At 41.7% G+C, this 72,089-nt stretch overlaps 1 protein-coding gene across 2 annotated transcripts; it reads left to right on the top strand.

Annotated features, from left to right (window-relative positions):
* The first annotated feature begins 31,899 nt into the window (after positions 1–31,899).
* LOC109679172 (aromatase) lies at positions 31,900–56,932 on the top strand. Of its 2 annotated transcripts, none has more exons than XM_020154477.2 (9): positions 31,900–32,159; positions 36,276–36,426; positions 42,730–42,884; positions 46,720–46,896; positions 49,419–49,533; positions 50,793–50,907; positions 51,693–51,855; positions 54,304–54,545; positions 55,888–56,932. In XM_020154477.2, the coding sequence occupies exons 1-9, from the start codon at positions 32,015–32,017 to the stop codon at positions 56,134–56,136; spliced, it is 1,512 nt and encodes a 503-aa protein (XP_020010066.1). In that variant the 5' UTR covers positions 31,900–32,014; the 3' UTR covers positions 56,137–56,932. The 2 variants fall into 2 exon arrangements, with proteins under 2 accessions (XP_020010066.1, XP_073922046.1); XM_074065945.1 differs by lacking the exon at positions 31,900–32,159 and adding an exon at positions 35,887–36,028.
* The last annotated feature ends 15,157 nt before the right edge of the window (positions 56,933–72,089 follow it).

The following is a 72,089-nucleotide window of genomic DNA, read 5'->3' as shown; positions in this document are numbered from 1 at the left end:
CTATTAACAAAAAAAATTCCCAAACTAAAAATAGGAGAAATTTCTGCTCTCTGTACCTTCTTAAGTTTTTTTGGGTACCCACAAGTTGAAGATTTAAATGTTGTTCTAAGAAACTGGAGTTGGAGATGTAAAACAATTGTTATTTCATCTGTACCCTTTGAATTTGTATTGTGTAATTATAAACCCACTTGGGGTACTCAAAAGTGCATAAAAGAGATAAGGATTTTATGAGGGCAAAGTAAAAATAAAATCTTCCTAATTGAGCTTGAAAACAATGTTACAATAGAGATATATTCTAAAATAACCGGCTTTAGAGAATTGCAGCTTCAATAAAGAGTTGGCAGGGTTTTCTTTTTCTTTTTCTTTTTTTTTAATAAGAACTGCTGTGCCACTTTTCTTTTCATTGAATGATATGCTGATATCTCCTTGAGACCAAATAATGGAAGATACTTTGTCTGAATGCAAAGCTTAGCAATGGGTCAGAGCATTCAAAATCAGGACAATCCCAGAATATTTGGGACTTATGGTCGCTCTGCTAAGAAAGCCACCTTAATAGTACAATACAATTGCTCTTGATTTAAAAGTCTGTCTATGACTTGGATTTCTGTTATGGCTACCAACTTTGAACAGAAAGAATTCCTCTTGTGGTGGCTTTGGGTGGACTTAGTAACGTGGGTATTGTAAGTTATACTGCAGAAACTTTTTGTTTTAAAACAATGAACTACAGAAGTATATAGCTTTGTCTGGTAGACCTAAAGATTCTTTGTGCTTACATTGCAGTGTGGTGTATTGTAGAAAGGTGTTGTGGCTTTGAAGTTACTAAAGTTGGGTAAATAACCACAATATATAATTTGTCTTGAGTGTGCCTGTGTGTGTTTCTAGTTTTAAGTGCAAGGTGCACTCCTAAATATGAATGTGAATTAAAAGGGAAGCAAAGATAGGGTAACACATTGCAGAGGCAGTTACACCTCTGCAGTGGTCCTTTAGTGTTTTTCAAATCCAGTCACTTGGGTCCTTTAAGGTTCATGGCTTCTGGGTTCTGCCACCGGCACTGTAGAAGTCATTTTGGCTGACTTGATGAACTATCTGACCAAGATAGACAAACATTTGCAAGATTTAAGACATACTATCCTTTCAATAGACTGGCCACACAGTCTGAAGCAATTCATTCTGTGCTGTTGGAATTAGTTGTGTCTGAGATCCACACACATATGAATGAACGAACAGCCTCAATTTAAATCAGGAAATGAAAAGCAGCCTCTCCAGCAGAGAGCTTCCCAGGAAAAGGGAGTTGTTTTCATTTCATGAATGATAGTTTCCATCACAATCTTTACATAGTGTTTAAAAATCCTGGACAAACTTGATGGCTATTTTCCTGCAAACCAGATGGAGTCAGGTTTGAGGCAAGGTGAGGGCAGGCAGCAACTGACAGGTCTACAGTCACAACAGTCTTGCTCTGAAGGAGACCCATGCTGCAAATGGATTCATTTATTCTGGATATCTTAGTGCCTGGATTAAAATGATCAGTTACTATGTGATTGGTGTATTTTTTTTTTATTATTGTACTGGGAGGTACATTGTGACATTTATAAAGGTTTTTACAATATATCACAGTTGAATTCACCCCCTCCATCATTCTTCTTTATCCCCCTTTCTCCCCAGTGGTTGACAATCCTAAATGAGCCATACTTAGGATAATATAGTTAGTCTCTCTGTGGTGAAAAGGAATAAGAGAAGAAACTGGAGTGACCATTCTGGGCAGGACGCTTTATAAGTGTGGGACAGTTTACAATGTGCAGTTTTGTTTAATCCTCACAACAATCATGCAACTGTATGGTGTCTCCATTTTATACATGGAAGCCTGACTCCCAATGGCATAAGCATCTTTTTCTTGGGTCATGATGGCATAAGCATCTTCTTAAACTGAAATTGAAACAGTCCCTCTGGTCTTAGTAAAGTGTAATGTCTAATGAGCAGGACTGGTGGTAGTGGCTCAGGCATCTTTTCACAGAAGAGACTCCTGTTGGAGAGACTCAGATCCTATGGCTTCAAAGACTGCTTCAGGCTAGGAACTGGAGATGGCATTCAGTTAGGATATGGCAGCAGTGGCCACTGGGTGTGTCGCCATTCCTTACCATGATGCACATCTCAACTGAGGTTGGGCAGGGCAGGACTTTTGAGGTATTGTACCTTCCTGTGAGAGAAGTCTGAGCCAGGCCTCCCACTGGGGCATCCCTGAACCATAACAATCAGGAGCTGCCCAGGCAGAGAGGAAGCCACACAAAATCCAGAACAGGCAAAGTGACATGCCACTACGGGAAGGGGGAGGAGCAGAGAGAAGAGTTGGGGCTGGGTGGGCATGGCAATGGAAGTGTGTGAGATGATGACTGAGAAAGCAGAGCCTTCTCCCAAGGTTGCTGCCTCCAACTTGTAAGTCTGTGGTACCCTGCACCCTCTGGCTTATAGTTGCTCCTCTTCAAATAGTCCTGATGAAAGGGATTGACCTTGGAGAGGTTATTTGGGTAGGAGAGACCTTGTGGAGGAGCCAGGGCTGTCTAGCCCTGGAACGAACCCCTCTATACATCCCCTTTTCTTTTGATCTTTATGTCAATCAGCTCAGATACCTGAAGGGCCTTGCCAAAAGCTGGACAGTTCATATAGATGTAGGACTTGAACTCAAGTCTTTGGCTGGAAACCCTGTGGCCCTTTCCTGCATCTGGGAAGTAGGATGGCATTTGTAGACAGTTAAGAGATTCTGAGGTGATGTGGGTCCAGAAAGGTTTTGGCTGATGCTCTAGGACCCAGATCACCCCACCAGCCCCAGAAAGGTTTTGGGTTGGAGGTAGCCTACCTTGAACTTGTCAAGATGGTCTAGTGAATATGGAGGCAGATCTTCACCTGCTATACTTGTTTCCCAGGTGAGGGACTAATAATACTCCCAAAAGGTGTAAGAGACACCCTCCCCTTTTTTGATTTCCACTCTGCAGAGGCATACCTATGGATAATTCATCCAGTAGTGCATCTGAAGACGAGTGTCCAAACAAATTATGTGCTTATGGAATCTCTGACAAAGATAAATCAGTATATATCTGCATGCTAAACTGTTATAGTCAAATCCTACACTGAAAATAACAAAGGGCATTACAAGCAGTAGTGCTGTGATTGTCCTGTTGGAGCAAGCAAGTTGTTTTTTTTTTTTTTTTTTTCTTACAGATAAGTACAAACTCTCATACTACCCCAGAGAAGGGTCTTGTTAAAAATACCCTGTTGTGGAGGAAGTAATTATGGAAACCCTACATTTCTGATGGCAATTGTAAAAGCTTTAACAAGAAGCTGAGAACTCCTAGGTAGTGAGTTTTTCTGGGCCAAATCCTGTGCTAGAAACTTTACATAGTTTTTCTTATTTAAATTCATAACCTGCGATGTCAGTATTCTGGGCACCATTTTCCAGGGAGAAAGCTCAAATTCTGCACATAAAGAACTTGCTGAAGAGAGCAACAGAATAACGTGGTGTTCCTGTATTTGAAATGCCTTTATTGCGCTCAGATGAGATACCTGACACGGGACTGGAAACTGATGGTATAAAGTTAAATAAGACATGGTCCTTGTCTTGAAGAAGCTCAAAGCCTCATGCTACTCATTCCCAGTTAATTTGGGAACTTCTGCTCTTTAGGGCTTCAGTTTAGTAACAAAGCATTTACTAAATAAAGAGATTTATCCTAGGCCACATATCTTAAGGGTTGGGAAAAGTTAGAGAAGAAATACTAGGATAGGAAAATACAGCTAGGGTTTAGAATGAGAAGGATTATGAATGATTGCCAGACAGTTGGCATTTTGAGTGTGTGGAAAAAGATGGGCAAAAGTACAGAGGAGCATGTGTTGAGATCACATACAAGGATCAGTAAACCTTGGGTTTCTTCTCTTGGCTGAAGGAATTCTACGTGGAGGAATGGTATAAACAATGAACTTTGCAATATATGACACTAATAGAAAATCTTAAACACCAAAGTGGTTTGAATTTAGTGAATGCAAAATGGGGAAGGCAGTACAACATTGTGATTACATCACCAGACTGTAGATACCCATGACAAAAAAGTATAGAGGAAAATTATTTTTGTCTTTGTAACATTGGCCCTGATTGGGGCAAAGGTAGGGGGATTTAAATTACATAATCAGAATCTTAATATCAAGAGTGATAATAGCTCCAGGAGACAGATCCCAACCTGAGACCTGTATAGAGAAAACAATGGTCTGTGCTTAGTGATTAGACAAAGGAGGAAAGAAAACATAAGGGATGATGGTGTCCCTGCATATTTGAGGATGAGCTACCTATTAGGGTAGAACCTTGTCCCCAGGGTTTAGATTTTGTAAATGTGCCCATCCAAGTGAGACTGTCCCTTGGAAATGTTAAGTATGTCCCCCAGAACTACAAATCAAGACATGTCTAAGTCTGAGAAAAGATTGTGTTCTTCTGAGTGTAGAGGAGGTGGACAGCAATCTTAGAAACACCACTCAGCTGCCCAACTTAGAATTTCCAAGATACTGTCATGGTTTCATGGGGGCAACAGGGTACCTTGGAAAACCCAGGAAACCTGATGACTAGACCATTAGGTAATTGGCAGACATAGCACAAGGGATCCTGACAGTTCCTATAGGTGCTTGAAAGAGCATCTCTAAAAGAGTAAAGAGGGGCAAAAGCAGAAGACGTTGGACTTCAGACAGGGCCACCCTGCATGATTAATGAGAGGAAGGTGCATGCAAAAGAATTGGGACAGAGATGGGAAAAGTGGCTGGACTCTTTAGAAGTGAACCAGAAGTAAATAGGGTTAAACGGTTCCAAGGAGATTTTTTCTGATAAAGCAGCAGAGAAGTGGAAAATGCTTGAAAGAGAGGTCACTGCTACTCTCAGAATGCAATCTGGGAGGAACAGGAAGTTGGGAAGCCAGACTGGGCAGCAGGCATCACAGGGGTAGAGTGACCACAAGTCCACGTGTTGAATGAATGCAAGACTGTCAGTCTAAAGACTTGGGCCTCAGCAGAGAACTATTTGGGATTCTGTCTGCCTGTGTCTTGGAGATAGTCAGCTTGAGGTGGGAGGAAAAGGCATAAACTCTGGAGTCAGACAGATGGAATTTAGTCTTTCCTCAGAAAGAAACCAACTATCAGATCATATGTAATTTGACAACTGTTTATTCATATTTAAAATGGATCTACCAACCTCAAAAGGTTTTTTCTTGTACTTTTGACTAAAATGTAATAAAATGCCTAATAAATATGAGGGAGGTGCTCAATAAATATTAAACAACTTTAGAACACTGGCTGGTTAATCTGTGTTTCTTGAAGCTTTGGAGTTCTTCAGAAACTTCTGGAAGCTATTTTTGAAAATGAAAGGGAGAGGTTCATGAAGGAAGACATATGCTAACAGGAGGCACTTCAGTCACCCCCATCCCGCTTTCACCAGAGCACTAGGATCCCATGAGAATTTATGTCTTAAAGGGGTGAGGGGAGGAGGCAGAGACAAAACTATTGGAACTGGTGATGAGTTTAGCAAGGTGTCAGGATACAAGGTTAACATACATACACTAGCCACAGTCAAATGGAAAACAAAAATTTAAAAACAATTTCAATACAATAGTACTCAAAACAAAGGAAAGACTTAGGAGTGCATTCTAAGGAAGGCTCTGACGCCACTGCAGGTGTGGAAGCTACCCAGAAGGGAAGGAAGGAAGAATTGTGTGGGAAGAGCTTGAGCCCACACAGTATAGTGAGTGCAGCGATAGTTTCAGCCAGTCATGAGGAGTCCTCAAGTCAAGAGGGCCTGTTAGATTTCATCACTGGTTGTGCTGGGCTCTGTATGCTGTAGTATATAGTGACACAGTCCTTCCACTCAGATTTTTACTGAAGAGAAACAAAACATATGTCCACACAAAGACTTCTACACTGGTGATCATAGTATCCTCACACAAAACAACCAAAATGTTCATTAAGAAGCAAATGGGTGAACTGTGGTATTGCTGTACAATTGAACACCACTGAGCAATATTAAGGAACAAACTTGAGATAAGCAACATGAATGAATGAATCTTAGAACCAATGTACTTGAATAAAAAGAGACCAGAAGAAAGATTATGATGTGTGTGCTTACACTGAAAACGAATTTTAGAATGCACACAGTGTGAGGATAGGAAGTGAATCAGTGGTGCTCTGGGGACAAGGGTGGAGGAAGGATGGATGACATTAGGGCGATGGATGTTAAGTGTATCTTGATTTTGATGATGGTTTCACAAGTGTGAGTATATATGTTAAAACTCATAAAACTGTATACTTTAAATATTTGAGGTTTGTTGTATGTCAATTATGCCTCAATCAAGTGGTTCAAATGAAACAAAGGGAACTTCACCTATACAAAAAAAAAAAAAAAAAAGATTTGAAAAGTGCCCTAGAAGAAAACCCAGGGAGAAGTGAGCTTGGCACTTTGCTGTCCTACTTATCTATTGGTCTCTGCTTTTGCTCCAGCTAGTGAAGAGGTGAAGGCAAGAGCAGTGCCTGGCACAACCCAGTGGTAGTGTTAAAGCTCCCTTAGGTGCCCTTGCTGGCTAGGCTGGGGTCCACACTGGAGGACCCTTTTTCCTGATGGGGCAGAGGAGCAGCCACACTGTCTTCAAGGGTGATGGGCCAGTTCAGTCACATAGGGTCTAGCACTCAGAAGGGGTGGTGCTTGGGGTTTAATGGTCTGGAGTCACTTTATTGAAATTTTTAATTTCAATCTTTGAACTTGGGTTTGTAACAGAAGTCCCACGGGACAGTAGTTGCACTTACCTTGGATCACATCTCCTGCTTCTTCGTGGGACAGGTTCTCTGCCATGGGCAGTGGCTGTGGGCTAGATATGGGCTATATCAGGACACACAGCCATGGAACTTAGTCACCTGGTGGGATCACCTGAGAGGGTCTGTATTTGTCCCGAAGGCATCCCTGAACCCAAGGGAAAAATATTAAACAGCAAATAAAAGCCACAGGTGACCAGTGGAGAGAAGGAGTGCAGGAAGGGAAAAGCTGTTTCCAGCTTTTTGAACAAGAGGATCTACATTTTGCAACCCTGCAAATTCTGTGGGTGCCCAGCTGCAGGGTAGGCTGCTTCAGATCACTGTATTGTCCATGCCTCCAGGGCTATTACTACAGGTAGAGGGGCTTGGAAAGACTTGGCTCAATTCACCCTGCCCAGGACTGAGAGAGCATTGTAAGGAAGAGTCTGGAAGGGTGGGCAGGCTTGTTCTCCAGGGCATGAAGCTATCCTGGTAGAAGCGAAGAAAGTGCTGCTCTCATCAGATTTTCTTCTTGATGCAGAAGTTCCTTGTTCTTTGATTCTCTCTCCAGTGTGGAATAAGGGTGAAGGTCCCAATTGGATGTTTGGAAAAAAAGCAACCATGGCAACAGCCAAGTCCACAGAATAAGTAAAATGTATGAAAGCTCACTTTCAATGTCTTGCCTTTCCTTCCGGAATGAAAGCACCAGTCAATAACACAGCAGCAACAAAAGAGCAAAGGGAAGACCAGACCTAGAAACCCTCCACATGCCCTGCTGAGCATAGTGGCACCCCCTTGATTTGTCAGTTCTTTGCCTCCAGCTTCCCCACACCCCACACCATCCAAGTCAGCTTAAGAAAGCTTATCCTACCAGAGAGGGCAGAAAAGAGCTCTTTTTCTTTGTTTTTTAAGGACACATAGCCTATAAATCTATTAAATGCATATAATTTAGAAGTCAAAATAAACTTGGAAAGTTCCATATAAACTGTCAGAGCCTGATAGAAATTTTGCACTAATCCTTGATCCCCCTGGTTGAAGACTGGTGGGCAAAAACTTACCCACCTCCATCCCAGCAAGGAGGCAGGGCTGCTCCTTCTGGGCAGGAGGAGGTGATGTAATCATCAAGGGTACTGACTGGGAGGAGAAACAGGTGGCCAGGATTCTAAACTGTCACTACTTAGCTGTGAGATCTTGAGCACAGGGTCAAAGCTCTGAAGATTTACCAGTGTGTGCCTTGCTCTGTGCATGTCTATTGCAAGCGTCTTATGGAGAAGGATGCATTGTGGTTATGGGGCACAGTCCTCTCTGCTCATCCCCCAGCCTGGCAGCTTTTGTGAAGCGAATGCTAAACTTTCTTCCATTGCATCTAGACTGCACATCTGAGCAGAGATTTATTTGACCTTTGTACAAAGGAGACCAACCACTTCCTGTGATGTTGGGGGAAAACTGAAATTGCAAGTGTCTCATGTTTTTGCTGGGTTTAGCAGGCCTATAGCCTGATATTTGGCTCAATGGTCTTTGGAATGAGGCTCAAAGAGTTGGGGGGAAAAAAAGGCCTGCCAGTAGAGTATAATAAACAGAGTCTCAAGAGAGGCCTGAAATCTGGGCTTTTATAATTTAAGGTATATAAAATTTTAATCACTGGCAATGCAGGTTTAAAGCACAGTGTCAGCCAGAATAAGACAAGTTAGCATATTAAGTGGGGTAACGATAGGGAGGACTGAGAAACAGAGTGGCAGTGCAGTCGTTCACCCCATTTCCCAGAGAACCTTGACAGGAAGTCCTAGAGGGGCTTTTTACTCAGCAGCTCGTCTTCTGCCCCAGCCTCTTCTCCTTCCTGCATCTGAGGAGATTTATATCCATCACCATTCCTTTTCCCCAAGCCATTATCAAGGTCATTCCTTGCCTACCCTAAGTGGCCTGGATTTTGACAATCAAAGGTGAGGAAAATATTTCCACCCCCCTGCATTCTGCTTGCCTGGAGCAACGAAAAATGTTCAGTTGACTTTATGAGGGGAGGGAATAAAGAGTAACCAGGGCAACTCAACTGGGGACAGAGATGGTACAGAACCCTAGTTGGCCTGCCATGCCCTGGGGAAGGTGGGATCCATGTTGGGAGGCTGTACCAAATGGAGGAACATCACACACTCGGTCTCAGAGATCTGGATGGGGCCATGTGTTGGGGCAGCAAGGACAAGTTTGGTATAGTTGAGTGGAGTGGAGGGCAAATGGCAGGGGATGAGACTGGAAAGGCAGATGAAGTAGGATTTAATGTAAGAAAACATAATTGGTTCAGATGCCTGATTACTTAATGCTGTATGTGACACAAAAGTACCTTCAAAGAGCCTCAGAAACTATGACCTAATTTATGGTGGTCTCATCTCTATAAACTATCAAAACTCATACTGTTTGGACACATTTGAGGACATCATTGAAAGGTGTGCCCCAGCTGTTACCAAATCTGCTGGCTCTTCCAGGAATGGCTATCTCTTTCTGCCTGCCCTCCTTCACTCCAGCCCCCATTCCCTTTTTCCGTAGCCCCATCAAACTTCTCCAGGAATTGGGATGCCCCTCTGAGGACCCCACCTTCCTTGTTGCTCTCTCTGGTATAGGATGTGCTATCAATCATGAGCTCCAGTGTCAGCACCTTACTGCTTCCCCTTGACCATTGTTTCCTCTTTCTAAAAACTTAAACCTCCTTTTGAAGTGGAGGTTCACCCTGTCTCCACTGAAGGCCTTGGGGTCTCAGGGTCTTACACTCTTGCCATCATTCTGTGTAACGAATCCAACCGACATCTTTTGACTGCTCAGTTCCCAGATTACTGTACCTTCAGTGATGTGATGTTCCTCTTCTTCTACTACCTCAGCACACACATGCGTGGTGTCATCATCAGACACTGTACCTCCTCTGAGGTCTCTCTCACCACCACCTTCCCTCTCATCTCCCAAGTCTCCTCACTGCAGTACCTCACCAGCCTCCATGAGATTCTGAGCCATGGTCCATCCACTCCCTCTGTCCCTAAACTTTCTCTTATCTTCCTTCCTATTTGTATCTACCTCAGAACCCATGGTTCTACAGTGTCCTAAAAATACCACATGAGTTCTTGGTTCCCCTCTCAATTGTTCTTACCTGGATCTATTTAAATCTTTACCTGAACAGATTAGTATTACTGGAGAGGGTGACACCACCAGACACTTTGGCATGGTTCACTTGATGTTTTCCAAGCTCATTTGAGCCCTCAACACTGCTCGGTAGTTTTTACCATGCTTTTCTAGAAGTTCCTTTCTTTCGTGATCACTTTCTCTCCTCAGAGTTAGAAAACTTCCAACCCCTTCATTCCCAGAGAAGGAGCTTGGAAGGGAAAAGTGGTCATTCCGTTTGCAAGTCCCATTGTATTACAATAGAGCATGCATCCCTCCTGCAGCCAAGCCAGTCCCTCGGCAGGTGCTGTGGCTTATCTATCCTTCCCTACCTAGTCAGGAGGTCCTGTTCCAGTAGCTATACACTCTTCTTTCTGAATCTTCAACCTCTTCCTCACTACTGGATTCTTCCTTTTGCTGCTCAAATATATGCTAGAATCCTTCATTCCAAACAAAGCCAAGCACAGAGAATTCCCTTAGCTTCACATATCCCTCCAGCTATCACCATACTGTCTACTCCCATTTGCAGTCCTCTTTCTGACAGTGATGCATAGGCACTTCCTCATCTCTGTCTCTCTTTCCCTTTCCATTCTGGCTTCCTACTTTACCACTTGCAGAAACTGCTTCTTCTGTGCTTACTAAGAGAGCATCCTTGCCTTCTTTAGCCAAGGTAAATGTTCTGATTTTGTGTGACTTACCTTCCTAGCAGCATTTAATATATCCAACTCAATTACAGTTTCCTTCCTGAAACAATCGCTCCTCTTGCTTTTGGTTAGAAAACAGATTTTTTTTGTTCTTATACCTGCTGGCTGTTCTTTCTTAGGATTTTTTTTTGCCTGTTCTTCATTTTCCCAAGTTAGGTCCCTGCCTTAATCTTGTCTGAAATCTTACAGAAAAGAAATTAAGTAGTTATCTTGGTGGTCATCTACACAGTCTTTGTCTCTCCTCCAAAAGATAAGTGGTGAGGGCTGTCAGTGCATTCTTTATCTACCACCTCTAATCCATTGGGTCTGCTTACAAACAAGTGACCAATCTTAAATGTGCACTTCAACTTGGTAGGAACACGTCTGCCTCCTTGGTATTGTTTAATGGCTAGGATGTGTCTTTTCTCCATATTTTAGTAGGGAAGTGCCTTTTCTTCATTGCAGAACAGAAGTTCAAATATTTTCTTTTTCTAGAAAGGGGACAAACCTATATTAATAATATTTAAAAACCCCAACATCAAGGGACAAGGGGAGTCTTCGAGATTTTAAGCAAGAGGAGTGATATGATGAACACTACAGATTTAGGTAAGCTGTCAGCAGGAGGGACTGGCAGAAGGAGAGAAGAGGGGTGGGCAGGGATATTTGTTATGGTTCTGCTCCAGGACAGGGCTGATGAGATTAGAGAGGAAGGAGAGAGATTAAAAAATAATGATTGACCATGAGAGCGAGTTGGTGAACAATGACAGACTGCCCAGAATCTGAGGGCTCTAGTCGTTCGCCCATTCTCCTCCTCAGGGTTCTCACATACAGTGCTGTTCTTCCTCTTGGGGGGACTTAACTTGCCAGATTTCTCTTACTGGAATCCTCTTCCTTTATCACTAGCTCTGTAAGGTTGTCCTTGACTGTCCCAGGGAGAATGGTGCTTTCCCTCCTCTTTACCCCCATAGTGCTTCGTTCAAATGACCAGGATCATGGTTGTGCCCTGCTGTGTATATGACAAGAGTACTCATGTAGTTGGTTATGTCAAGGCATTGTGGTATCTGTGATGAAATGGCTATTTCAAACTGAAACTGATGGAAAAAACATTATGTAAATAAATTAAAAGAAGACTGTTAACTGTCTTTATTTCCTTGACTTCTAAAGAATTGACCAAGGCATCTTGCTCTCCCTCCCTCCCTTAAAACATAGTCCTGGAAGTGCATGTTAATAGTATTTATTACTCATCTCTCTGATAAGATTAATTTAAAGTTCTTGGATGATCCTGGTCTGCTTTTTCCATTATTTTTTGAGTACTTTCTTAATTACAGAGTAGCTCGAGACTCCACCTCTTCGCTTCTCACAACTCTATGCCTTGAAAAACCTATGGTAATCTTACTATGGCTTAAACAGTTCAAATGAACCTCTTCCCAAGCTATCTATGTGTGCATGCTGTAGCAAATGTAACCTTTTAAATGGGACCATTTAAGGTAGCATAGTTTAGCTCAGATATGCTCTGGGTTGGCTTAAGCAGGCTTTTCATATTTAGTGCTTTTTCAGATTTCTTCACAGTTAGTGCTTTTCCTAAGGTTTCCCAACATTGACTAAGACTTCATCAGTCTTATAAGACCAATATTTCTGGAAAAGCACCGACAATATGTTTGAATTCATGCCCTACACCATCACCAAGTCATGATTCCATACCAGGCAGAACCACTACCTGCTTGGGAGATAGCTCCTGAATCCCATGGCCCTATTCTGAACAGAGTCAGTCCTTCCATTGATCCTCCTTAATAATTTGCATACTTTTGTCCTATGAAGTTTATCATATAAAGCTTTGTTGTTTTTATTTGTACTCATGCCTTTCTCCCCGACTATATCTTAAGCTCCTTAAAGGCAGAGAATCCTATTCTTTTAGTGTCCTTCCTACTGGTCTTCCTTCCCTAAATCCTGGAAACTTGACACTATGCCTTGCACTTAGTTGGAGTTTGAGGTTCTAGAAAAGTTACTGAATGAATGAGTCATAAACATAATTCAGGTCATTTCTTTTTTTCATAAAATACATCGCTTGTCTTTGCCACATTGAAAGTTCTCAGCCTCTTCTCTGCCCACTCATACTGGCTTCCTGTGGTTTCTCCCCATCTGCCTGGCATTTCTCTCTACCTCTAAAGAGCTTTCGAGTCTGTGCAGCCCTGGCACCTGCACCATCGCTCCCTCGTTTGGCTTGTTTTTAAAGATATCTAACCAGCTGGCTCCAGAGTTGAACACTTTCCATTTGTCTCTCCCCTCCTGGATTCTCTAGCCCTGTAAAACTGTCTGCATCCCACCCCCCACCAGCCCGTAGCAACTGTACAAGAAATCTTTACAGATTCTACCTTTCTTGGCAAAGGTGCCGTATGTCTTAGAGCCGAACCAAGCTATGTGCAGTGTCCAATTCACCTCCACCCTCTCCCCAAATCTCTTAGAAGCCAAGGAATTGAACACAATGTGTTGTCTGGTTCTTTCATTATACTAAATTTTCTTGCACATAGCCAAAACAATGCACCTATCTCCAACCTATCTCCTAAATATAATGTTTAGGAACCTGATCACTGTGTCATGAGTGCATCACAATTTTTCAAGTCAAAAAGTATAATTTTTGCTTTGGAAGTTACTTTTCGGTGGTTGAAGATTAGTGGGGTTTGAAGTGCAGGCTTTTCACTTGCTTGACAAACACTCTACTACTTGAGCCACACCTCTAGCCCTTCGTTTGATTTTTTTTTTTTAACAAAAGTTTTGGTGGTAATAACTTCATAACTTGCTGGGTGCTTTCATTACCCACTGTCTTCTTATCCCCTCAAAGGTGGGAGGCAGGGATCTTTAGCTCCATTTTACAGATGCACAATCTGGGGCTGGGAAAAAGAGTTCATGGCTTGCCTGAACTGCTGCAAATTGTAAATGGTGGTTTGTATAGTGGGGTAGAGGACAGTACTTAGCCTACAGCTTCCTAAGGCTTTCCCACTTTCTCAAGCTTTGGTCAAATCTGTCATGAGTACTATTTGCTGCAGTTGACTTTGATTCCTTAGGTAATCATCCACTTATGCTGTTTTCCCTATATTTTTAGATTAATTTCTTCTAAATGAGTAATTCTGATTCACATTAAAAAAAAAAAGAGGAATCACTCTTCTGTTCCTCTTAATTTTTATAAATCTTTGTAATAATCTCAATAGGCCTTACCTTAGAATTTCAGGCAAGAGATCTGCATTGTACTGCTCTATTACCCTCCTGCTACATGTAGGGAGATTGGCACGGGGGAGGGAGTGGGGAGGAAAGGGGGTCGGGGAAAGAGTATGGGGATGAGGGAGCCTGGATTGCAGCCTAAGTTCCACAGAAGAGGAGTCTTCCCCAAAGTGTATCCTTCCAGAGACAGAGGCTTTCTCTTCATCATGAACAAATGTATAGCATTGGCCGGCAGGGCCTTGCTAGGAGGGGGCTGGAGGACAGATACAGGGTAGTTTCCAAGAGAGTCAAATCATATGGCTAAAAGTAAGACAAGCACCTGGGGCTGCACAAGAATAAAGATGTGCTAGAAACATCGCCAAGGATGTATGCCAAGTGCTGAATGCGACTGTAGATAGTGAAGGAAAACAACAGTGGGGGAGTAAAGGGAGTGATGATGGCAGGCTGTGAGAACTGTAAGCTTTGTGCAGAAGGGACCATGGTTTAGAAATCTGCAGCCCTCACTAAAAGGAGGGAAGTAGTCCTATCCACTGGCAGAGCCCCAGAGTCCTACCTAGCGCCTGTTCAAGGTACCTCTAGGCCTTTGGAAATAGGATAGAAATATAATGCTTGCTACCCAGCACAAAGAGGAAAGTGAGAGAAGAGAGCAAGAAGCAGTGAAAAGGATAAGAGCATGGTTCTCAGCCAGACGCTGTGGGTCCATCTTGCTCTACCACTCAATCGCTGACTAACCTTGGCCAAGCTATGTCTATTTTGGGGCTTCAATCGTACCACCTACCTCCTAAAAGTTGGTATGAGAATTAAATGAGAATACTACCCATAAATGCTTAGTACAGTGCCTGGTACAGAGTAAGTATCCAATAAGTGTTAGCTCTTATTCTGGTCATGCATATATATAAACATATGGAAATGTGTGCATATATCAACATGTACACGTACTTACACAAGAAATGCCCAAGTTGTGTCAGGATCCATAGATTGAAAGTTACTATATTCTATAAGACACTTTGTGAAAAGTCAAGGAAAGAAGATTTGCCCTTTAGGTGTTGCTGCTGTTTTTACATGGTTTAGCACTCTGGGATAACATTTGAAGCAAACATTGCAATGGAAGTTGTGCTGTGTGGGACTGACCCTGGGTCACTGAGCTCAGGTGCTTGAGCACAATGTCCAAGAAGCTGAGACCTGTTTGGACTCCTCACATCATATAACAGAGGCAAAACCCCTGTTCACTACTGAACACAATTTCCTATGCTGTGAGTTCTATCCTTCCCAGAGATGTTCACAGTTGAGGCCTTGGGAGTCATGGAAGACTATTTGTAGTTTCATTCCTATGGGCGATTTCCAGAGGGGCTCTTCTCACCCGTACAAAGCACCATCTCTCACCCTGCTCTACCCTGTCCAGGGTTAGAAAGCCTGCAGTACTTCTAGCCCTGTAGTAAAGCACCCTGGGGCCATCACCCCAAACTCTCTTTGGTGAAATGTGGACTCTTTGGGCAAGCTACTTCATGTTGTCAAGGCATGTCTGGAAAATGGATGTTGGAATAAAACCTATCTTTTGGGACTAATTGTGGGATTTAGGTATAACAAGGGAAGGCTTGGCACTCAATTGAAGCAGCCATTATCATTATTTATGGCAGCAACCACATAGTATTGATTCTATAGGCAGAGTAGGGGGGTGGCTGCCGAAGAAAGCACACTTATGAGTCACATATACTTAAGAGGCCACACATTTATTGTCTAAACTGGGGCACTTTTGAGATTTAAGGGGATGCTATTAATAATGGCACCAGAATCTATCTTGGGCAGATAAGCCCAAGATTCTCTGTTCAGTGGTCAGCCCTCACCTTAACTCTTTGTTCAAGACATCTTAAAAGGTTATTTTCCTCTATCTCGATGTCTTTTTTTTTTTTTTTTAAACCACGAACGTTGGTTATCACTTACTGGGGAAGCTGCTATACTTGTGGAGTGAGCATTGGGGTGTTTGCCATTGTGCTGGTGTTTGATGGAAAAAGGACCTAAAATCCTCACACAATGGTGGGAGGGAGGCCTTGTCCACTGTGGAGTCTGAAACTCTGGGAGGTTAAGTAACTTGCACAACCAAGTTTATAGGTCTATGAAGTGGTATATTGGGGATTTACTATATGTTACTTTCAACACCACTTCACTGACCTGTACTGGATCTGAATGTTTACAGGTGAGCCCAGAATGACTTGTGCAGGGTCCTCACTCCCAGACCTTCCGTGCTGCCCTCTCATGGGGCAAGTACCCAAATGTACATCTTCCTCCACATGAATGCCAACTCCCCAAACCTCAGGTCAGAGAAGTAAGGTGGATAACTGTTGGATGCCCTGTGCTCTCTACAGAAAGGAGAGCTTCATAAATCCAGGCTATTGAACCTGCTTCTGGTTTCTTTAAAAATGGAATCTTGTGTCGTTTTCATAAAACCTAAAGATTGTATAGCTGAGCCAGCTGCTGATTTTGTCATTATTGCTTCCATTTCATATATTCCCAAGGTGGAGAAATAGAATGTTTGGAACCAAAGACTGACTTATTTAATGAAATAAACAACTGATGAGTTGTGCAGAAACACTTCCAGAAATGCCCACTTCTGACTCTGCCACAGTGGTGCAGATAGATTGGCCCACGAAGCATTTGTTGGTGGAAAATATTAAATCTGAGTATCTGGTTCTAAGTGAACGAAGCAGGAGTGCTCATAAAATTGGGCAAGGATACTCTGAATTCTGCTTTTTGGGCAGCTTTGTCATTCCAGGGCCATAATTTTTACTTGGGAGGATTGTTTCTAGATAGTGCCAGAAAATGACTGCTTCCAATAGCACCAGTGCAGGTGTGAATGAAAAGAGACCTCTTGTCCATCCTTAAAGCTTGTCACCACCAAAGTGTATGTCCAGAAGTAATATCATTCCTTAAATCACATCCTACTAAGTGGCATCTTGCTATTTCTTAGGATCATCTAGAATAGCTCCTGTGGAGAACCTGGGACAAATAACTGGCAAGTCATAACTTTTGTCTCAATTCACCTTGTGTGTCAGAGATGCTTTTCATTCCAGGGCAGTAAGGGGCTTCCTAAAGTGACCCCAGTTGTAAAGAGTATAGCCCAGAAAACCTGCCCCCAACACACTCATAAGCACGATGGACAGAAAATGAAGCCTTCTCTCTAATATTCTGTTTAGTAAAGATCCCTTAGATTTACATTCACTGGGTTCTTACTGAAGTAGGTTACTATTTGACTTCCATGTAATAAGGAAAAATGGGGAAGCTGTCAATTCAGGCAGCCCTCCTGCACATGGGGCTGTCTCTACAATTCCCTTAGTTAAGGAACCAAGTGGGCATTTACCACCAAGCTGTTAGAGATCCTCGGACAAACAGTGTCTACTTCTAACTGCTGCAGAATAGAGAAGAGGGAGACTCCTTCCTACTTTTGGGAAAAGCCTTGCCTTCTTCACCATTTCTTACCCCCCAGGGCCTTTGCATATACTGTTCTCTCTTCCTGGAATAATTGACTCTTAGTCATTCATTCTTTTGGCACTTATTCATCTTTGAGACTCCACTCAGGAGGGCACAGAAGAGGTTTTCTGTTACATACTCACATAGGACCTCATTGCTCCCTTTGATGAACCTCGTTTTGTTTTACAATGACCAGTTCCAGACCTCCCTTCACTGCTAGATCATGAACTCCAGAGAAAGGGTTTCATCTGCAGTGTTCCTCATGCCCCACTTCACTTAGCATGATATCTGGTGAAGGGACGGGCTACCTGGAGGACTGGATTGTGTCTGGTCTCCAGGCTGTGGCAGTTGGGGCCTCACAGGGACTCTTGGGATGCTGGCCTGGGATTGCAAATGCTTGTTGTCTGTCTTTCAAAGGACACTTACATTGTCGACTCTTCCTCCTAAATTCCAGGAGAGTTAGAGTGAGCCTCAAGCAAAATTATGCCTGCCATTTATATCACGTCACTTTACAGTTAATACAGATACTTCATCTAAGTTATTTCAAGGCAAGGAAGGTATATTATCTCCATTTTACGGGCAGGGGAACTGAGGGTTCACAGAAGGATAATGACTTGCTCCAAGCCACACAATATAGAACACAGCTGGATAATTACTCTGCAGTATGATACAACTACATTAATAATATAATGTCAGAAAAAACCACAACAATGACTGACTTATTTCCAAGTTCCAGTTAGTCACAGACCACTCAGAGCTTCTTTTTCAAACTGTCCCTATCATTTATTGAATATTCACCTATTGCCTTTTTACAAGTTCACCTAGCTTTGTAGAAAGTTTGATTATTTTATTAGAATTCTCATGTCTGTCCAAGGGGAAACCACTGTTGTGTGTTAGCATGTTTGCTTAGTTTTCTTTCTTCCAGCTGGGTCACTGACCCGCCTGGGCTATGTTTGCTTACCTGGGTCTTCAGGTATGTATTCATTTTTCATCTCCTACCACCTCCTACATTTACCATATCCAGCTCTGGATCCCTCCTTCGGTGAGAGCTAGAGTAATTTTCTGCATCAAGGATGCACGTTATCATAGGGTCTGGTCTCAGAACCATGTGACTGATGAATAATGAAAACATCAGACATTACATGGCCAAACAGATGATTCTCCTGTGCAACTAATTGCTTACTTCAATGATATCACCAAAACATCACCAGAGCCCTTTTGGAATTGCATTTAAAAATCTGTGCACTGTGAATTCGATATCCTCAGGGAAATTCTGGTTCAAGATGGTAGTTTAAGCACATTCTTTAGCTCCACTTTCTCCCCTCAAATCTCTGAAATTGATAGATATATGAGATATATATTTGTAAACCAAACTGAACTATAAAGCAAGAAGGATAGTCCTCCTTTACGGAAACATAAAAATGGATGAAATAAATCTGGTAAAGGAAATATCAACATATATATGGGAGAAAATAATATTTCTACAAAGTAGGACAAAATTCAAGAGGGCTCCATACCTGGAAATCATGAATTATGAGAGCAGGAGGAACACAGGGTTAGCCAGCAGGTTGAGGAAATGGCTTGAGGAGGTCCTGTACTTGTTCCTTCCCTTATCAAGCACAACTGAAGTTGGGGCTCTGCCCAAAGAAACTGGGTGTAAAGGATGAGAGCTGGAAACACAGGGTATCCGCACAAGCCTAGAAGCCTCATTGCTAAGATAACTCTGACCAGTGTTGTCTTCCCCTCTTTCTTCTCAGTCTTCCAGAAAACTAACAGAAAAGAACATTTGTCCTTTCCTCCTCCTGCCCCGTTTCCCCCAAAGAGGGCAGAGGAAGCCAACTAACAGGGAATTTCAGCCACAAAATGATCACACAATTAAGAATCATCAAACATTTAATGAATACCAATAGCATGAAAAGGAGTCACAAACTGTAGACACACAGAAGAGTTTACAGTTGAGGGAACAGACTTAACTGATCAATCAACATTGACTTAGCACCACACACTGGCATATACCTCATCCATTAAAAAGATTAACAGATAACTAACATTAATATTTTGATTTTTTGAAGTAAAAACTCTGAATAGATGTGTGGAGAGGTTCAACAAATAATGGCTAACAAGCTAGGAGATACGACCAAAAATGTGGTACAGTGAAAGGAAATGGGAAATATGAGGAAAGCAGGTAAAAACCATGAGGGATGGATCCATAGGACACAATGTTTATTTAAATGATACTCTAGGAAGTAATGATAGTGAGGATGGAGGGGAAGCATCATTCAAAGAAACATCAACCAAGAATTTCCCAGAACCAAAGAAGGCTGCCTGGATTCTTAGCAATGAAAATAAGTCGCATACAGATATCTCTGTCAGGCCATTCTTTATCAACTGAAGAAAGGCTTGACTTGAGCAGTAAAAAGTCATTTTTGAAACCAAGTATGGTGGAAAAGATGACCAAACTTAGTTCTTACTGACAATGACATGTAAGTCAAATTACCTGAAAGCTGAAAAAACATTTTCAGGGCTCACAAATTAGCTGTGAAGACGCCTTACTCTATTATTAAGAGACTCTGCTTCATTTTCTCAAAATTTCCTCTAGTTTTCTTGTAGCACAGCATATGAGTGCATGAATGAAGTAGAAGCCAGGGGTTGACTGATCATTTGTACCCCTATTCAGAAATCCACCATTGATATTTATCAATACTTCTCAGCATAAATGTGGCTTCTTCAGGCTCATAATCCCCAACTACTTAACTTCTCCCTACCTCTGGGCATTGTCCTTGTAAACAGTATCATGTGTTTCCCTCCTGCTAGAGCCAAGAGGGCCAAACACTTTTTTTGTGCCCTCCCAAGAAATTCTGTGGACACCTGTTATGCAAATATCCCCAGGGGAGAGGACAGTTGAAGGATAATACTTATTTTGGTGGGATGATTTCTTCTGGCTGGGAAGATAAAAAATGTGGGGAAGTGACATAGAAAAAGAAGCATGAGTGAGGGTGGGCACTGGAGGCAAATGTGGAAAATACCAACTATTCCACAACTGTGTTTAGGTCACCACAGCATCTCTGACATAGCCTCAATATACTGGTGACAAGAGGGTCATAGAACCACAAAGCTATAGGGAACTTAAAGACTATCCTCCTCTCCAGGTCCCTCTGGGTACCTAAGAGTGGTGTGGTGGCCTGTCCCAAAGCACACAGGTCATGAGCAATCTGGCGGGCACAATTCCAGTCCAGAAATCCTGTTCCTTCTAGAGTCTTCCCATTATCACCTGTTTTCCTTGGAGAGTGAAGACAGTAATAACTTTATTGAACTCTTAACTATGTGCCAGAAACTGTGGTAAAACTTTATCTCATTTCCTCTTCATAGTAACCCTATCAAGAAACACTATTATTTCCCCCATTTTTTGTCTGCTGAAGAACTGAGGCAGAGCTGTAGCAGTGAATACCATCACAGGGGGTCCACTGAAACCAAGAAAGTACATGACATGGGGAGGGATGCAGGAGCCGCCTTTGGATTTGCCTGTTAATTCTTTTCTCATTTGCTAATCTGCAATGCCCTGATACCTTGCAAAGACAGTGCTCTCTGAAGCTTGCTTGTGAAGCCAGACCTAACCTTCCCAGAAGAGATGCTTGGTACTCTCTTCCCATGCTTTTACCTCTGTTTCGCAACCTGACTTTTATTAGTTATATGGGTGGTGCTGTCTTGCTAAATGAGCTCCTTAAGGGCAAGGACCACATTTTCCCATACTCTTAAGAGCTGAGAATAGTAGCTAGGATGTTGTAGATTTCTTTTTTTGGAGGGAAGACAGTAGCTTGAACAAGCATGTACACTCCAGGAGATGGGGCCATCTGTGGACAGGAGATGGGACCATCTGTGGACAGGAGATCCTGTGAGCCTTGATACCTACTTCAGGGCTAAAGTGTATTCCTGAACAGTGTCATGCTAAGATGGGCCACAGATGGGATTTCAGGTAGCAGACATGTCCCTTACTCTCCTCTTAATTTTTTTTTCCACTGGTAGGTTCCATGGGCCAAAGAATATGCCACCTTATCATCAAGCCTTCACCTGTAGATTTTGGATCCAGTTAAAGTGGACAATCCCCAAGAGAAATTTTGTTCACGTACAATAGAGCAGTATTCTATTGGTAGGTGAAGGTGATTTTGATCTGGAAAAAGCCTGTAAGACATTGGGCACCTGAAAGAGAAGGTAGATAAAGGCATTAGATGAAGGATTTGGTCATTGGAGGCCTGTCAATGTGCCTCAGGGGGTGGCAGGGGATTCAGAATTGTGTTCAAAGTATTACACATTGGTTCCTGAATGTATTTCTCCAGAGAGCATTTGTATAGCTTTCATGAGATCCTTAGAATGGAACTGGGGTTCCAAAGACAATGAGAAGAGCTAGAGATGGTGGCTGATGCTAGCCATTTACATCCTAGCCTTCCTAACCTCCCAGTTTAACTCTGGGCACCTGGGCCTACAGGCATTACTGCCTGGCATGAGACAGGAGTACAGAAGGACACAACTGGGGAAGATGAAGAGGGCAGAGGTGCTGGCAAGTACTGGGGAGGAGGGAATCAGGACAAAGATCAAATATGCTGGGCATCAGATTCACAGCTGCAAGGGGTCAGGTAGCCTGCCCCCTTGTTTTATAGATAAGGAAATAGAGGTCCAGGGGGATAAGTAACTCCAACACTTTGGGGTCAGCCTGGGGTTCCTTTGCCAGAGAGTGGCCCTGCTCTAGGACATCTTTGTGGCCTCACAGTTTGTTCATTAAACAATAGATAAGCTCACAAGAAAGGCCAGTAATGCTGCTGCTATCTGACTGTTTGGGTGGTAGCTATGAGCCATTGCCTTTCTGGAACTTGGCATTTGAAACCACAGATAGGCTAAGGAAAACATTCCTCTACTGATGTGTGTGGATGTATCCTTTCTTGGTGACCCTGGTAAAAGCTTAAGAGGCTAGCCATTCATTCATTCCCTTCACTAAACATTTACTGAGCATAGCTGCAACCTTGTTGGGAGGGTACAGACAACAGCAAGGTGTGAGTCCCATCCTGGAGGGATGTATGCTGGGTATTGATGAAAAACATCGCACTACAGAGCTAATTGACTGCTCTGAATGGGCAAGGGAGGGTTCTCTTAAAACAGCTTATCACTTCCAGGCAAATTTGGACTTCAGGGTGATAAATCTTGGATGCCAGGGCTCAGGTATGGTTCTGGATCTTGCCACAGGAAGAAGTTTAGTGAATTCTGGGCCCACCCCAAGGATTGTTATCTTTTCATCATTGCTACCAGAGTCATAGAATCACACAACTCTACATGCCATGGAGCCCATCAAGCCTGAGAAATGACAACCAACACCATGAGTATGTGGCTTACAAAGGCCTCTCCTTAACTCTTACTTAAGTGTCCTTAAGTGGTACCCAGCTGGAAGTCAGGTAGCTTGGGAAGTAAACGAGGTCACAGGGCTAGTTAACCCAGAGCTGACACTTAAGCTGACACTTGAACTTGGGTTTTCTAACCCCAAATCCTACTTTTGTGATGCTGTCACTTCTGACTTTTCTTTCTTCAGGTAAAAATCCAAACTTTGGCTGAAAAATTCTGCTGGTTCAGGCAGCATGTTAAATTTTATAAAATTGAATTGAAAAGTGAAGTGGTAGAAATGTCTCAGAGCAGCAACATTTAGAGAAGGGTTTCTTTCAACCCTTCCTGCCTCCTGTGTAAGGCAGGATCAGACTGCCCCAATGAACAAAAGTAGATGGCCCCAATGCAATAGGATCTGAAATCCCACATTGGGCCTCCCCTCCTACAATATTCCCCCTAAACTCATTTTGTGGCCTGAAATAATTTTTAATGATTGATTGATCTTGAAGGATTGTAAGGCAGTCACTACTGATTCCTCTGGGAGGTGATACTAGATGCAGCCTACTGGGAAGATAAATGGATCACATGGCAAGGGACAAGAGACATTATCAGAGGGACAAAGATGAAAGTTGAGGTGAAAGGACACCATGGAAATTTTCCCAAACCCCAGGATTCCTGGTGGCTGGACGGCAAGACACTGTGAAGATAGGAGTCTTTCCACAAACACACATCAAACACCTACTGTGTGTGCACCAGGTATTGTGCCAGAAGTCATGGGACCTTGAAGATAAGTAAGAAAGCCCTAGTCCTGCCTGATGGGCACTCAGAGCTTTGGCTGTTTCTCCTCATGGGCATATAGGGTTGGCAGCAAAATTGAATTGAAAAGTGAAGTGGTCAAAATATCTCAGAGAAACGACAGTTTCTTTCAACCCTTCCTGCCTCCTGCATAAGGCAGGATCAGACTGCTAGTGAGCAAAAGTATGGTTTGGGTGTCAGACAGGCACAGTGCACTAGGCCCTGCATGCAACATCAATAGTCTTCCCTGAACGGGTGGAACTCACTGAGTGAGGTCTCCCAGGGGATTTTACTTGTCCTACAATATGAACAGTCATGAACTGTACCAAGGGATGACAACACAAGGTGGACAAGACACTTTTCTTGAAGGTGGCTTGGGCCAATCACACACCTTTCCATCTAGGCTTTTCTTGCTGGTTCCTATTGTCTCTTTTTGTTCTAGTGTGGCCCTCCTAAGATTATCTGGCCTACAGCACTTCACTGTACTTGCCGTAATGCCTCTCATGTCCAGAACAGAATTGAATACATTATCTTACTTAGATAACATGCTTAATAAATGTCTGTTTAATGAAACTCTCCAAGTCTCTGATTTATATAAGTGCCTTGGCAAGAGAACCCTAGAACTGATGTCAAAGAAAAAAAGAGATTTATAGCAGGTAAGAGATGGCTGAGGGTAGGGGAGGCAGGGGGATGGGGAAGACCTGAAAGAGCAGAGACTCATGAAGGGAGGTGGATGCCCAGCAGGTAGGATGTTTGTGGATAAATGAAGAGTCAGGCTTTGAGTGGAGAAAGCCAAAAAGTAAGGTGGATGAGGGTGACTTTGGAAGCTTTTAAGCAAGTGGAAGCAAAGAAGGGTTTGTACCAAGGGACTGAGAAGAAACAACTGAGTTTGAAAATAATCTGGCAGCAGTGTGAGGGACACAGTGAAAGGGAAGATCAGAGAAGAAGGGCCTCAGAGAGGTTACACTGGAATGCAAAGAAAACAAAGGTGCAAATGGAGTAAACTGAGGCCACAGATCTGTGGTGAGCTCGTACAAAGGCCTGGATACTTTTCTAGAGGTGGGATACAGCTGTGAAGGAAAGAGACATAGACTCCCATTGGTAGGAAACTTACCTTGTAGAGGGAGAGAAAACAGAAAAGGGGATATAAATTTTATTCTAAAGGGATTTGAGGAAATTCATAAAAATACATGCAACTCAGACAAATATCAATGATTTTATCTATTGTTCTCAACATCATTTCTTAAGATAACATGGTAAGTTGCATACAGTTGACCCTATAAATATTACTCAGAGTCAGCTCATGGCCTGACAGCCAACCAAAGGCAAGCAGAAAGGACACAAAAGACTAGGTTCCAGCATGCAGCTCCTTGAAGGTTGTGGCATTGGATTCATAGTCTGAATGAAGGCTGCACATGGGCTGTAGTCCAGGTTGGACTCATGGAGAGATTGGTGTCATGCCTGGTGGTTTGAGAGGAGGGATGTGCTTGATAATGTGTGGGCATCCATCCACCACCCTCCACATTGATGTCACTTCTGCAGCCCTTGCAGGCATTAGAGCTTGGGCCTGCCGCGAGAGGACTGAGGGCCCACCAGGAGTTCCCAGTAGATTTTCTACAACAGAGGCTTTTGAAAATGATTGGATGCTAGAAAATTCAAGGTAAGGTAATTTTTGGCAAGGAGCTGGAAAGAAGACATGAACACACTTTGATCATGAACAGGGATGAGGGTGGAGTTAGAGATCATTATACAAATTAACATATGGGCCAGTAGGTAAAGGAAATTCAGGGAAATACCTTGAGATAGGGACAAGACATTTTTAGGGAACATCACTAGATCTCTGTGACTTGACATGGACAGGCTGTGATGGGAGAGGGATGTAGTGACAGTGCTAAGATTCTGAAGAGTAGGATGATGTTGTACAGCAGTCATGGGAAGAGGTTTGAAGGAAGTGGATAGACTTGGTTTTAAACAGAACTGTGGAGTGATAATGAAACATCTAAGTGATGATGTGTGCTAAGCAGCTGGACCTTCTGAGATGAACCAGATAGGGCCAAGGAAGAGGCACCCACATAGGAGGAAAGATCTACAGACAGGAAAGTAATGAGTCTTGAAAGAAACAAGAAGTAAGAGGGCAAGTGCTTAGTCTGGGGGAATGCTCGTGTTTGCAGGACTGAGGGCAGATCAAGAAGAAGTGTAGAAGAATAAGAAGGAACAATAAGAGAGAAGGGAGAGCTTGTCACAACAGCCACAGGAGAATAGGTATAAGGAGGTGGAATGGTCCAGTGTGTCCAATGCCACAGAGTGAGATGAAGACAGACAGAGGAGAAAAAAGGTACAGATGGGGCACAAGAAAGGTAATGTGCTACCTCTGGGAGGCACAGGTGTCATCAGTGTGGTAAGGCAGCAGCCAGGAAGTGAGAGGAAATGGGTAAAAAAGAAATGGAAGTAGTAGGGCATGGATTATTTGTTAGGAAGAAAAAGAAGTCTGCCAGCCAAGAAGAGGGGAAGAGGCCAGAGACATAGAAGGAGAACAAGGAGAAGAATTGCAGAAACCAGGAAAGGAAAACCAGGCAGGTAGTAGAGGGAGCAGAAAGTGTAGCTTGGGTGAAGAGAGTGGGCTTGCAAGTGAGGCAGATTGGTATTCAATTCTCACTTTCACCACTTGCTTTGACATAAACATCATTTCCCCTCTGTAAGACGGAGGTACAAAGCCAAGAGTGGTTGTTGATGCCTATAATCCTAGCACTCAGGAGGCTGAGGCAGGTGGATCATGAGTTTGAGGCCAGCCTGGGCTATACAGCAAGTTCCTATCCAACCTGAGTTACATAGTGAGACATTGTCTCAAAACCAAGCAAACAAAACAAAATAAAACAAACAACAAAGTGGACATGTAGCATTGAGCTTATTCCACAAGGTAAGGTCATGTGATGGTTGAACCTCAGTGCTCAAATAGCACTCTGTGGAACATTCCAGGAGAGGGTGAGCCTTGCAGTCTTGTCCACCCTCTTCAAGGGACCAGTGACGGTTTATCCACACTGTTTGTCCCTTTTGTAAAACAGCAGTAACAATTGCTGAAATCTTTTTTTAAAAAAACCTTTTTTGGGACACACGCCAAATTCCAACGTTGTTCTCTCCTCATTATTATTGCAGCTCAGCCATGTCACCTGGTCTATGGAGGACACTGGCACTTAGCCACAGTCTGGTTCTGCTGTCTCCAGCTGCTCCTTTGGCCACTCCTCCCCTGCTTTCCTATAAATTCATCTTTTTCCCCAGGCTTATCCTCCTGTACTCTGTCATTATACTATGGTGTCCCTCAAAATATCTTTCTCAGGCTGCATAGATTCCTTGGGTGGCATCTTCCACATCCCAGGTTCAGTTCCTCTGCTTATGTCAGTGACTGACAAGCTCAGAGCTGCCCACCCTGAGTCACTGGCTGTACATCCAGGGGTCTACTAGATGTCACCACTTGAATGGTTTCAACCGTTCCCTAAATTCAAAATTTCTAAAACCCAAATAAAGATTCCCAAACCCCAAAACTGGTCCTAGCTCATAGAATGGCACTGCCATACCTCCAAGGTGAGTTTCTTTTTTTCTGGAAAAATCAGAACCCAGTCACATCACTTCATATGTCTCTTGACCTGTCCACTTGTCCCCCCACTCATCTCCCTTCCCCTCCACTCATCTCCTAAGACCATCTTCTGTCTATTAAAGTATGGAAGGCTCCAAGCTGGTCTTTTTTCCTCTATGGTCTTTTTTCCATTGTATTCTGGGCACTGTAGCCAGAGTGTTTTAAAATCTCAAAATGCAAGTATGATCTTTTTGACCTTCTGCTTACGGCCTTTGTCCTCATTTCTCTTAAGATAAATTCCAACACTTTTTTTTTTTTTTTTTTGGTGCACTGGGGTTTGAACTCAGGGCCTCACACTTGCTAGGCAAGTGCTTTTACCACTTGAGCCACTCCACCAGACCCAAATTGGAACATCTTCATCAAAGTGTATATAAGCGTGCAGCCCCAGTGCACCTCATTTGGTCTCCCGCTTTCTAAGCCCAGGGTCTCCAGCCTTCCCCCTGTTCTCCACTGATGTTTCATTCTGCTTTTTAGCATCATGCTCACTCACCCATCTCCAGCCACCCAGTATCACTCCGCAGCTCCTTCACTTCCTAGTACAAAATATTCTCCAGCCACAAGACTTCCTGCCCCCAAAGGGAAATTCTCACTCACTTGAAGAACCAATAAGGGCTTTTGCCTTCCTCTCTAAGACCCTGTCAGCTGCAGGGGCTAAAGTCACATCTGTCCTTACTTCTAGTGGCAGCCCTAGGAGTCAGCTCCCTGTTGGGGACTCCAAAGAAAAAGGTGCAGCAGAGGCAACCAAGGTGTGGGTTATGTTTCTCTGGGAACAGGGAGCATAAAAGAGCGAGCACCTGAGGATCCTGGAGATAACAAGAAGGAAGGCAGACTTGGTACCCAGCCCTCAGAGTCAGGATGATTGAATGTCTCCCTGATAGACAGCCCACCCCCATGCTGAAATCTAGGTAGTATCAGGGTCTGACAGGCTGGGAAGCACTTCCACAAGCCAAGGCCCACCTTCCCTTCCTGCAGAGGCTACACCAAGGTGCCTGGGAATATCTGCTGGCACTGTAGGGCCCAGGACATGTCCTGATCCCAAGATCACCAGGACACTTAGGCTGTGCTGTGATCCCTGAACCAAGCTGAGGACTCTGGGTATAGGACTGGTATTTCCTCACTCTGAGGTTGGAAGGACGTTAAGTGAAGGTGTTAGTTATGACACTGGAAGGTACACACAAGCACCTAGAGAATTCAGGTGGCCAGAACCCTGTGCCAGGCCCAGCATGGGAGATCAGCATGTAGCAAACAATAGCAGGACCTGGAAAAATCACCCTCAGAGGGCAGTGGAGATCCAGGCATGTGAGATGGCCCTGAAGGCACATGGCACTTGAAGGCCACGTGTATGTGTATGTGTGTTTGGGGATTAAAGTCATGGTGTTATATTATAGAGGGACTATAATATAAAACAACCCGTACGAAGTTCTAGGCCTTTCCTACATTCCTACTCCATCTGCCTGTGTTGCCCACTGGAATTTTCTACCAAACAGGAAAACCAATGTGTAATGAGAAAGACACTCAAAAGACTTTCCCATCCATGGCATTCAGAGGTCCACCAAGTGCAATCCTTTGAAAAGAGCCATTATAAATAGTGTAGGAATGAACATAAATGATGGAAAGTCTCTGAATGTAGGGATCACATGAATTCCATAACAGGCAGCAAAATGGCACAAGAGTATATAGGCTCTGGGGCTACAGATGTAGCTCAGTGGTAGAGTGCCTGCCTAGCATGCACAAGGCTCTGGGTTTGATCCTTAGCACTGCAAGGTGGAAAAAAACTTATAAAAAAGAGTATTTGTTCTGGAGACAGACTTCCTAAGCTCCAATCTCAGCCTTGCCACACCAAAGCCACACCAAACTTGCCTTTGGTCAAGCTGTTTAACTTTCCTGCGCCTCAGGTTCCTCACGTGTAAAATGGGTATATTCACACTTAGCTCACAGGGTTGTTGTAAGGATGAGCAGCTTAATATTTATAAAGTGCTTGGAACAATATCTAACACATAGCAAACATTTTACAGGTGTTAAAACTATTATCCTGTTGTGTTTTTAAATGATGCTCTTGGGAGGGGGTCTTCACGGTATACATTTGGGGAAGACAAGGAACAAGGCTTCTGAGTCCATTAAATATTCAGACACACACAGTCTTCACATGAAATTCAAAAGTAAAAATGACCATGCAAGCTGAAATTGCAAAGCAATCTTAAAAATCAAAAGGGAAACTATGATTGTCCCCTGACCTTTAAATTTTTCTGCCAAAAAATTAGACTCTGATCATAACTTATTTAGGGAAACACAAATATCTAAGTACTCAGTAATTTAAAACATTAAACATAGTGCAAATTTTGAAGTTTTCTTCTTTGCAAAAAATTAAGTTAGCAAGGCAGGCATAGTGGTTCATACCTATAATCCCACACTTCAGAAGCAGAGGTAGGAGGATTGAGTTCAAGGCCACCTTGGGTAAATAGTGTGACTCTGACTAAAAAAAAGAAGTTATCAAGAGTATCTATTTGAACACTTCTTGCTTTCTACTCTTTATATTGTGTGAACATCTTTTTCTCTGTTGGTGAATTTTCATACTCCTTTATAAATTTGTGTCAGCTTCCACCAAATTATACTTAGCACTTTCATTGATGTGAAATACCCTTGAGAGTTCCCTGATTGTGAAGTTTTTTTTCTTCTGTAGGGCATCTCCATTTTTTTTGTTACAATGATGTTCAATATTTATGCTTTTAACATTGGTTTCAAGTTTGATTAATATAAACCAACGTGCAGCGGCTTGCCTGTCACATAGCAGTTAAAAAAAAAAAAGGAACCAGGTGATCATAGGTAAGGTCATAATATTGAGTCTCCACTTAACAGGAATTAAAAAACAGTGACAACAAAACCACCTAGCGTATGCATGAACATTTTTCGTGCCTTGAACTGAAGCACTAATGCTTATTTAAATGATGGAATAGAATAAATGAACAAAATGATAAAGAAACTGAATGAATTCAACCATACTGTAAAATTCCTATAGTTGCCAGGAATTTATCTTCAGTTGGATATTTAAGATCTCATATTGATCAGAGGAGAAATGTAATTATATACTCCCTAAGAATATGATGAATGCTGGGCGTGGTGGCTCAGGCCTGTAATCCCAGCTACTTGGGAGGTGAAGATTGGAAGGATTGAGGTTTGAAGCCAATTTAGGAAGAAAGACCTCCATCTCAACCAATAAAATCTGAGTGTGGGGGCACATGCCTGTCATCTCAGCTACCCAAGAAGCCTTAGGTAGGTGGATCTCTGTCTAAACTGGCCCCTGGCAAAAAACAAAACAAAACAAAACAACAAAACAAATGCAACACTCTGAAAAACAACTAAAGGGGAAGGTGGAATAAAAAGGGCTGGGGGTGTGGCTCAAGTAGCCAGTACTTGCCTAGCAAGTTGGAGGCCCTGATTACAATCCCCAGTACCATCAATGAAAAAAAGAAGGAAGAGAGGAAGGGAGGAAAGGAGGAATGGAGGGGAGGGAGGGAGGGAGGGAGGGAGGAGGGAGAAGGAAGGAAGGAAGGAAGGAAAGAAGATGTTATATTCTCTCTTTCCTCTAGAAAGTGCACATGAGCAGATACAATATTTTACACGGCATTTCAGGGAACTCAGAACCCTGACATCCAACTAGGAGCCCTGCTTATACATCTAGAATGGCCAAAGTCTGTTTTCAGAGTCATGACAAGTCCCTCGAATGCCAAGCACTTTTTAGAAAAGTGGAGTATGTCATCTGGTACTGGGAAATTCACTTAAGGGTGACTTTCTTCATTGCATGCCTTTATCAACCTGGGTCTCTTTGACTACTGGGTACCATCCCTGAAGTTCTCCTCTGAGAAGAAGGTACTATAAAGTCTGACTGTGAAGACAGACTGGACTGCAGATCCAGCAGAAAAGGGACCACACTACACAGGGTGTTCATTCCCTTGGGGATGAGGCTGCTGTGTGGCATCTGAGCCTCTGCCGGGGCCCCTCGGCAGCCTGTCCACTCTTTCTTCATCCCTGCTATTGCTTTTTCTTCTCTCTTTATTCCTTCTCTCCCATTCTTTTCACCCCAACTATCTTTTTTTTTATTATTACATTTTTTTAATGGCAGCACTGGGGTTCAAACTCAGGTCCTCATGCTTGCTAGGCAGGCAGTCTTACCACTTGAGTCACTCCACCAGCCCCCCAACTATCTTTGATGTTAATACTTACAGACACTGCTTAACCCAGCCCCCAGAGTGAGAGATCTTTAAATCCTCATTAAAGCCACTAAAGAAAGACTGTACTGTGTGAGTTGTTATGAGCTCCATAGACAACCCAATTGTGAACACGTCAGTGACATCCAAAAAACATGTTCTTGTTGTAGAAACTTATTATCTAGGGAAGTAATTTTGATAAAGGAAAAGGATTGGGTGCTGGCCTGTTTTATTTTGTGTTTTAAATGATTTGGTTCAAGCAAAGAAGATTGCCTAAACAAAATCTGCCAACTGAGTCCCAAAAATGATCATAGCCTCTGCAATGAGCTTTGTTCTCTCGTACTTTGGTAGAAGACTTGGCTCTCATTGGGAACTGAACTCACGTCACTCTACCCACTCAAGGGCAAGATGATAAGGTTCTATCAGACCAAACGTCGAAGAGAACCTAAGACTCTACCAAGGTCAGAAATGCCGTACTTCACGCCAACAGACTTCTCTTGAACTTGCTTGTTTTGACTCCTAACCACAGATTTGTCTTGCCTATGTGTCCAATTACATTATAAAACAAAGTGCCAATCTCTCCAGTACAGCATCCTCTGAAGCAACAGGAGACACAGGCAAACCCGTTCGGGGATTCCCTAACTTTCCCTGCCCCTTTGATTTTCACAGCGTTTGAAATTTCTGCCTTTAAGGCCAAAGACTGAAAGATGGTTTTGGAAAAGCTGAACCCCATGCACTATAATGTCACCAGCATGGTGCCGGAAGTTGTACCTGTTGGCGCCATGCCACTCCTGCTGCTCACGGGAATCCTTCTCTTGATTTGGAATTATGAGAACACATCCTCAATACCAGGTAAGTCACTTGTTGATTTCTGTGTCTAAGGAGATTGTTTCCTTCAGCTTTTGATCCAGGAAGTTAAGGAAAATTTTGCCAAAGGACAAAGAGCAAACCTGGGAAGATCTCTGAAGGCCACAGCCATGATAGCAAATGAGAACTAAGGTGAAAGTTTTTAAAGCAATTAATTATCTGCACATTTTAAATGAAAGCAACTTAAAAATATGTTAGCTAGCCCTTTCCATTCTGCATGCTGCTTTGGGAAGGTGATTTGGCATGAGCACCCTTTAAAGCAAGCTGGAGATGGGGTGGAGCAAGGCAAAATTCCAGGGTTACTTGTTAATTTTTTTTAAAGGGATTCAGATTCATCCCAACTTTGCTCTGAAGGTGGAGATGTGTCTGGATGCCTCTTTTCCTCCTCCCTCCCCCGTGCCTCACCCACACCCTCTCCTGTTCTTGTATTCATTCCTCCTCCTCATCTCACTCTTCATTTTCTCATTGGCAACATGGTGATGATGGTGTTGCCATAAGGGTTGATTAGGACCTGCAGTGGGAGAATGAGGGCCACTACTGATCTCTGGGACACCACACCCTCACAGAGTTTCCAGCAAGGCCTCTGAGAGTCAATCAACAGTCGAGAAAAATACAATTGTACAGATGATTATAATCCATCACTACTGCTGACATTAACAGACTTACAGATAATCAAAATTTTTACCCCGTTTATTTAGTTTTCAGTATAAATTTCTCAGGATAGACACTCATTCCCAATTCCATAAGATATACCATAGAGCTTTGCTTTAAGACCATAGTTTTTACAAATTTCTAAGTGTGGCGAGCCTCATCCCAGAGCAAATAAGAGTGGGAGCATGGGGTAGGCACAAAATGCTCCGTGTCTGGGTTCTGTTTCAAGTTTTCCAGATAATTGCCTGTTTCTCTCTCTGTCTGATTCAGCCTGGCACTTTAGGTTACTTTAATGTCCAATTTAATGAAACATTTAGTTAATTTTGTTATCTTCAGAGGAGGGAGGCTCAGAGCTGAGGGAAGACTCTTCCATGGACTTGACTTGAACTCCCCTTCCCAATGCTCCTGTTCCCAGTGGATTTCTCTTCCCCATGGCTCCTCAGTCAGAGTAACTAAGTGGTAAGGGCAAGAGGTCTATGTGGGGGAGGAGGGGAAAATGCTCTCTCCTTCTCTTCCTTGTTGTAGACACTGGAACTAAAGTCCAATCCATCTGTATTATCAGAGCATCTTTCAAGGAGATTGTTCAGCAGTACCCTTCCATCCATTTAGCACCATGTTCTCAAAACTTTCAGTATAAGAACTATTCAGGAGTGGGAGCTTATTACCAGATCCCTGTGTCCTGTCCCAGAATTTTTGTTCAGACTGTCCAGGAACATGCATTTTAAAAAAGATACCCCTATAACAATGTTTCAAGCACTTGTGGTATTCCCTTGGACCCTTGAGTGAGGAGGTCAGTTAACACAAAACCAGCATAAGAACTGGAGGCCCTGAAACCCTGGACCAGGAGGTAAGGTGACACCTCACTGTGTTCACCACTTCTGGGTCAGGGACATCATGCTGTCATAAACTGGAAGTTAGGTCACATATATAGGACAGGGGTTCTCAGCTCTATCTGAGGTGAGGCTCCCAGTTTGATATTGTGAAAACGTCTCCCAGGTGACTTTTCATGAGAAGCTGGGATTGAGAGCCACAGGGGTGAGAACCCATGAGGACAAAAGGGGAAATAGACCCAAGAGGTGATCATCTTATCAGGTACTGTGTTATAACAAGTATAGGAAGCCAGGTGAAAGCCCAGAGAAGGGAGATGACTGGAAGGAAGAGGGGAGCCCAGGGGGACCAGCAGCCATGGAGGTCGTAGCCTTGTGTTTTCCCTTTGGGAAGGTGAGATCTGGTTAGAATCACCTAGTGATACAGACTAGGGATATCTGTGTGCACAGGTTTCTTGGGTGGATACCTAGGCATGGAATGCAATAGCTTCCTGATAGGACAGTGTGTGAGAGGTTCCAGCTGTTGGCTTCAAGGAGACTGTATCTGCCCAAAAATGCAGCAAAGTATTTACTGCACCTCTCAGGGTGTGAGAAGGCTCTTCCAATTACTGCATGCCTAGATAAGTATTCCCAAGTGTGAGAAGCACAGACAGCAGCCTAATGTGGATGCAACTAGAATATTTCCCTAAGACTTTACTCCAATAATTTCCTCCTACTTATCATGACATCTCCAGGCCCTAACTAGGACCACTGTCTATACATAGTAAGGTCTCAGGAAGTGTTTGTTAGATGAGTTAAGCTGTTGTACAAGTGATCATTAAGGACCCAAAATTTTCTTTTCTTCTGGAAGGATATGCAGGTTCTCAACCTAAGCATAGGATTTATTGCCATCTCCGTTTTCAGTGGATATAACTTTCCACTGTTATATCTTGTTTTCTTAATGTTTCTATTTTGACCATTTGTATGTTTTATAACATTTTTTCTCTGTGAGGCCTCACTCTATAGCACAAGTGATCCTTCCACCTCAGCTTTCCAGTGAGCTGGGTGTAGAGGGGTGTGCCCCACAACAGGCTGACTCTCATATCATAAATTTCAATGACGGTTCACAAATGCTAAGATTTTCTACATGGCACCAAACTTTGAGGTAAAAGATGAAAAGTGCAGCTTTTTATTGTATGTCTTTGTTTCTCAGGGGCCTTTTTATTAAGTAAGTGTTTGTTGAATAACTCTATTTTCAGATAAACAATTATTTGGCCCTATGTGGACTGTTTATGATATCTTCCTATTTTTTATCAAAGTGTAAATACAATATAAAATACCCTAAATAAAAGCAGCACTTAAAACTTTATTCTTTCTATTATATGCATATTCCTAATTAATTTAAAAATTCATTCAGGAAACATTACTGAGCCTCTATAATGTGCCAAGCTATCAATACCTGGCAAAGTGTTTTGGCAATATTTCAGTTCTACAGACACTAACCAAGTTCTCTATAAAGCAGAAAAAAACTGATGACAATCTCATTGCTGGTAACCCAGCTATTGCAGAGTAAAAGGCTAAACATTGTTTGCTGAACTGGGGGGTAAACACCCAGTCCAGATGGTTCCAGATGGTTCTCACCCAGTTCTTTCTTTGGGGTGGAGCAGTTAGGCTTGTGTTTTGCTTCATAATGCTTTCACTGACAAAATGGAAATTTTTTAAAATTTAGAAAAACTATTACTTTATAATACAATTCCTGAAAGTATTCAGATTTTTAAATCTACCTTTTTTTCCCTACCACCAGTACAATCAAGTTACCAGGCTGTGCATGGTGGCACCCATCTGTAATTAAGAGGCTGAGGCAGGAGCACCATGAGTTCCATGGGGTACAGAGCTAGACCTAGTCTCAAAGAACAAGAAAAAAGAGAACAAGAAAAATCAAGCTACTAAGTTTGTTCTCTGATGTAAGCAACATCAGGTTCCCCAATTGTTCTCTGCAGTTCAGCCATCATTTACATAAGCAATTGTGAGTAACCACTGCTGTCATCTAAAACAAGATCATGGGACTCAAACTCTAGTCTAGACACTGAGTAGATGAGTTGCCCAATGCCTCAATTCCTAGCTCTGTTTTGTCTCATGAGATTTTGCGTAAGGTTCTTTTCTTAAACTGAATCATCTTTGAAAGAGGAAAAAAAGGAAGTGAATGCTCTTAGACTATCTCTGCAGACCCTGCTCCTCTCAGATGGGAGAATTACTCCAGAATACAATCCAGGCAAGTGGATGTTCAAACCAATCAAGCAATTCTGTCAGCTTGTCACCTCTTGTGATTTCCACACTTGCTAGCAGACAGATCAACTGACTTATGTTTGAAACTCATGACGCGGTTTGACTTGGAAGGTGAGGACAGAGCCCCTAGGTCATTGAGACTGAGATAAGTGAGACCAACTTGTGTAAATTGGATATCAATGTACTTTTCCCTCTGGAGGGGTGTGTGTCAAGAATCTCATTTGCAACTTGCTCTGTTTCAAACCACTGTGTTAACGGTGTGCAGACAGACATCAGAAGATGTGAGGAACACTTAACTAAAAAACAAGTGTCCTTGGTATCGTTACAGTACTGACCATGTCCTGATGACTTGTGCTAGGTCCTGCCTACTGTCTGGGAATTGGACCCCTCATTTCCCATGGTAGATTCCTGTGGATGGGGATCGGCAGTGCCTGCAACTACTATAACAAGATGTACGGAGAGTTCATGAGAGTCTGGATAAGTGGAGAGGAAACCCTCATCATCAGCAAGTGAGTGGGGCCAGTCAAAGTCCGAGGGCCTGGGGCGTGGCTCAGAGGCAGAAGGCTCACCTAGGGAGTGTGAGGTCCCTGGGTATACTCCCAATGCTGTCACCATCAAAGTCATCATCAGAGTCATGCTTTTGAAATCTAGACTGGGGGTTCTTATTTTATAAAGAAAACTTAGTTTGACATCTTTGTAAGGTTATGTTTTTCTTGTTGAAATGAAGGTCAGCAATTCCAAGGTAAAAATCTAACACTGCAGACAGACAGAAAAATTGTGTTTTCCTTGCATTAAAGCCAGAGGCACATAGATAAAGAACTCTGGAAAGTTGGTAAATCTTCAACTGAGTGGTGAATGTGGAATCTTAGAATCCATGTGATTTGTTTTGGATAAAAACACAATTGGGGAAAAGTGTGGTCTTTTCTGCTCTCCTGAGATTTTGGTCTTATCTCTGTAATCAAGCATTAAAACACTCATTCTAAAACAAAACACAAACAAAACCAGAAGACAAAGGCATCTGACTAGGAGTTCACTAGTATCATTCTAATGCCTGGCTTTTGAGCACCACTAAAACAGCAGACAGCAGAAAAAAAGCCATTCAGGCGCTGCCCTCCTATCTAAGTTGGCATGCCAGGGTCCTGGCTGAGCTCTCTTAACCCAGTAACAACTGCCCAATAAAAAGTTGTTTTTGCTACCCACCACCACCCCATCACTGCCATATTCTCTGGATTGCTTTAGTAGACTGCATTTACTCCAGAGTTAACCAAGGTGCGTAGACTGTGAAGAATGAGCTTTGTTTTCTTGCTTTCCTAGTTTTCTTGTCTATTGATCTTAGAGAGCATAATTCTGTAGATGTTCAGACACTTTTACTAGGCTTTTAGTAAAGCTATCTGCCAACACTGTCTCACTGAAATGTTTTTATATTTACAATCTCTGACAGAGCTTTCCCTACAATTTGAGGCCCACCAAGGTGTTTGTTGATTTGTTAGAATTCTTCATTGATTATTGCTCAAAGAATAAGAAAAGCATTTCTGGAAACTGCATGAAATTGGGCATAGGCCAAGATTACATCCATCTTTTCATCTATTACCATGGTATCCTCAAAACCCAATCCTTAAATCAAATACTGAAAGAAGGGAGCAGAGGAAAAAAATAGGTCCTACATTTAAATATTGCAAACTATCCCACAATATTATTTTGGATGTAACACCTCAATTTGTGCCTAGGGTGTTTCTGGTTCATTCAGGTTGGTATTGTAGCACTGAATCAATGCAGGTGTTGTGACAGTGTGTTCCCTTAACCAGCCACATCAACAACCCAGGAACTTGTTAGAAAAGGACTTCTTGGCCACGCCCACAGCTACTGAATAAGAAAGGCTGGGGGTTGAAGCCCATTGTCTGCTTTGAGGTACTCTCCAGGTGACTCCAAGGCACACTAGAGTTTGCTTTAATGACTGTGTCACAATTCCTCTTTTGTTTACTTGTCCTGGTCTAATTGAGCCCTGGTTCAGGCAAATTTAAGTGAATATGATGTGTTTTTTTATGTTAGTCACTTTTACACCTGGCTACAATCTCAAAAATGTCTTGAATCTGATGACATTTGGGTTTGGAGGATAGGAACTTTTACTCCTGCTTTTTCATCCCTGAGCACAGCAAGGGCCTTCCAGCCCTACTCAATTCAGGGTCTGCCTTCCCTGTCACCTGTTTCCCTTGGCAAACAGGTGAAGCTAACTAGCTTCAGCATACAGGATATCTACCTGCAGCCCAGGACCTAGAGCAGCAGTTCCCACCCTGGGTATATATTAGAGTCACCCAAAAGCCCATGTGTCTGGGCTTTGAGATCAGAGTCTGTGCATAAGGCACAGACCTCTGTGGTTGTTTAAGCTGCCAGGATTTAAGAGCAGAATATCAGGCAGAAATCCCTCCTGGACCAGAGATACTTAGACATGAGATACTCTGGTCACCAGATAGATTCCCTGAATACTCAAAGACAATTCCTGAAGTGGGATTACTGTCATAGTCAGGGTGGCATCTGACCACTCTGCCTGTCTTCATTAGGAAAGTGACCTTAGCACCTGCGACCAGCTCAGGCATTGATTCACACAAAGGCATGGACACAACCTGCCCACCATCCCCCAGCTCGTCCAGTTCTTTTCTTGTCCTGTCCTCTCAGCCTTTCACTTGGTGGAGTTTTGTGTTCTCCTTAATTGCCTCAGAGCTGCTCCATTTTGTTGTTAAAGGCTGAGCTTCCCTCAGAAACAGGACATGTTTGTCCCCAGTTCCCTTCCTCGCTGCTCTTCATGTCCCTTCCAGCACTACCCGTACCTCTTGAAAAGGCCCCATTGGACCTTAGAGAGCTTTTTATTTTGATTTGAATAGTTTGCCAGATTTCTTTTTCTTTGGAAAAGTTCAAGATCTGTAGTCATTATAACTGTGCAAGATAACAGTCCAACTTTTCTAACCAACTCAGTCCCACAGTGGTAGGGACTGTACAAGTTGAGGGAAGGAAGTCAGGCAGGAGTGCAGCTGGCCACCACCTGGGCAACATGGAAGCTTCAAGGTACTGTTGTCCCTCTGGTCATCTAAAGATAAAGAATGCACACTCCCCCAGGCAGCTAATCTCTACCTGAGGGTCTCAGATAGAGGACACTATATGTCCACTATCTACATACACATTTGTTTTTGTCAGAAATACGAGAAAAAAAAAAGAAAGAAAGAAGAAGAAGAAAGAATTTGGGTAACATCCTTAAAGGGAAATTAGCAAGCCAGGGCTCTGTGGCTCACTCTGTAATCCTAGCTACATGGGAGGGTTAGAAAGGGAGGATCCAGGTTTGAGGCCAACCGGTAACAATAGTGAGCAAGATCCCACCTCACCCAATACCTGGGCACGGTGTGGCATGCCTATCATCCCAGCAGGAAGTTCAAAATAGGTGGATAAGGGTTCAGGCTGGCCTGGGAAAAAAGTGAGACTCTGTCTCCAAAATAACCAAGGGAAAAACTGCTGGAGGCATTGCTCAAGGGTAGAGCATCTGCTCACTAATGTGTAAGTCCTGAGTTCTATCCCCAGTACCACCAAAAAAAATTAAAACCAAGGGAGCTAGCAGTCCACATGCTAATGAGAGTTATACTTGCACATTTCTTAGCAATTAATATACTCAATGTTACATTTACACTTCTATTAAGTAAATTTTCTTATTCAGCTATTCCTTCAATGTATTTGAAAATTTTTTATAGACTAAGCACTATGTGATCCTAAGTGTTAATAGTCATAATTGGCTCTCCATTCATTCATTAAACATTTATTGAGAACTTACTATGAACCCCAGGTACAATTCTAGACTCTCAGAACACAGTGATGTTGTATTTTTGAAATAAAATCAGCCAAAAAATCTGACCTTCATGGAGCAAGGTATTGTTAGGATACTGACAATAAAGAAGTAGAATACATAGTACAGACATACACCACTTACCAATGGGGATAGGTTCTAAGAAATGCATTGCTAGGTGATTCTGTCACTGTGCACACATCATAGTGTGTACTCAGACTGAGACGGCTATGATGTCACGAGGTGATAGCATTTTATGTGACCACAGTCATATATGTAGGCAGTCATTGACTGAAACATTATACAGTGTATTTATCCGAAGGATGACCAGTTGTCTGCTGGTCTGAGACTAGAGTTTTTTTCTAGGATGTGGGGTTTTCAGTGCTAAAACTGGGACAAGTCTGAGCAAACCAGTACTGTCAGTTACCACTTGGGTGGTATGATGAATAGTGGGAACTGAGCCTTGAGCTCTTCCAATGTCAACTGGTTAGAAACTAGCAAAGGAGACTGAGAAGGGACAGCTCTACACATCGGCAAGTGTTTTTAAATATTTGTTGTCAACTCTTTCATTAAGTGCCTCCACCACATTCCCGCTCTTTTGGATGTCAACTCTGACCACAGTTGTGTGAGTTGCTTAAACTCCAAACTTAGGCACTTCTTCTTTACCTCCTAAGAGCTTACTTCTTGCTTATGTTTCATTTTGAACAGACAATAGGATTGCTTACCCTCTTTGGAGATGTCTTGACTTTTCATGTTCAAGAAAGAATGACCCCAGTGACCAGATACTTTGTACTGCCCACTGTCCCTTCTGACCCTGGGGACTCAGTTGGTGTCTCCTCAGTGCCCAGAAATCCTATTTCCTCCACAGCAGGACATTTCCATTGGCCAGCTTGGCTGTAGGGCCCACTTGGTCTGTCTGATTGCCAGGAGCAGTGTGAGCTGGGGCCTGTAGCTCTTCCCCAACATTCTCTTCTTCAATTTCCCAGTTTACTCTGCTTAGATAAATCCAGTGTCACTTTGATAAATGGCCATGTTTGCAATTGCTCTTCTGTGGCCAGTCACATTTTTCTGCCTCATAATTTTTGTCACTTGCATTGTCTGAATCTCATCCTGAAAATAACTGACCTATTAGTGCCCCCTAAAGGACACATGGATATTTAACATTAACTAACATTTAAGTAGGTTTTGGTTTTTGGTTGTTTTTGTTTGTTTGTTTGGAGTTTCTTCTCTTTTAAAAATTGATTAGCAACTTCTGCAAAGAAGCAGGTCAGTAGACTAATGCAGACTACAATGGCTATAGAAGACAATGCAGAAACATAGTGTTCTGCTTATCCTCTGAGTATTTAAAAATTTCAGATACAACTTTGTGAATAAAGAATATAAAAATTACTTACTTTCTTCTTTTATTGTAGAATGATGTATTGGAAGGTAAGAAAAGTTAGGGTTTTCAAGTATTTTAATTAGTAAGAATTTCAGACCTACCTATAGCATGATTTCTCTACATAGGGCAAAATTTGAACAGATGTCAGTCAAACTAATTTTCTGGAATACAAATATAAACACCTGAAGTTTAGGGTTTATTTTTGTTGTTAAGAAGTGGAAAACTTGCCCAAACATGGGGTCATTTTATGAGTATTATCTGGAGTCAAATCATGACAATATTTGATTTAATAGTGTTTTGATATTTAAAGTAGGGTTTTCTGAAATAAATATTAAGTAAATAAGTTATTTATATAATAATAACCTGTTTTCCTTCCTTTCTTAACACTGCTCCTCCTTCATAGGCTTTCTTTCAAAGGTTAAATAGGACTCTGCATCACACCACAGTGTGAGAGCTTGTCTATCGTGGAGCCCACAGTCTAACCTATTCATCTAAAGCCAAGCACTTTTTCCCAGTGTCTTATGGGACTGTATTTTGGCAAACATTAACTCAACAACTTCAATAAGCAAAGCCATCCTCTAAGAGCCAAGTGTCAACTTTGAGAGTGAGGAGCAAGTGTTAAGAAAGCCTCTCCAACACAGTTCAAGAATCAGTTGCATGCACCACAGTAACCAGCCACTCCCAACTTTGAGGGTTATGTGTTCAGAAAGCCTCCATATTAGGAGAATTTCCAGATTAAAAACAATTTTCAGTGGAGAATTGAGGAGGGAGAAACAAAGTGGCAGTGAATACACCAAAATTTGTACAAATACTAAGTTCATCAAAATTAAAACATCACATCAACTGAAATAAAGATAATAAGTGCCAATACCATTTTACACATCTTGAATTTGTCCTAATGAGCATAGTACAAATTACACTGTCTAATGGCTGTCCATATCATGCATCATGGGAGAACTCTGTGACCCTGGAGACCTTGAGAAGTCATGATGAATGCTGAGACCAGAAATAATTTCTCTTACCACCACAATGGGCCTTCCATGCCAGCCCATGTAGGCCCTGGTCAAGCCCAGAAACAAAAGTGTGCACAGAAATGAGTTAATGACATCCCACATAAGGCCTGGGGGATGGGTGGTACTACAAAGAAAATACTGGTTCCAAACTAACAAAGCAAGACTTCAATAGTCCAGCAGATTCCAATTCTGTGACTTACTCTTGCACACAGTGGCACTGTCTGGGAAGGGCTAGATGGCACCTGGGATGCTGGGCTCTCATGACTGCTGGTGTGGAAGAATGTGTTTTATGGCATTCTTGGACCTCTGACTCTAATGGTAGATAATATATTGGTGACCTGAGCTTAGTGAAGAAAGAGAAATAGGAATGATGTGTGTTTTCTATCCTTGTGATGGTCAAACAAGGAATCAGTAGGTAGAAATGAGTCAGTTGTAAAAGATGTTCTCCTGCTAACAGATGTGCTTATTCAACCTGAATAATAGAAACCATGCATTTTGATCAACATCATTTGCTGAGAGCCATCTCACACTCAAATGCATCACTGTGACTTTCTCAATGGTGGATTAACACTAAGGTGTGCTTTCTTTTCAGGTCCTCAAGTATGTTCCATGTAATGAAGCACAATAAGTACATCTCCCGATTTGGCAGCAAACTTGGCTTGCAGTGTATTGGTATGCATGAGAAAGGCATCATATTTAACAATAATCCAGATGTCTGGAAAGAAGTTCGGCCTTTCTTTATGAAAGGTAAGCTGGAACCTGGCTATATTCTTCTCTGTGGTCTATGGAAACCATATTTTAAATGTGCTGATTTACAGTTTCATAGTTTTGAAATAATGATAAGAACTAGCATTTTTTATACCTTTCCTGTACATCAGACATCGTTCTAAACACTTGATATTTTAATCCCAAAGCAACTTCATGTGGTGAATACGCTTATCACCTGCATTTTAAAGAGATAAAGAGGTCAAGTAACGTGCCCCAGGTTCCAACATTAGTAAGTGGTAGTTCCAGGACACAAGCCCAGAGCCTATATTTGTAGCCACCACACATCCTTCTCTCATTGTTGATTCATGAAACAATTTCATGAACATGAGAAAGAGATGTACCTGTCTACTAAGCATCATCTCAACTATGAATTTCATGTGTCGGGGATATGTTTGACTTAAGCATGACCAAATGATACACTTACAATAATCACCAGATATTTTAGAAGAAAACAATTTATGAATGAAATTAGAGAATTTTAGGATAGAGATGGATCATATATATTACCTCTTCCTGGCTCTGAGTTTTAGAGTTGAGGAAATCAGTCCTAGAGAGGCTGTAATTTTTACCCAAATGGCAGAGCAGATAATGAATGAGCAGAGACCCAATTCTGGATCTCCTTATCCAGAGGGTCCCCCCGTGCTATGTCATGCCAAAGCAAAGCTACTGAGAAATGCACATGAAGAGAGGTAATTGTGCCTGGGCAGTGATGGCGTCTGGAGGTAGGTGAGCTTTTGGTCTAACACTATACAACCTCAGTAGCCAACTCGGGCAAGTGTTCTATCACAGGAGTCACTGCACCAGCCCCTCAAAAGTCTGACACAGGTCTCAATGGGCCACCATGCAGGTGTTGACAAGGCTGCCTCCAGAGGCTCTATGGGAGAACATTTGTCCTTGCCTTTCCAGGTTCTAAGGCCACCATCATTCCTTGGCTCATGGCAGGAGTCCGTGCCTTTTCACCTCACATCCTCTGACACACCTTCTGTCATCACGTCTTTCCCTGATTTTGACTACAGCTGGGAATACTTTTTCACTTTCCTTGAAAGTTTGGATCCACCATGAAAATCCACAATAATTTCCTCCTCTCCATGTCCTTCACTTGAACCATACCTGCCAACTTCTTTTTGCCATGCAACATAGTGATGAGTTTTGGGGATTAGGACGTCCACAACGTTGAAGAGCAATTTTTATGCCTACCACTCATGTTGGGGCAGGTCAATCTCCTTGTGCTCTCTAAAACTGTAGAATGGATTAATGAACAAAGTACAGGGCTTAAAGTTACAGGATGCAGGTTCAAATCCCAGTGCTGCCACTAAGTAGCTGTAGGACCATGGACAGGTCACTTAGCGTCTTGACACTTCAGCTCTTTTATCAACAGAAGTTGATCAACATTATGGAGTTACAGTGAAGAACAAATGAAAAAATGATCTAGGATCCCATAGATCATTTTACTATGTCATTTGACCTAGGTTTGTTAGGAACATGTCAACAGGTATTTTGGTATGTAGGAGTAGTTAACTTTCACATACCAATATCCTCTGACCTGGGCTGGGGATGTTTAGTGGTGGAGGATTTACCTAGCTCACACAAGGCCCTGGTTTCAATCTCCAGCACCAACCAACAAATAAACAAATAAAAAGATGGAAGACCTATTCTTTCTATATGTTCTACTCTGACATTTAAGAGTTATAATCGCTAAACAATTTGTGAACAAGTTACTGTCTTCATCATTGAGCTAGGTGTTAAGCTTACAATGTCAAATAGGAATGGTCCCTGCCCTTGAAAATCAGGTGATGCAGTGACTGAGCAAGGTGGGAAGTAAAAACAGGAGCCACTGCAGTGACACAGGTGGATGGAGGGGAGGACACAGGTCCATGGAATGTTAAGAGTAGAAGTTACAGCACTTAGAAATTAGTCAAGGTATCTTTGTGAATTTTTAGGTTATCATTTGATATTCAAGGTCATATTTTCTAATGAAAATGCTACAGAACTGGACCCAAATAATGCCCCAAATAGGAAGCTAATTGCTTATTGAGAAGCTCTCTGTGGTGCCTAAAATGTTGATAACCAATGAGAATCCTAAGCCTTTCTTGAGGAACCTTCTATTGAATTAGATTCATTGTTGATTTTCCTGTTACAGTAGAAAGTTTGGGACAGATTTTGTTATCTAATCAGCAGTATGAATGAAAGTATTAAAATTTTAGGTTTCTGTACAGAAACAGTTAAACACCACTTAGGCAATGGCTCATCCTGGGAGATGGTTTGAGGTGCGTAAATAATACTTGTTTCCTGTAACTGACAGTTGTCTATGTTGATGGAATCTGATTATGTGCTCAATTTGCTTTTGACCTAAATAGACTGAGTACTTTTCAGCACATTTAAAAATTAAATCATATTTGTATCACAAGCAATGAGTTATATCATATTTTGTCTGTAAGTGTGAAATGTGGCTTCAAGCACTTGGTCACAGAGGCAGGTCACACATTAACTAGGAAGAACCCACCACTGATATTGGAAGCCAACCTGTCCACACAAACAGTTGAGTCAGTAAGGAATGACTTGCCCCAGTCATGGAAATGATCAGCACCAGAGAACGACATCCTGGCCTTTGGTGTCTGCTGGGTCCTTCCTACCCCTACCTTGTTTTTTATGCATATGGAGCTCTCCATGGTCTAAACCAGTGTTCAGGACTCCTTTCTTTTTTGTGATGTCTGCCTTCATGCATGGGATTCTTCACTGATTAGTTTTCTTCTTGAGTTATGGTGGTCCACTGAAGTTATGTCTACCAAGTTCCGCAGGATTTCCATCTCATTTCAAGGATTCTAAAAACAATTGTCGATAGTACAAAATATAAAAAGAGGGATAATTCTTAAAGGAAGCTTAAATAAACTTATTACCAAAGAGGGAAAGGGGGTCTTTAAGAGTTAAACTCTTAAAATGGACCATCAGGACCCACTAGTCTCTGCCCAGATGGTCAAGTGCAGAGCAAGGGGAGGTCAGAGCCAGTTCCCTCTACCTGTTTACATTCATTTATTTAATCCTAGATACAAATATGTATACAGAGGTCCCATGTACTACTGACCTGAAGTACAATCCCAATAACTTGTTGTCTGTCCTTAAAGAGTTCCCAGTTCTGTGGGGAACACTGAAAGCAAATAAGAAATTTCTTAGCATGTCACAGGTTGAGTAAAATAAATCTAGAAGTAGGAGTAGGGGCAAGGCTAGAGCTTGCTTAGCATGCATGAGGCTCTGAGGTCAAGCCCCATTACCACAATAAATAATCACATAAATCTGGAAGCAATTTGAAAAGAGATTGAAATGAAGAGAAGGGCACTTTGGGTGATTTGTAAAACTAGCATATTACAACTATAAACTTCAGTTAAACAGGAAGCATCTCAGGTGCCAATTTCACTATCTCTAGCAATATCCTACCACCTGCTGAAACACACAATAAATTCAACCCTGGCCAAATCCAAACCATCTTTAAAGGGAAATGCAGATAGTACACATGAAAACTCGCTGATTTGTAACTATGACCACAAATACTAAATGTTTCACTTGCAGTGTCACAAATGATTTCCCAGAGCATGAAGGAAAGTTTACATTTCAATAGTTTAAAATAATATTCATTCATTTTCAAACATAAAGTAAGTGCATGCTTGTAGAAAGCAGAAAAGTGTAAAGAGGAATATGAAAATTTCCACCCTATGACTGAAGGCAAACCATGGACAGTTAAGTTCCAGACCTAAAAGCCAAAATAACCTGAGTGAGTATCCTGGAGTGTGATGGCTGATTCTCTGATGTGTCCCTTCAGCTTTGACGGGCCCTGGCCTTGTTCGCATGGTGGCGGTTTGTGCGGAATCCATCCTCAGGCATCTGGACAAGCTGGACGAGGTCACCAATGCCCTGGGCTATGTGGACGTGCTGACCCTCATGCGACGCATCATGCTGGACACCTCCAACGTGCTCTTCTTGGGAATCCCCTTGGATGGTGAGGAAACTCTTCCTGTGCCTCATATTCGGCCCTGTGTGGAACGAGGGGAGGAGAGGGACAGCAGAGTAAAGCAAACACAGGCTGCTTCGCACATTGCTCTTGCTTATGCATTGCTGAGTTTGCTCTCTAGTGTTTCTGCCCTGTTCACTTTCAAATAGGGGGCGCTTTCTATTTCTTTTGTATCTCTCCTCTTGCTTTAGGAAATAGGATTCTACCCCAATCAAAAGTTATCATCATGCATTTGATGTTTATGATATCCTGCCACCAATGGAACCGACATGTTTAAGCATTTCTAACCATCCTTTTGGCATTTTATATGTATATGTATATATTTATATACTATATATTAATATATTTATATAGATTATATATCATATATGAATATATGTATGTTATACATATTTATATTTATAAATATAAATGTATGTATATAAATATATGTCTAATACATAAATATAGACATAGATCTGGACATGAATATGGATGTAGATATGTATACACATAACACACATATACACATATATGTAGATGCACACACACTCTTCCCTCAGAGTTACTGAATTTGAAAACTTGCTTCTATCTGTATGATAAAAGTGGTACAGTGGTGGTAATGGGATTGCTGGTGATGAAAACAGAAATGATGGTAACAGTTGCCATTAATTTAATGTCTACTATGTGCCAAACAGTATGAAAGTTGCTTTACACACATATTTGCCGTTTAATATTTAAAACAAACTGACAGGGTGTCTCACCCTCTTATGTTACAGAAATGAATAACAAAATGTATGCACACACCTCTACCACCACCAATAAGCAAAATAATAATTTGGATTGATTCCTTCTTGCTGTTGATCTTAAATATATCCAGCTTATTATGATTTTCCTGAGTTAATTTATGAGAACACTCATTGATTTCATACATTCATTCAATAAATATCACTGATTGTCTATTTTATGCTGGGCACTGTTCTAGGTTCAGGGAGCCCTTGAACAAGAACAAAGCTATTGAGCAAATGTGGGCCTAAGAAGAGGGCTATGAGCAGAGAATATTCCCTGTACATTCTCCTCCCAGTCTGGAGATCCTATCTGAGCAATGTGTCATCACCAGTGGGTGATTTAGCCACATGAACACTACTCAGCAAGTTGAGTACTGATAATTTTTTGCCTTATATCTGATTGGATGAGTTAGACAAAGAGTTGCCACTTTCAAGTTTCTGTTTGAGACACAGCCTAAAGTCTCACATATTCCTTTTTCCCTGAGCCCCCAGCTCTCTCCTGGACAAGCGGACCAGTAGTGATGGCTGTTAGGGCCTTGACTTCCGTAACTCCGAGAGCAAAAAGCCTAGCCTGTTGGAAAGCTAACAGTCACATTTTATCCCTACTTGGTATTGAGTGACAGAGCCATTAAGAGGACAGCCTGTTGGCTTATAAACCCAGTTAACCGCTCTTCTTTATATTCTCACTTCATAGTGAGCACACAGGACTCATAAGACTCCCAGGACCATAGAACTCATCACATAGCTTTCATACTTTTAAAATATTTGATCCAGAGCATACAGTTCATATTAGTTTCTTCAATGTCTGAGCCTTAAGCAAAATCAGTAATAAATGAATCTCCTTTATTTTAATTGAATACTAGAGATAAGAAATCCCTGGCCTTTTGCACAAATGAGACGGGAATAAGCATTTATTTCAACTGCCAAATCCAGCCACCATGCCAGGTGCTATACAAAGATTTTGTATTTCATCGTTACTGACTAGCCTGGGGAGTGGTAGTGCCATCATTCTGCAGATAAAGAAACTGCAATTCATAGAAATTAATACACCTGACTAATACCAACCGGAGCCTGGTTTTGCCTGATCTCAGGGCAATGTCTTTCTTCTTTGTTGCACTGGGTGTCGTAAGCAAGTTGAGTCTGACAAGTACCCAGTGTAAAGGGAAATAAACAACCCCATATGAGTTACACAAGCTCAGTGTCATCAATTCTGGATCCACACATAGAGAGAGAGAGTGACAATTCCATGGATATGATCCTTCCTAACCATACAGGTGAGGAAGCAAGAACATCTATAAACAGATGTTTCTACAAGTCTTCTAAAGACCTGTTAGAGTAGGGAGGCGATGGGAGCTGGGGAGGAGAATGAGGGGGCTTATAAGTTGTCCAGTGGTCCAAATGTGGAAATCAGTCAGCATGTGCTCCAGTCCCGTTGGTTTGGGTAGGCCCCTTACAAGTATTGTTCTGCCTTCAGATCCATGTGTTGCTCATGGCTTCACTTCATTTAGGCCCAAATGGACCTCAATGTGCTCTCCACAGAGGCCTCTCCTGCCCACCCGCTCCACAGTGGCTGTGCCTACTCCCATTGCTTCTCCCTTCTGTCCCCTTGCCCTGCTTTGATTTTACATTAAGACACTATTGCCTAAGATATTACCTGATATTCAGTTGTTTTGTGTCCATAATTCCCAGTGCAGTGTAAGCTCCCTGAAGGTAAAAACTTCACCTATCATTTTTGTTTTCCAGAAAGTGCCATTGTGAATAAAATCCGAGGTTATTTTGATGCATGGCAAGCTCTCCTTCTAAAACCCAACATCTTCTTTAAGATTTCTTGGCTGTACAAAAAGTATGAAAAGTCTGTGTAAGTAGCACATACTTGGAAGATTTGTGAGTGCAATCACAATCTTGTTTGAGACTTTTTGCCTTTCTTGGTCTCTTTGATAAGTTTTCTTCTCTCCAGAGTCCCGGAGATCTGTTGATTAAGTTGCTTATGAAAACATTTACAGCAGATTGACTGTTTCTGGCAAGACCAAAGAATAAAAGAACCCTTTGACTGGGCAGCTTCTCAGTTAGGGGCTATATGTGGCTTGAGAGCCAATCTCTAACAAGGACATTCAATAATTTTGAATTGAACAGAAGGGTTGGTTAATCCGAACATTCATACCTGTTAGAACTCTCTTTGCATGTCTAGAAAAATGGAAACAGAATCATTTTATAGCTGTGTTGCTTCTCAGCGAATTTAACATCAACTCAAAGAACTGATAGTTCTCCCAAAAGAATCTTTTCAGAATGAATACAATGAATATAACAAAATGTGTGATATTTTAACTTAATGACCATACAAGAATAATAGAATGTAGATCTCAGTGTGACCTTAATTATTGTCTAGACTGATCTTCTCAGTACAAAAAGAGATGCAAGCCTCAGTGACATAAAGTTAATAGGTTCCACAGGTTCTAGGTTACACTGAAGAGAACCACCTGGGCTGGAATGTCACCATTTGTCCAAGAGGCTTTTCCTTAACCACAGTGTCAAATGTATGCACATACTTATGCAGCTTGTCACCATCTATTCAAAAATCTTTACCTGGTGTTTACAGACTGGTTGAAATCACAAGATATGGGAATAAGTATGGAGAATGCTATTTAGTCACTTGAATTTACTGTCTAGAACAGGAATCTCAAACTCAATAGTCTTCAGGGCCAGGCAAATAAAACTGGGCTGTGTGTATAAGAAAATATGAAATGGAGGCCCTTGTGGCACACTGAAGAGTGCATACGCAGTAGGCAACTACAGGGTTGTTAACTGAAACACTGTGCCTTCCAAAACAGGAGTTGTAAACATGGATTTAGGCTTTGGTATCATTTTTAATCCTTTACTATAAAGTCACAGCTTTGATTTTGCTATCAGTGTCTGGGAATTGTAGCTAAGTCTTGTACCTCAACATGAAATATAATTAGGTGAAATTTAAGGATATTTGTGAAGAAGTAAAATATAAATTCATGTACTTTTGAGAACCATCAATGGCTTCAATTAAAGCAGGTCATTTTGTTTAAACAAACAGCAAATGAATGTTTTGCTAATGAGTACAAGTAGATTACATTTTGACTGTTTTTACAGCAAGGATTTGAAAGATGCCATAGATGTTTTGGTAGAAGAAAAAAGACACCAGGTTTCCATGGCAGAGAAACTGGAAGACTGTATGGACTTTGCCACTGACTTGATTTTTGCTGAGGTACTGACCTAGACTAACCATAATTCCACACTCAACATACATTATGACTGTTTGTGTGTAGGTGGGAAAGGACCCTTTATCATAACTGTTGCATACTTCTTCCTTTCAGTATTTTGCCTAGCAGTCATATTATAGGCCATTCAGAGAGCCTCACGTTAGACATTCTAGTACGATTGACCTTTAGATTGAACGTGTTCTGTATTGTAGTACAAAATGTGAAAAAGGAAGCGTGTGACCAAAGACACTATATAAAGTCATCCCTCCATATCCATCTGTGTTTGGTTCCCGAACCCCACCCAGATACCAAAATTCAGGGTGCTGAAATTCCTTATGTAAAATGACAGCGTTTGCACATAACCTATGTATATCCTTCTGGGTACTTTAAATCACCCTGAGATTCTTCATAACATCTAACACAATATAGATACTGCAGAAATAGTTGTTATACTGTACTGTGTAGGGAATACTCACAAGGAAAACAGTCTGTATATGTTCAATATGTATACAATTATATTTAATGTATAAATATATGTATACATATGTGTGTGTATATATATATATCCAGTTAATTGACTCCATGGATGGGAACCCTGAGGACATGGAGAGCCAACTGTGCATAGATGTTGATGAAACTGTTCACCTTTGAGCTGAAGATTGTCATGTAAAATGTTCAAAATAAATTATAGACTTGTGATTCATTTTGTTGAGGTTGCCCATCCTTGAATATCAACTGTCTTCATGTTTTTTGGAACTTTGATTCACTTTTCCTGTTTCAAATTGTTCAGAAACGTGGAGAACTAACAAAAGAGAACGTGAACCAATGTATATTGGAAATGCTGATAGCGGCCCCTGACACCATGTCTGTCACAGTGTACTTCATGCTCTCTCTCATTGCAAAGCACCCTAATGTTGAGGAAGAAATAATGAAGGAAATCCAGACTGTTGTTGGTAAGAATTGATCAAATAAACAATAGAACTTAAATAAATAATTCCTTCTGAATGCCAGCTTCTCATGTAATAAGAATCTGATGTCAAACACAGAATCTTTTATACTCCACTTGGAGAAAAATGAAGCAAGTAGTTCAGGCACTTTGACTATGCCACATAGATTGAAAAGATAGTTCTTTCTGAGTTGCTTAAGTTATAAAAATAATACTTGCTTACTGGAAAATTCAACTAACAGAGAGATGTATAAAGGGGAAGATGATTCCCAATCCTCGCTCTACACCTCCTCTCCAGCCCCACTGGAGAGGCAACCACTGTTAATTGTTTGCTGTGTATTCTTCAAGATCCTTTTCTACGTGTACATGAACACACGCATATGGCTACTGTGTCAGTCTTACGAGAGCATGGGTACACGTGCAGTGTTCTGCTACCTCCTCCGTTACATATCCAGGAAAATGGCTGTCATTTAGGCAGTGTGTCTGGGTCACCTGAAGCCCAATCACAAATGAACTTCCAGCTGGTGGCAAGAGAAGAAGGAGAGGGCAACAGAGCACACAAGGGAATGATGAGTTCCCTTCTTCACTCCAATCCAGTGATGCTGGCCTTTTCTCACCCGTCCTTTCCTCCTCCTCTGAAGAAGCCACCACGTCCTCACTCAGTTCTTCCCCAGCTCCCTTTTCACTGCTCTGCTTCCTTGTCAGCATCATCCTTCCCCACCTCTTCCACAGGAACACTGTCCCTGTCACAGGAAACGAATTGCTTTCTGGAAGAACGTAAAAGTCCATATTTGGAATTTCTTTCACGCTTAGGAACACAATTCTACATCACATAATGCAGATTTTTTTCTCTTGACTTTACACAGTCCTTGTGAAACAAGTTATTTGGTTGTGGAAGGGTTCAGCTTTTCAAAATCATTTGAGTGCTACTTGAAATACTTGTCTCTTGGGAGACATTTCATCAAAGGGTTAAATATGTGAAGGTAGGGATCTCAGATGCATCTCATAGGTGGGAAACTGCCTGGAAAGGCAGAGAGCAAGGAGCCAGAGTAACATAGGGGCCCCAAATTCCACAAGGTTTTATCAAACGCCTCCTATCAGATTACCATGTTCGATACCAAGTGCAGTGGCAGAGAACCAGCCAGTACCTTCCATGTACCTGCAGGACATATAGGCTAGTGAGAGAAATATCAAGGGAGTGAAAAGAGAGGGCACCATGGAAGGATGGAGTTCCGGACAGGGGAGAAATTGATTTTGTAATCATAAGATTTTAAAACAAGTTTGATAGAATTTTCTCAAGAGGTGAAAAGTGTTTGTGGTTGTTGATGTTATCCTGGTTCTTCAACAGATCTCTGAAAAGATGGGGAAGCAGCTGAGCCTTTTGCACATGTGCCTGTGCTCCTTCCTGTGCTCTGTACACAGACGAGGTCATTGCTTCCCAGTGAATGCCTTTGGTCACCTTCCCCATGACCTTCTCTTCTCCCTCCTCACTTCAGTTATACATACCTCATTAGATCTTTGGGGACAAAGAGCAGAACATGAAGGACAGAGCTCCTATTTTTGGTTAGCATTCTCATCCCTTTCTAGATGGCATAGTGGGGGAAATGGCTGACTCAGATTTCTGGGCTGGTTTTTCATCTTCCAAAGTGGTGGCCCATTTGAGGATGCTCTGAAGATTTGCCACATTTGGCACATATTCCAGTCTCTTTGACTAATGGCAGGCTGAGGCATTGGGGCTCCACATCAATTCCTAGTCCATCCAGGGCCGATATGGGGTACCTGTTTTGTTGGGGTGAGGATAAGGGAGTTCTTGCTACTCCGTTGTGACAAGTTGCTCTTGATGAGAGAGGGAGGGATTATCAGTGACATGTGGACAGGCAACAGCACAGATAATGGAGAGCAAATGTTGAAATAGATGAAATCCACTGTCTCAGTTTGACTATGCAGCAGCCTGTGCACCCTGCTGTGGGATGGTTGTAGTGTTAGGTTGCTCACAAATCAAGAGACAAAATGTTCCCTAGAAGTTAGAGTTGGGAGAAACACGAAAGACTTATGAGGCCATGCAGATAAGATGAATGTGTGAGAAAAGCTGAGCGAGGTCTACATGGAACTGTTGAGGCTCAGCCCCCTCTAAAGGGGCAATGGGCTCATCACCTTCAGCTCACTGTTGCCATATGGGAATGCAGAGCCAGTGTTACCAAGTTTTCTGATTTTTCCAAGAAACCTCAACTGTGCCGCAAAATTCCCAAGGTTTTACAATAATTGGCTTCATTTCTGAACTTTATAAACACTCTATGAATCAAACACGATATACTTGGTGAGTGATATGCATTAGAATTATAGACATAATATTTTCGACCAAGAGCAAATTGTTCTGGAGAGAAAAATAGAAGCATTAATGCCCACCACACACTAAACTAACATACCTTCCTATATTTCTTATCTGTTCCCACAGGTGAGAGAGACATACAAATGAATGATATACAAAAATTGAAAGTGGTGGAAAACTTCATCTACGAGAGCCTGCGGTACCACCCTGCTGTGGATTTGGTCATGCGCAGAGCCTTGGAAGACGATGTGATTGATGGCTACCCAGTGAAAAAGGGAACTAACATTATTCTGAATATTGGAAGAATGCACAGACTTGAGTATTTCCCCAAGCCCAATGAATTTACTCTGGAAAATTTTGAGAAGAATGTAAGAGTCCTTCCTTAAAATAGAATGTGCTCCTCTCAACAATGTCAACTATCAAATCTGCTCTGTTTGTGTGTGTTTGCACCATGCATTTCATTCTTTTGACTCCTTCCTCTCTTCCACCTGAGCAGGAGCCCATGTGTCCCATAGCTTGGAACACAGATACCATATTCATCCTCAAAACCAGAGATGCCAAGTTTCCACCTCTGAAGACTATCTAAATGGCCGCCACACCAGGCCTCTCGTTTGGCCAAATTTTGTTTAACCCAGCGAATCTACCTAGCTGTTTAAACTCATCACTTTGTCATCATCTAGATTCAGGGCAACATCAGCCTCCAAAGGAAATCCATTTCAGTCTTACGCAGAAATCAAATGAGATCAAAAGATTTCGTTTTTATAGTTGGCCTTTGGTTCATCAAATGACCCCATTAGCAGTAGGTCTTCTTCTAAATAGAATTCACTTGCTAAAAGAGATTGAGCTTTTTCTTTTCCTAATGTTGATGTATACTGGAGATTCTTCCCTCCATTGTGTCACATTTTGGGCAACACTGATTTCAAGCTTGAATTATCCATGTAGTTCCCTGATGGCTTCATTTTCCACTTTCTTATAGTGTCAAAGCACGGTGCTAACTCAGTACTCTTAATTTATCCTCTTTCTACACAGGTAATCTGGAGAATGCCAGGTAATCAGTCAAATGGTCAATGACAATTTATCAAACATCTGTCATATTCAGAGGCCACATAAATCCAGATGTGGACCAGGCAGACAGATGTGATACTACTTTTCTGCATGATTAAAAATATTTAATGTTTCTGGGTATGGTGGTGCATGACTATTATCTTGGTACTCAGGAGGCTGAAAGGCAGGAGGATTGTGACTTCAAAGGTCAGGCTGGACTGCATAGCAAAACCCTGTCTAAAATCCAAAAAGTTAGATGCTTGACACTGATAGGCCAGGAATCTGCATCTTTTACTTGCTTTTGTCCCTTTTTATCATGTTATATGACATCACACACAAAAAAAATCTGCCCTGGTGTTTCATCTGTGGCTATTCTACAGAGCTAGTTGAATATCCTAATTGCCTCTAATAAGGTGATTTTGCATTGCTTTACCCCAGCTCATTTATCTGAAAGGCAAAACTGGGTACTGTCTGAGGTTGGTCTGTGTCACAAGAGGTGAATCACACTGAGTGAGAAAAAGACTTCTTTAGTCAACAGTCATGGTCTCAGTGAAGCACGAAGTGTGGTCAATTTCTGATGGACCTCCTTTTTAGAATGAATCAAACAGACTGCATTATATCACTCTACCTGTTACACTATGGCTAACTGTGTGATTATTTCCATAGGTTCCTTACAGGTACTTTCAGCCATTTGGCTTTGGGCCTCGTGGTTGTGCAGGAAAGTACATTGCTATGGTGATGATGAAAGTTGTCTTGGTTACGCTTCTGAGACGATACCATGTGGAGACATTGCGAGGGCAGTGTGTTGAAGACATACAGAAAGTAAATGATTTGTCTGTGCACCCAGATGAGACGAGTGACCTGCTGGAAATGGTTTTTATCCCAAGAAATTCAGTCAAGTGCCTCAACCAATAGAAAAGATTCATCAGTACCTACTCTGGAGCATATCTTATCAGTAGCTCACATGGAAACCACCCATCTCTGTCAAGTAGTGTCAACCTGAGGTAGTGGACACATGGTGGCCTGAGGCATTAAATAAGCATAACTCCTATTGTTTGTCAACCACCAGACCTCCACCCTTGCCCAAGTCAGAGAACTAGGATGCAAGAGACAAGGGTGTATGTGTGTTGAGGGGGAGGGGAAGTGGTTGTCAAAGACACCACAGCCCTGAAGTACCGATTCCATGAAATGTGCTTTGGAAAGAACTGGCCATCAGCAAAACCTATGTCTGGTTTCCCCACCACCATGTTCTCCACTGCCCTGCCTCAGAGCACTTCAGTGTCTGGAGAAGAACCACTCAAGTTGATTATAAAGCACAGCCCAAAGTCTCAGTACCTGGGGACAAACACACCTGCTCGTTTGGATAAAAGAGCTTTCATTTGTGCTTTTGGTGAGGTTGGGTCTGCCACCTTCATACTTTTAAAAGAAATATTATAAATCCAGCAGTTGAGTTTTCTTATGAATTATGCCCAGTTGCCTCTAATATATCTTCATGTGATCTGTCTGCAGGGGAAGTTAAATCAAAAGGGACCCTTCCCAGTCTCCTACTCCATGCCTCAGACCCATACCTCTGCTACAGTAGATATAGATTTTAGCTAATACGTAGGAATGTACTTAGAGTGGCTTGAGTAAAATATAAGTAGAATGCTATATCTGGTGAAGGGGAAAACTAGCACAGTGAACTTCAAATAAAATCCTTTTTGCCTGTTCATATTATTGCATAGCTCCATTTGTGCGGTTGACTGAGATACGACTTTAGTGACATGACCTTTACCTAGCTGCAATGGTTTGGGATGGGGGGAAGTCCTCTAAATCCATAGTAAAGCTCCAACCCAGTAGGTTGTACATTCTAAGGAGTGTTCCTCTCACCCCATTATCCTTCTTCCTTGGCACTATTTCCCTCTTTTCTTTCCATGACCCCATAAGCCAAAGGCCTTCAGAGAACATGGTCAAGGTACAGCCCCCTCAAATCATTCTTTCCCATCCTACCTCAGACTTAATAGCTACATTAGAGATTTAGAAATGATCTAGCTCATTCAATCATTATATAGCCATGGATAAAATATACCCCTTGGAATGAATTCTCTAGGAGGAATCAAATAAATAGGTTCATTTTCCAAATACCACTTTACTTGTGTTAAAGTCACTATGAGTATATTCACTGAATGCCAATTAAAAACTGAAAATTTAGACTTATAAGTATATAAATGTTTCCACTGAGTCAATAGCTGTCACATCCCATTTAAACATTCTTTTCATTTTAGCAGACCACAACTGAGTATAAAATGTGTGTAAACTCCTTGCAAGCAAGAGTTGTTTTCTTTTGTATTCCATCCCCTTCTTCTTCCTCCCCAATCTGACTCTCCATATATATTGTCAAAATCATCTCTGGATACATTCAAATGATCCAGAGCTTGGCATCAATGGCTTACATCTGTAATCTTAGCTACTCAGGGGGCAGAGATCAGGAGGATCACAGTTGGAAGCCAGCCTAAGCAAATAGTTCACAAGCCCTTATCTCAAAAACAAAGAAACGCTTAACAAAAATGGACTGGTAGAGTGGCTCCATTGGTAGAGTGCCCACCTAGTAAACCCGAGGCCTTGAAATTAAGCCCCAGTACTGCAAAAGAAAATCCAGAAACCAAGAAGAGGCATGTGTTCTACAAAATCAAAGATGAGCATTAGTAAAGAAGGAAATGGCTGTGTATGAAATTATTTGCTACTTGGGTTATCTCTAGTGTCTAAGGATACCTGGAAAATGCCTGGTACCTGAATATGTCTGCAGCCAATCTAGACAATCATCCAAATAATTTAGACCCCTGAAAGCAAAGCCAAGATTCGAGATTTAATGCATCTAAACTAATTCTCTTGATTATGAACGTATTGCTTGCATTGCCTCTGGCTGGAGCTGCATGGTGGAGGAAAAGGAGCTTGGGATCTGTGTCCTTTACCCATCCAACACTTGGAACATCTATGTATGTTTCATATGTAGGTAATCATCCAAGGCTTATGTTCATAATGTGAAATAGTTGTATATAGAAAATATGGACACAAAAATATATTGGGGAAAAACTGGGAGTTGACAGGTGGAGACATGGAGAGGGCAGGAAGAGGAGCTGTGCTGGTTTGAATGAGCCAAGAAAACTCTCTTAGAACTAAAACATCTCAGTAATTGTTGAACTTTTCACTCAGCTCAGCCTGTCTAAAAAATGGACATATGTTCCTATAGGTTTGGCCTAAGAAAACTGGTACATCATTGGCTTTTCAATAGGCGATGGAAATATATTCAAAATCTTGCTATCTGTTTTGAATTTTGCTTAATTGTCACTCTTGGACACACTGTGGATTCTGTTTTAGTCAGTTCTCAAAGAACTGGAATATGTGAATCACCAGTGAAATGCATGCCTATTAAGACTTTACCATTGTCAAGTGGTGAGGACAATTGTATCCGACTGTGCTCTCAGGGGACCAGACACATCCCCCCATGCCTTCATTGGGAGCCCCATTTTATCCCTCCCAAGTGGAAAATGATCATGTTCAGAAACTCCGTTCATATAAAGAGATGCCAGTTGGAAATTGTCATTTTAAAATTATTTCTTAGTAGCACCATTTGAAGTGTTAATGTTCCATGCAATTCAGAGGCATTGCCCACTGAAAGAACTGGACCCTTATCCATCTCAAGTATCAGTAGGGCTTTGGACTAATCTCTTTTTTTTTCCATTTTTCTTTTATTATTCATATGTGCATACAAGGCTTGGTTCATTTCTCCCCCCTACCCCCACCCCCTCCCTTACCACCCACTCCGCCCCCTCTCTCTCCCCTCCCCCTCAATACCCAGCAGAAACTATTTTGCCCTTATTTCTAATTTTGTTGTAGAGAGAGTATAAGCAATAATAGGAAGGAACAAGGGTTTTTGCTGGTTGAGATAAGGATAGCTATACAGGGCATTGACTCACATTGATTTCCTGTGCGTGTGTGTTACCTTCTAGGTTAATTCTTTTTGATCTAACCTTTTCTCTAGTACCTGTTCCCCTTTTCCTATTGGCGTCCGTTGCTTTAAGGTATCTGCTTTAGTTTCTCTGCATTAAGGGCAACAAATGCTAGCTAGTTTTTTAGGTGTCTTACCTATCCTCACCCCTCCCTTGTGTGCTCTCGCTTTTATCATGTGCTCATAGTCCAATCCCCTTGTTGTGTTTGCCCTTGATCTAATGTCCACATATGAGGGAGAACATACGATTTTTGGTTTTTTGAGCCAGGCTAACCTCACTCAGAATGATGTTCTCCAATTCCATCCATTTACCAGCAAATGATAACATTTCGTTCTTCTTCATGGCTGCATAAAATTCCATTGTGTGTAGATACCACATTTTCTTAATCCATTCGTCAGTGCTGGGGCATCTTGGCTGTTTCCATAACTTGGCTATTGTGAATAGTGCCGCAATAAACATGGCTGTGCAGGTGCCTCTGGAGTAACAGTCTTTTGGATATATCCCCAAGAGTGGTATTGCTGGATCAAATGGTAGATCGATGTCCAGCTTTTTAAGTAGCCTCCAAATTTTTTTCCAGAGTGGTTGTACTAGTCTACATTCCCACCAACAGTGTAAGAGGGTTCCTTTTTCCCCGCATCCTCACCAACACCTGTTGTTGATGGTGTTGCTGATGATGGCTATTCTAACAGGGGTGAGGTGGAATCTTAGTGTGGTTTTAATTTGCATTTCCTTTATTGCTAGAGATGGTGAGCATTTTTTCATGTGTTTTCTGGCCATTTGAATTTCTTCTTTTGAGAAAGTTCTGTTTAGTTCACGTGCCCATTTCTTTATTGGTTCATTAGTTTGGGGAGAATTTAGCTCTTTAAGTTCCCTGTATATTCTGGTTATCAGTCCTTTGTCTGATGTATAGTTGGCAAATATTTTCTCCCACTCTGTGGGGGTTCTCTTCAGTTTAGAGACCATTTCTTTTGATGAACAGAAGCTTTTTAGTTTTATGAGGTCCCATTTATCTATGCTATCTCTTAGTTGCTGTGCTGCTGGGGTTTCGTTGAGAAAGTTCTTACCTATACCTACTAACTCCAGAGTATTTCCTACTCTTTCTTGTATCAACATAAGAGTTTGGGGTCTGATATTAAGATCCTTGATCCATTTTGAGTTAATCTTGGTATAGGGTGATATACATGGATCTAGTTTCAGTTTTTTGCAGACTGCTAACCAGTTTTCCCAGCAGTTTTTGTTGAAGAGGCTGCTATTTCTCCATCGTATATTTTTAGCTCCTTTGTCAAAGATAAGTTGCTTATAGTTGTGTGGCTTCATATCTGGATCCTCTATTCTGTTCCACTAGTCTTCATGTCTGTTTTTGTGCCAATACCATGCTGTTTTTATTGTTATTGCTTTGAAATATAGTTTGAAGTCAGGTATTGTGATACCTCCTGCATTGTTCTTTTGACTGAGTATTGCCTTGGCTATTCGTGGCCTCTTGTGTTTCCATATAAATTTAACAGTAGATTTTTCAATCTCTTTAATGAATGTCATTGGAATTTTGATGGGAATTGCATTAAACATGTAGATTACTTTTGGGAGTATCGACATTTTTACTATGTTGATTCTACCAATCCATGAGCATGGGAGATCTCTCCACTTTCTATAGTCTTCCTCAATCTCTTTCTTCAGAAGTGTATAGTTTTCCTTGTAGAGGTCTTTCACATCTTTTGTTAGGTTTACACCTAGGTATTTGATTTTTTTTGAGGCTATTGTAAATGGAATTGTTTTCATACATTCTTTTTCCGTTTGCTCATTGTTAGTGTATAGAAATGCTAATGATTTTTCTATGTTGATTTTATATCCTGCTACCTTGCTATAGCTATTGATGATGTCTAGAAGCTTCTGAGTACAGTTTTTTGGGTCTTTAAGGTATAGGATCATGTCGTCTGCAAATAGGGATATTTTGACAGTTTCTTTACCTATTTGTATTCCTTTTATTCCTTCTTCTTGCCTAATTGCTCTGGCTAGGAATTCCAGTACTATGTTGAATAGGAGTGGAGATAGTGGGCATCCTTGTCTGGTTCCTGATTTTAGAGGGAATGGTTTTAATTTTTCTCCGTTAAGTATAATGCTGGCTGTAGGTTTGAAATATATAGCTTTTATAATGTTGAGGAACTTTCCTTCTATTCCTAGTTTTCTTAGAGCTTTTATCATGAAATGATGTTGGATCTTATGAAAGGCTTTTTCTGCATCTATTGAGATGATCAAGTGGTTTTTGTCTTTGCTTCTGTTAATGTGGTTTATTACGTTTATTGATTTTCGTATGTTGAACCACCCCTGCATCCCTGGGATGAAGCCTACTTGGTCGTGGTGAATAATCTTTTTGATGTGTTGCTGAATTCGGTTTGCCATTATTTTGTTGAGGATTTTTGCATCAATGTTCATTAAGGAGATTGGCCTATAGTTCTCCTTTTTGGAGGTGTCTTTGCCTGGTTTTGGGATAAGTGTAATACTGGCTTCATAAAATGTGTTTGGCAGTTTTCCTTCCCTTTCTATTTCGTGGAACAGTTTAAAGAGGGTTGGTATCAGTTCTTCTTTAAAGGTCTGATAGAATTCAGCAGAGAATCCATCAGGTCCTGGACTTTTCTTTGTGGGGAGACTCTTGATTGCTGCTTCAATTTCATTTTGTGTTATAGGTCTATTCAGGTGATTAATTTCCTCTTGGTTCAGTTTTGGATGATCATATGTATCTAGAAATCTGTCCATTTTTTTTAGATTTTCAAATTTATTTGAATATAGGTTCTCAAAGTAGTCTCTGATGATTTCCTGGACTTCCATGGTGTTTGTTGTTATCTCCCCTTTTGCATTCCTAATTCTACTAATTTGAGTTTTTTCTCTCCTCATTTTAGTCAGGTTTGCCAGGGGTCTATCGATCTTGTTTATTTTTTCAAAGAACCAACTTTTTGTTTCATTAATTCTTTGTATGGTTTTTTTGGTTTCTATTTCGTTGATTTCAGCTCTTATTTTTATTATTTCTCTCCTTCTATTTGTTTTGGGATTTGCTTGTTCTTGTTTTTCTAGGAGTTTGAGATGTATCTTTAGGTCATTGATTTGAGATCTTTCAATCTTTTTAATATATGCACTCATGGCTATAAACTTTCCTCTCAAGACTGCCTTAGCTGTGTCCCATAGGTTCCGGTAGGTTGTGTTTTCATTTTCATTGACTTCCAGGAACTTTTAATTTCCTCTTTTATTTCACTAATGATCCACTCTTCATTAAGTAATGAGTTATTTAGTTTCCAGCTGTTTGCATGTTTTTTGTCTTTACTTTTGTTGTTGAGTTCTACTTTTACTGCATTGTGGTCAGATAGTCTGCACGGTATTATTTCTATTTTCTTATATTTGCTGAGGCTTGCTTTGTGCCCTAGGATATGATCTATTTTGGAGAAGGTTCCATGGGCTGTTGAGAAGAATGTATATTGTGTAGAGGTTGGATGAAATGTTCTGTAGACATCTACTAGGTCTACTTGATCTATTGCATATTTTAGATCTTGGATTTCTTTATTGAGTTTTTGTTTGGATGACCTATCTATTGATGATAATGGAGTGTTAAAGTCTCCCACAACCACTGTGTTGGTGTTTATATATGCTTTTAGGTCTTTCAGGGTACGTTTGATGAAATTGGGTGCGTTGACATTGGGTGCGTACAGATTGATGATTATTATTTCCTTTTGGTCTATTTCCCCTTTTATTAGTATGGAATGTCCTTCTTTTTCTCATTTGATCAATGTAGGTTTGAAGTCTACTTTGTCAGAGATAAGTATTGCTACTTCTGCTTGTTTTCGGGGGCCATTGGCTTGGTAAATCTTCTTCCAGCCTTTCATCCTAAGCATATGCTTATTTCTGTCGGTGAGATGAGTCTCCTGTAAGCAACAAATTGTTGGATCTTCTTTTTTAATCCATTTTGTCAAACGGTGTCTTTTGATGGGTGAATTGAGTCCATTAACATTAAGCGTTAGTACTGATAGGTATGTGATGATTCCTGCCATTTAGTTGTCTTAGTTGTTTGAAGGTTTCATTGTGTGTACCTAACTTGATGTTATTCTCTACTGTCTTGCTTTTTCTTATCCTGTGGTTTGGTGCTGCCTGCCTTTTCATGGTTAAGTTGGGTGTCACTTTCTGTGTGCAGGATCCCTTGCAGAATCTTTTGTAATGGTGGCTTTGTGGTCACATATTGTTTTAGTTTCTGCTTATCATGGAAGACTTTTATTGCTCCATCTATTTTGAATGATAGCTTTGCTGGGTAGAGTATCCTGGGGTTGAAGTTATTTTCATTCAGTGCCCGGAAGATCTCACCCCACGCTCTTCTTGCTTTTAATGCTTCTGTTGAGAAGTCTGCTGTGATTTTGATGGGTTTACCTTTGTATGTTACTTGTTTTTTCTCTCTTACAGCCTTCAATATTCTTTCTTTAATTTCTGAACTTGTAATGATGATATGTCGTGGAGTAGTTCTATTTTGATCTGGTCTGTTTGGTGTCCTGGAGGCCTCTTGCATTTGTATGGGAATATCTTTCTCTAGATTTGGGAAATTTTCCATTATTATTTTGTTGAATATATTACGCATTCCCTTCACTTGCACCTCTTCTCCTTCTTCGATGCCCATGATTCTCAAGTTTGGTCTTTTGATGGAGTCAGTGAGTTCTTGCATTTTCTTTTCACAGATCTTGAGTTGTTTAATTAATAGTTCTTCAGTTTTTCCTTTAATTACCATTTCATTTTCAAGTTCTGAGATTCTGTCTTCTGTTTGCTCTATTCTGCTGGATTGGCCTTCCGTTTTGTTTTGCAGTTCTGTTTCATTCTTTTTTCTGAGGTTTTCCATATCCTGGCAGTTTTCTTCTTTAATGTTGTCTATTTTTGTCCTGAGTTCATTTATCCGTTTATTCATTGTGTTCTCTGTTTCATTTTGGTGTTTATACAGTGCTTCTATGGTTTCCTTTATTTCTTCTTTTGTTTTTTCAAATTCTCTATTTTTATTGTCTTGGAATTTCTTGAGTGTCTCCTGTACATTTTGGTTGACCCTATCCAGTATCATCTCTATAAAATTCTCATTGAGTACTTGTAGTATGTCTTCTTTTAAATTATTCTTGTGGGCTTCATTGGGTTCTTTGGCATAGTTTATCTTCATTTCGTTGGAGTCTGGATCTGAGTTTCTGTTCTCTTCATTCCCCTCTGGTTCCTGTACTAATTTTTTGCTGTGGGGAAACTGGTTTCCCTGTTTTTTCTGTCTTCCCGTCATTGTTGTTGGTGTTGTTACTGTCCCTGTACTGTGTGTAATTAAGTATTTTCTAGCTTGTAATAATAACAATGGCAATATTTAGATTGGAAGAGTGAGCTGAGATGGAAAGCAAGAAGTTAAAGAAAAGGGGAAAACAAATATACAGACAAGAGGGAGAAAGCAGAACAAGGTATCAGACAAGAGAGTTTCAAAGGTATAAACAGGGAGTGTTAGTGTACTAATCGACAGTAAGCTGAACAGACATTAGAGAGACAGAGAGAGGATTGAAAATCAAAGATAAAAAAAATGAAAAATAAGTAAATGAAAGTAATATCTATATATAAAAATGAATTAAAATAAAATGGAAAATAGAAAATTAAAAAAAAAAAGAAAAAAAACCCAAAAAACTTCCAAGTTTATATGCAATGCAGTTTCAGTCTTAATAATTTGGGTGTCCGTCTCAATCTCCAGTCCTGGAGTTGGTGCCTCAGATGTTGTTCTGTAGTTGTCTCATCAAAGGGGATGCATAAAGTAGAACAAAACTACACACTCACACACACACACAAAAAGCCCCACCAAGTGTCCCCAGTTCAAATGCAATACAGTTTCAGTAATTTTTTTGGCTTGCAGGTGTAATTTGGTTGTTCTCTCATCAAAGGTAGGGAGAAAAAGAAAAAAAGCGTCTGGAGGCAGTTCTGAGAGTGGTATCTGCAACTGTGGCTTGCGTGCCTGCTGCTCTGAGCCTGTAGCTGGCGGCGTTATTTATGCAGACCTCTGAGGTGAGCTAGCACTCACCTGGTCCCACAGACTTTGTTTGTTCAGAGTTCTCCTGTGCGGGAGCCTCTGCTACAGGCTTTCCCCTTTCCAAGCATTGGGAAAGGTGACACTGCCCCCGCGTTGTCAGTTCTGCGTGTTTATTTACAGTTCATGTGGAAGGTGGGTCTTCCCCCCTCTCCTCTGAAGTTTTCCTCCCACTGCCACTTTCAGAAGCTTTCCTGCTCCTGCTTACTGGGCGGTGCTGCTGCTCCTGCCGGCCGCCATGTTTGTTTACAGTTCGCGTGGGAAGTGGGTCTTCCCTCCTCTCACAAGCTTCCCTGCTCCTGGTTGCTGGGCTCGCGCCCTGCTCCCACCAGAGGCTCTCCGGCCCACCTGGCTTGTTTATTTACAGTCCCGGGAAGGCTTCCCTTCCCCCAATCTTCAGCGCTCAGGGTGCCCCACCCTCTTTCCAGCGTGTCTTAACTGTTCTTATTGCTTGTTACTCAGTTTCTCTTTTTTTCCCGGGTGGAGGTCAGTCTGTCCAGGGGGCTATGCTGCTCTGGCCCAGGCTTGTCTGTGGGGGTACCGCGGTACTGCGAAGCTCACCTGGTCCGCGTCTTCCCAAGCCTTATGGGCTCCGGCCACTGGCGGCCCCGGGGGCCCTCCTCGTTTCTCCGTTTAACGTGAAGTGGAGATTCTCTGCACAGGCTGGAGATGTGGAGGGGTCAAAGTTATGCCTTTCTCATTGATTATGCCTGCAAAGTGTGTCTCCAGCGTCTCTCCAAGATTTCACTATAGGAGGGTCGCTTTCTGCTTCCTACCTCTAGCCGCCATCTTGGAATCCTCTGGACTACTCTCTGACCTATATTTGCTGAAAGATTTTCTAAATTAAACTTGGTAGTAAGTTGCATAGAGTTTGTAATACTTTTAGTTACACAATCATTTCATTTAATTTCCCAACAATAGGAGGCAGGTATTATCCCTATTTTAGAGACAGAAAGAACCCGCTCACATATCTGTTTTCTTTCCTCCTTACCTACTGGGTAGAGTTTCCCTCTCCTACACATGCTCTGACATACATAGCCAGTTTCTCAGGTTATTTTAGCAAAAACTGTTCTCATATTTTTTAACCTGTTGGACTTAGCTACCTAAGTTATAAGGCATAGCTAAGAATCAAAGTGTTAATTCTCTCTTCCAATATAGGTTTTTGCTTCTCTAGTGAAATGCACAAGCTGAAATTGTGGGAGGAGAAGAAGAGGGAGAGAAGGTGGTGTCTTCCAGAACCCCCTAAAATAACACCACCTGCTTCACTCACATGTGAAACTGGTCATGGATATATAGAGGTGTTCTCAATTCAGAATGTCTACAAAAAGGCAGACAGGCAACAGATATCAGATGATTAGGCTGATGCACATAGGGCTTGTTGAAGAAAAAAAGGAATGCCACACCAAAAGGCATTCGAGTTCAATATTCTTAAAACACAATGCCAGTAAACCACACTTCTCCTTGAGCCTGGTTGGGCCCATGATTTAATGTGTCTAACATCAATCCATTTCGCATCCAAATATCCAAGATTTTATTTGCGCCCTCTATCCATATGTCCTGTTTCACTGAAACACAATGAAGCTGAGTGTTCCATCCATATCCACACAGAAAGTGCCAGATCTATGACTCCCCCAGGGCATCCACATCCAGAAGCTAACATCACCCCAAACTTCTCTACACAGCTGTGCATATTCTGAATTTTATTTGAATGCCCTTTAACTAATCTGAACCTCAGTAGAGCCACCAGTAAATATGGATTACACCAGAAGAGCTCTGCAGTCATCTTCAATGCTTTCCTTAAGTAATAATTTTGCTTCATAAATGCAACACTATTTTCTTCCTTTGCATAAGTCATCATAAAAATATTTAATGTATATGACACTCTCACATTCAGGCTAAACATCAAATTGGTCACTGACAGGATGATCTTGGCATCCATTGTGCATTGACTGGCACACTGGAAGGCACCAAACACTAACAGGTCTGCATGTAGCCTTAACTTATTGCTGCAACAATAAGTAATAATGAGGTTTGTGTAGGGGGGAGGGGTTACTGGGGCTTGAACTCGGGGGTACACCTTGAACCACTCCACCAGCCTCTTTTTTGTGATGGGTTTTTTTGAGATAGGGTCTCATGAACTATTTGCCCACGACTATCGGACCACAATCCTCCTGATCTCTGCCACCTGAGTAGCTAGGATTACAGATGTGAGCCACCAGTGCCTGGTAATGAAAGAGTTTGTAGAGCACACTTCACTATATTCCATGACTGAACTTTTGGGCAAACCAGTGCTTTTTGCAAATAATCATTTTTCCCTTGGATTATCCATACTCAAGCCAGCTGAACTGCTAAGGGATCAACAGTACCTCGTTTCACTGCTGAAATTAGCACTTTTTCAGGGAAACAAAAACCTGTCTCCCACACTTAACACCTTCTCAAAATGTATCTGCTGTTTTCATTACTCATGCAGCTCTAGAATCGACCAGAAACAGGTGAGTAATGAATCTCTCTTTGAAGAAATTCCTGCCCTTGATAATGCAGGAATGGCTGGCACATCTTGCGTGTAGTCCTGAGTCAGGTATGAAGAGGAAAGAATCCTTAAGGCCATAGGCCAAGTTATTTCATTTAAGCCTCACAGCAATCATGCAAAGTACAGCTTATGCACCATTTTGCAGTGATAAAACTGATTCCCAAACAGAAACTTGCCCACACTCCCTTAGCTAGACATTTGAATTTCCTCGGTTCTTCCCAAGGTCAATGATTTTTCCTATGTGTGACACTAAAACTGGGATTTGGTCCTTTGTAAAATCAAATATAGTATGAAATTCCTATAAGGTCTAATTGGTCAATAAATTAGGTATTATAGTTGGATGGGGGTGACCAGGTATTGAGGGTACTGGTGAGTTCTGGCTAGCATTGTAGCTCATGTCAGCCACTCTGAAGGGGGAATGAGTCCAAAAGCAGTGACTGTGGCCTGTGTCTCCAACCACCAACAAGGGCAGGTCAAGCTAGTCATATTGATTTGGCTGTATTTAGCAGGCAAAGTAAATTGTACAGTATGTCGTCTCGTCATCCATATTTTATCCATCTCAGTGTCTGGCACACAGCATGTCCTCAATACATTGCTGATAAATGAATGACAGAATGAATCTTTGAGTCAATATGGAAAACCACTTGTGGATGCACCAGAATAATTGGGGCCACATACACGCATTGTAAAATGTGGCCTTTGCCTATGGCCACAGCACCAGCCTGAGACAGACATTGAATGATCCTGCTACACAGAAGAGAAACATGACCTAGCAGAGCAAGTTGGTTCAACTCAGTCATAGCTACTGGGAAGGTGCTCTGCTCAATGAACAGTTGGACAAGATGAACTTTAAGACTCTTATAACATAAGCTGCCACAAGGCTATGAGTTAGAACTCTCCTCTAAAGCCAATTGGCAAGGATTCAAACATTTTCTGGAGGTATGAGAAAGTTGATCCTATAGAAGACAGTCAAAAAGAGGCTGTCTTCCAGAAGAAACTCTCTTATTAGTTTAATAATCAGTCTGTATTTGTAAGAATGTAAATATATGGATAACCCCACTGGTTCCCACTATAGGTAACATGGTACATAACTACAAATATAATTCATTTCCAAGTAGTCAAGATCAGCATATTTTGATGTGATTATTCCTTGTTCTGCTTGGATCTCATTCTGGAATCTCTGTAGCCTATATTTCTACTTCTCATGGAACATCTGTGCTATTCCCATAGTGAATTCACTTGGTAGCTCTTTCCTTCTGTGGTTCCCCTCAGCCTGTCTCACAACAGCCCTGGGGACTGTGCTCATGGTAGACCCTATTCTGTCTCCTGGCCCTGGTCTTCCTGTCCTCTCTACAGTCTACACTCACCCAGAAAATCCCATATGGATCTTTGCTTTTGTCCTTCTTTGTTTTGCCTCTGCAGATCCATATTCTTTATCCTTCCTGAGTCTCTAGTTATCTACTCCCCTTCTTCTACAACCCAGTCACCTCCTGCATTACTCTGGCTAGAGGCTACCCATTCAGGGGTATCATGAGCCCCATTATTCTGATCCGGAGCAGTCCACAATCCTTTTATCACAAGTCCTCATTTAGAGGAGGCATAGCCATTTCATCTTTGAATAGATTTCCAGGACTGCCACAACAAATTTCCACAAATTGGGTGGTTTAAAACAACAGAAATGTATTCTGTCATCATTTTGAAGACCAGATGTTCAAACTTAAGGTGTCTCCTGCAAAGCCTGCATGGAAGAATCCTTCCTTACCTATTCCAGCTCTGCTGGCTATTGGCAATCCTTGGCTTACCTGGCTGTGGCCACAACACTGTGTTCTCTTCCTCTGTGGTCACACCATCTTCCTGTATTCTGTCACCCTATGCTTTCTTTCTCAAGGTCACATCACTCAATATAGGTCACTCCCAGGGAATCCAGGATGATTTCATCTCAAGATCATTAACTTACATCTGCAAGGAGCAGTTTTCCAAGTAAGGTCACATTCACAGGTTTGAGGACTTGGATGTGGACACATTTTGGGGAGTCCTCATGCAACCCACCTCACCCCTAGGACAGCCTGGCAGTTCTTACTCTCTTGAGTAGCATTTCCTAAACCTTAGCATTCACTTGAGTCTTCCAAAAGATTTTGTACTATGTGAATTTTAACCCAGTAGACCTGGATGAGGCCTGAGATTCTGCATCTCTAAAAAGTTCCCAGGTCAGGCTGATGCTGAGATAGGTGCCCACATGTTTAGGGGTGCTAACTGTGGAGTGTTGGTATCCCCATAGCAGCAGCAGTCCCACCATCCAGGAGCTGGTTAGGATGGAGAGTCCAGTCATACTGAGAGAGATGACTGACAATGGTGCTAAGCACTTTGACTGCATGTTTAAGTTCAAGAAGCATTGATCTAGTCTAGAGGGTTTTCACCCTTGCACTTTACACCAAAGACCTCTCCAGTCCACACCTGCATCCTGTGCTTGTATTCTCTTCAGGCCTGTAGGGCCAGGTCTTCAGCTGTAGCTCTCTTGTGCCCCTAAACTTGGAGCCTCTGGAAGGAGAACACCCATCCTCCCATTCACTCTGTTCTATTGCACAAACATCATCTTAAACCTTAAACCAGCCAACCATCATGAATAAGCCAAGACTGTTCACACACACGGTATCATTCCAACAAGCTGCAGCAGTTTTGATCTACACAGAAACTACCAGAAAAATCTTGTCCTGCTCAGGGGAAATTGGTACAAAATTCTCCCAGGAATACTGCTCTTCCTTACAGCTACAGTAATCAGTGAAATGTGCTTTCTTCACTTTATAGAAATATACATCAAACTTGCAAGAATGCAAACTATGCAAATGTGTCTCTTCATTCATCCCAAAGAATTAAGAATGGAGATTCCCACAATGAACACCTCCTATTAGGCATGAATCCTACTTAGGCAGTTTCCTTGGAGAATTTCTCTGAAACACACCATCCTGGCAGCCTGCTCCCTTTACAAGAGGTGCAGTTAAGCAAAGCTTGATCTTGGCCAGCCTTGAATTAAATCCTGGCTTTATTTACTAGAAGTTTGCTTTGGGGCAAGTTGTTCAACAATTTAGAGCCTTTTGCAAGTGGGTACAAGACAACACAGGTTCCTTCAACAAGCTTGGTCCTGAATATAAGAAATGAGCATAGAAGAGGCCAAGAATGTCCACTTGCTTTCCTCTCTCTTCCTTTGATCCTCTTCTCCAGAAGCCGTCAGGATAATGAATGGACCAACTGCATCTCTTTCTTTTGTCTTTCTCCTGCTCTTGACTCAGAAGTCTTCCACATAGGTCATTTTGCAGAAAGGACTGTCCCTGATATTGTTTTGGAGGTCTGTATAGGCATATCTTCACATCACAATAAAACTATGTCAACTTAAAAGAAATCTCTGAAATCAATTTTATAAATACCCAGAATTGTTTGTAATTTTTCTTAATATTTAAATCATCTTCATCCTACAACAGAAATAATCTATTCTTGTCCTATTAATCATTTTATTTTTTCAACAAACATTTATTGACCACATACTATGTGGAAGGCCCTGTCCAAAGAACCTATTCCCCTTGCACCTTATATGTCAAAACAAAAGAAATAAGCTAAGAGATAATGCACAAGCTCATTTCAGAAAGCAGTAGGCTATGAAGGAAATAAACTGCATGCTGAGGTAAGAATGTGGGAGGGGCTCCACTTCAGAATCAGATGTCCAAGTAAGGCCTGTTTGAGACATTGAAGTTAAGGTCAAATTGGCAAAGAATAACCAGTCAAAATCTAGAGAAGAAAGCTCCAAATGGGAGAAGAGCGAGTGAGACGCCAGGCTTATGAAGCCCATGGCTATGTTCCTTCATCTACGAACCAGGCTGGGGCTAGAGTGTGTACATAAGGAGTCAGTCACTTACACGTGTTAGAAGTACAATAGGGCAGCTATCGGCATTGCTTAGCTCACGTCAGAGGCCTGCAGATGGCAGGGCACACTTGACCTAAAGAAAGGAAAAGTATAAAAGGAAAACTGATGATTGTGGCTAAGCAGAAAGCAGGTTGACCAATCTGTTAGACTGCATCAAGAACATGTCTGACAAAACAACAACTTTTTAAAAATGGACTAAGTTAGGTTCTACAAACTATCATGTGAGCTGGAACCACAAATAGGAAACTTCCAAAGTGTCTGTCAGTTGTACAACGGATAAATGAATGTGTATTCACAGAGCAGTGAGAATGAATCAATAGTTCTACATTCAACAATGAGGATGAATCTCACTAACAGAACCTTGAATGTAAG

This window comes from Castor canadensis, chromosome 2 (assembly GCF_047511655.1).
Source record: "Castor canadensis chromosome 2, mCasCan1.hap1v2, whole genome shotgun sequence".
In the NCBI taxonomy this organism is placed as follows: Eukaryota; Metazoa; Chordata; class Mammalia; order Rodentia; family Castoridae; genus Castor; species Castor canadensis.
This window is presented reverse-complemented; position numbering and strand designations above follow the sequence as displayed.

Bases quoted from the DNA above. Each gene is read 5' to 3' on its own strand.
- LOC109679172 (XM_020154477.2), top strand. From the start codon at position 32,015: ATGGTTTTGGAAAAGCTGAACCCCATGCACTATAATGTCACCAGCATG. The intron at 36,427-42,729 runs GTGAGTGGGGCC...CTTTCTTTTCAG, and splicing joins GAAACCCTCATCATCAGCAA to GTCCTCAAGTATGTTCCATG. The intron at 46,897-49,418 runs GTGAGGAAACTC...TTTGTTTTCCAG, and splicing joins CTTGGGAATCCCCTTGGATG to AAAGTGCCATTGTGAATAAA.